The sequence below is a fragment of the Amblyomma mixtum genome, chromosome 3 (genome assembly GCF_055824585.1).
Source record: "Amblyomma mixtum isolate Tamu chromosome 3, ASM5582458v1, whole genome shotgun sequence".
NCBI classification, from domain to species: domain Eukaryota; kingdom Metazoa; phylum Arthropoda; class Arachnida; order Ixodida; family Ixodidae; genus Amblyomma; species Amblyomma mixtum.
Genome location: NC_143014.1, coordinates 215,726,519 through 215,796,507, shown reverse-complemented (window position 1 = coordinate 215,796,507; position 69,989 = coordinate 215,726,519). Strand labels below are relative to the sequence as shown.

Genomic DNA, 69,989 nt, shown 5'->3' with positions numbered 1-69,989 from the left:
CGCACGCACACACACAGAGAACACACACACACATACGCGCACACGCACACACACACACGCACACACACGCACACGCACACACACACACGCACACACACGTGTAGCTTCGGGCACGACTACCTTGGTGATTATAATCACTTCTTGGGCGTACCAACATAAGCGTTCCGGGTTGGTCAAAAGTTTCCAGGCCACAGTGTCTGCTCTCCAGTGGCATATCCTGCCACCTATGATAGCAATGAAGCTATCCAGGTTCTGAAATTAGAGAATGATGTTTCTCGTATCCTGTATAAAGGTTTTGGGCATCTGGGGTGTCGTAACCCTCCGGCAATAGCGCTCGAAAGCAAATCCTGTGGCCTGGAAACCTTTGACCGAGCCTATACATGTTTGCGAAACCCTGCACAACTAAAATTGACTATAAAAACGATGCAGGGCGCACAGTTCCATAAAACATACCAAACCAAATTATATATCATTTCCTAATGCCCCAGTAGTAATCGTCTTCTTCCTGGCTTTAGAGAAGAACAATGCTTTTCGTCGACAGAATAAAAAGAAATTCTCGTCATGTCATGCGCTAAACCGTTGTAAGGGTATTTAATCTCGTTTCATAGGTGTGTTTGAACACAAGGCAGTATAAGAAGTTGCTCACCGTGAAAATGACGCATAGTCCCAGTCCACATCTGTCTCCAGCACGTTCGTTGAAATCACAGCCTCGTCGCCTTGTGGAGCGTTTAAATGGTCGTGGGTTGTCTGCTTGTGCGCGTGTGTGTTGGTTCTTTATGCACGGTAGACTGCCTTTTGGCAAACGCAGTTTTTATTGGACTGAATGCGATGACGGAGGCATAGATGCACATTTACACAGGTGTTGCACAGAGGCGCGCACGTTTAACTCCTGTTAGAAGACAGCTGGCACGTGACAACTGCATAAGGTGCGGTGTGGACAAGAAGCTTCCGAGTTTCTGCCTGAAAAAGACTTCGATGTCTGGCAGCAATGTTGTTCGGCGCACGTGAAGTCACGGTGCTAGTATTCCTTACATCGTCTGATAGGTCACTGAGTCCAGGAAGCTCTGTCTGGACACAAGAGGATTGATTGATTGTAAAACATTTTATTCGCCGGGAAGAGCTTGGCAAGAGGTCGCGTTAAGAAAAGAGGAAATATCACAACTACGCTGCCTTGTTGTTGGCGCCGTTCAGGGAACCTAACTACAACGGTACGCCAGCGCCATCCTTTGACCGAGTCCTGCGGCGCGTCGCGGATGCAGTTCACCAGCGCACCGATTGAGGGCGGCACTATGCATGAGAAACAGAATGGGCGCCCAGTTTGACTACTAGTTTGACCACGGCCGTGGTTTGACAAAGCCCATCTTCGTCATCCGTTCTAGCCGTCCATAGTGAGCTCCACTGACCCTTCAGCTTATGGCGAGCCTTTTCGCGGTGATTATTTTTAGTGCCTCCATATTAGGTTGTGCAGTGCGGCTGAGACCAGCTGCCACTTCCGCGTCGGAAGCTGACTTCGTGCCCTTACTCCTCTCCTTACCTCTCTCCATCGCCGAAGGCAACGTTAACGGTCCTAGCACTGTTTTTCTTTCTTTTGTGAACTCTTTGAAAAAGCTAGCAGTTCATGCTCACCAATATCGCCATATATTTAGACCTTTAGCGCCAAAATAACGGAACAATGGAGTGAAGAAATAACTTGCGTACTATGCTAGCTAATGCACCAAAATTGAAAAACTCGGTATAAACCCCTTAGCGTAGCTGCAAAAAGGTACAATTTCGCGTATTCGCGGCAGCCTAGAACCCAACTAGTCTGCTTTCTCACTTTCTCAAGTTCTTACTTTTGTCATAAGGGCTCGCGCTGCAGTCTTGTACTTCGGGACATCTGCTGCATTACGTTTTTCAATTCAATTTTTGTATTGCATATGTTTTTATGAATAAATGAAATGAAATAGAGCGAGTTCTGAGTACCAGCTAGGAGGGCTGTATTGTTGACGGAAGCAGCGCAAAGTGTAGTTGTTTTGGCTAAGACAGACGTGGGCATTGCATTTGAACTGACAGGAGTCCTCTCTTTCTGGTGCCACGTTGCAATGGAAATTATGCCATTCGGGGCAGTTTGTTCTCGTCTACTTCACTCCTCCTTTTCCACTATACTAGGGAATAAACACATGACAACGCTGTTTGTGTCACTGTTTTCGGCCTAATGACTGTGGCTGTCACTGTTTGTATTAGGCGACTGAGCTCTCTCTATACAGTAGGATACAATTGAAAAAAAAAACAGCAGCTGCTAACAATGGGCCACGGTCCGCCGCGCCCTGTATTCCGCTGAGCAGTCACAAAAGGCAACAAAATAAGCTTTTTTATATTTGACTGTATCGAGCAAGACAGAGGCAATAAATTTCTTAAACTATAATTTCGTCTCGTGAGTCTGCTTTTTGTCACTGATGAATTCTGGCCATCGGTCACGAATGTGGGAGAACTTTAGTTGTATCTGACTATAGAGCACACGTGTATTCCAGGTATTGTCACTCTGGAAGTGATTAGTTTTGTTTTAGTATTAACTTTAGCTAGCTTTGTGAGTCTGCTTTCTGGCGAAACAGCTGTCATCAGCCAGGTGAACCAGTGACAGCTTGTAGTTTTCGAAATGTTTTTCAGTCCAGAAATTTCACAGTAATCTCTAAGACGTGGTCTAAGGGGCCTAAACGTTTGCAGTCGCGAATTCACACGAAATAAAAAGATGGTTTATGGTTTGGTTTATGGGGTTTAATGTCCCAAAGCGACTAAGGCTATGAGAGACGCCGTAGTGGAGGGCTCCGGAAATTTCGACCACCTGGGGTTCTTTAACGTGCACTGACATCGCACAGTACACGGGCCTCTAGAATTTCTCCTCCAAAGAAATTCTAGCCGCCGCGGCCGGGATCGAACCCGCGTCTTTTGGGTCAGCAGCCGAGCACCATAGCCGCTGAGCCACCGCGGCGGGGAATAAAAAGAATGTGCGTGTTAGCTACCAAAAAAAGGCAACTAGGAATCTTCTAAGGGCGCACCGATTTAAATAAAAATTTCGTGTGCCCAAAATTTCTTTCGGCAAAAGTCCATGCGAAACGAGAAACGAGTCTTTGAAGACTGACTTGCAGTAGGATAGCCATGCCCTTTTCTGCCTGATGCAGTTGTCTCGCAGGGATGCCAGGTGTCTGTATTTAGATGCACTGCCTGCTGGCAACATGTTGGCGGCGAAGTTAACATAGAAGCTGCGTATACAAACGACGACGCGGAGTGTCGGAGTGTAGACAGAGTCGGGCGGTACGGTACACGGAAAACACACAGGACTCTCATTAACCCTCGAATGGATATTCATTGGAGGAAGAACACCGAAAAAGGAAAAGTCATCCCCGATACATGAACAAAATGTAAACCAAGAAAGAAACGAGAGCTTGCTCGAGGCATCCGGAAAGGCAATCGCATTATCATGGAAGGTCACAGAAAGAGTGCTTTGCACACTTCCCATCGCGCCTTTTTATGCGGACAGCTGCAGGGTTTCGCGTTTGGAATCTGATTAGCAAGTTTGAAAAGAATATCACTTCTTTAAACTCGCGATAACAGGGGCACGTTTAGCAATGGGAGCGCATTCGTGTTCGACCGCAATACATTTAAGCACTCTCTTAGGCGTGTGTTCACATCCCGCCTCGTTCGGCCCACTTATAAGTTGGCACACGACAGCGGCAGTCTATAAACAACACCCTTCGAACATGACTCAAGGAGCGCGTATGATGATGCCTTCAGGCTTAATGCTTAGCAGTGCACTACTTTTTTGTTCTCCGCGAGTCTTCAGCCCGGTCCTTCCCTGTTCCTTTTTTGCCTTTCGTTGACTGTGTCAAAATCATGTGTTCATGAGATGACCTGCAGCTCCCGAAACAGGTTAGAAGACTCTAGCAGGCATTCTTGCCAGCATGTATTCTTAAGTTTGTTCATGACAAGTTACTAAGAAAAAGTTGAAGTCAGTGGCCTGGGGCCCTAGGAATACAGAAACTCGAAAAAACAATTCTGTCACCTGTTCTATAACAAATTATGTCAGTCATACTAGTCTTCCAGGCAACTGCGCCCGCATCTTGGCAGTTAGTGTACCAAAATTGTGATTCGTGAGCACCTTTGCCTGCTGTTAGTGCATAAGCAAAAAAACACAGACAAGATTAAATTACGTACCGTGGCAGTGACCTGCTACCGCCTGAAGAGTGATTTATTCTCCAGAAACGGCAGTGTATCATCTTAAATGCGGTGACAGCAGACATTAATTTTGCTTTCTTTGCCCTCCCCCCCCCCCCCCCCAAAAAAAAAAAAAAAAAACATTAGCGGATTGTTGTTTCCTTCGAGACCCGCAGTGCGCTTGAGTATGGGTGCTTTTCGGTTTACCGTTTTTTTTTTCATATCGCTCCCAGCGGGGCCTGCGCAAAGCAAGAAATCATAGTGCACGTTCTACAGGGTGTCCAGGCTAACTTTAGCCAAAGGTTAAAAAATAAGATATTTGAGGTAGGCCAGGGAAACCCTTGCATACAGCTACCAGCCGGCTTGCGCATCTAAGCAATTTTTTCGTTGCGATGAATTAAGGAGTAATTAAGATAGTTTTTATAAGCCCGTAAATATTGACTTTAGACGGCAGATGTGAATAGCAAAGTTGCAAAGCCGATATGTCGACCGATATTTGGACAGGCCGATATGTCGACGGTGGTAGCGACGCCCGCGCGAGCCAGTCTACAAGCGTGACGGCGCAAGTTGCGCCGCAACCACCGTCAACGTATCAGCCTGCCGGAGCAATGAGGTCGTCGCGCTTTGCCAGCAGCTGATTTCGTTCACTCAAGTCAGGATTGAGAGTAGCATAATCGTGGCGCGCGAATGCACTAGTCATGTGATTTTTTTTTTTTAATTTCGCGGGCTTTCTTTGGAGCTCGGAAAAACGATACACGTGAGGCTTTCTTTATCGCAAATAAATAGAATGGGGGTTTCTGAAGGTTCTCTCCAACTTTGCTATTCACATCTGCTGTGTAAAGTCAATATATACCCGTTTAGAAAAATTATCTTAATTGCTAATTAATCAATGCAAAACAAAAAATTGCATAAGATGCGCAAGCCGGTTGGTAGGTGTATGTAAGGGGTTTCCCTGGCCTATCTCAAATATTTTATCTTTTAGCCCTTGGTTATAGTTAGTCTGGACACCTTGTATATTTTCGCAGGTCAGCAACAAGAAATTCCACGCAAAAAAAATTAAGAAACGTAAAACCTTGGATGATGACTTGCATCGAGCAGAGTCTAGTGAAGGTTACATAGCAATGGGAGGCTCTCTTCAACGAGGGTAATTGCGTAGCATATAAACAAGGAGTTAATACAACGGCATCGACTGCCGCTTGCACTGTAACAAAAGCTGCCCTTTTCATGGGCTGAACATGTCGCTTACTGTCGTAGTTGATAGCCACAGAAGGGAAATGGTTTGTACCTGCTGTGTACCAATGACCAATAATCCGCTGACATGAAATAGCGCTCAAAAAAGTAAGCTGCCGGTGTAGAAATCAAACCGAATGTCATAAAAAAGTGAGACTATTGAATAATGCTAATGGGCGTAATCGCAGCTGCGCAGCTTTATTCTTTTTCTGGCTCTCATGCGGCCTACATTCCTCCGATCACGTGCGAAGAGCTTCGAGGAAACCACCACACTCCTTCGACAAGCCGGTGCCAACTTGCGTCTTCGTCCCCAGCCTTGTGGCCTGCGTTTCTGCTGTGCCAGGAGAGCGGAGTCCGGCACCTGCATCACACTTCGCGTTGGGGTTTCCGTCGCAGGCCAAGAGTTAATCGTGGCGGTGGAGGGCGATGCAGAGCATGAACGCACCGTCCGAAATGGTAGGCCCAATCCCGTGTTTCTTTTCAAGACCGTCGGCATGCGTCGTAAGTAGATTGTGCAAAAATGAACACCCCTCATTTTTTTGTCGCAAACACTGTTCAATATAAGTTTATGAAATTAACAAAAGATACAACCACATGTCCGCCGGATCTACACTGCATTTCAATGTAATCTGCGTCAACTTTTATGGCCTTGCTCTTAGGTTGAACAAGGGCATGCATGCCTGCTTTGTACCAGCTGTTTTTATTCTGGCGCAGCCATGTCTTCATGGCGCGAGTGACGCTCTTGTCATCCTGAAATCTGGATCCGCGAAACAAATTTTTTACCCACCCGAAAAAAAAAATGAAAATCAGATGGTGCTGAAAGCCAGGACTGTAAGGCTGTTGAGGCAGTACAGCCTACCACAATTCGACAATCGCTTCGTTTGTTCTCAGGCTGGTGTGTGGGCGGGCGTCATCGTGATGGAGAAGAGTCGTACTTGCTGTCTTGTTACTTCGGGCACGCCGGCAACGTTGCCTTAGCTTTTGCAAGGTTTTGTGTGAGTGTCCGTGTTTACTGTCTCGCTCTCATGCAGCACATCCACAAGAATAACTCCATCAGTGTACCCTAAAACAGAGATCACAACTTTCCCGGCCGACTGAGTAAACCCTTAAAATTTCTTATTCTTGGCGTAGTTGGATGACGCCATTCCATCGATTGTCTTATAGCGCCACCACATGGACTGGCACTTGAAAGAAGAGGAAGTTCCGTAAACGCACTGAGTGGAACGTTTAAGGCACTCAGGCAGACGTGTTGTTCGCTGGCCGTCGCCGGTCATAGCGTCTCAAGCCACCAGCAGCAAGTGTATACGGCCGCGTCTAGCACCCACATTGTTGTTGTTTCTAGCTCAAAGTGATGATTAGTGCTTGGTTCTAAACCCACCGTCGGACATCCCCCGGTGAAAATGGGTACAAGCATGCCCCGGCCCGGCGACCGGCTTCTTCAGGGGTGTGCGCTTCGAGGAGGCTCCGCAAACCCCGCTGCGCCTTTTCGGGTATTTGCCTTTTCGGGTCCAAACACAGTTTCGAACTCCTCAACGTGCAAAGGCGATGCATGTTACCGTGTTTACATGGGCGTTCTTACTTGGAGTTCAAGCTCGCACGCTCTAACAAGCGTGTCTCAACAGACGTACACGTCCGACCGTCACTACTGTAAGCGATTTTTGGACACATGAAAGAAGAAACTCCAGAGTTTCACTGCTGTATTGGATGCAATGGGTTCGGCTCACCACTGCCGGCCGGCTACTCACCAGTTCCTTGAAATGGATGCAAGGCTATACCCCTACCTGGTGCTTGGCTTTCCAAGGTGGAAGTTTATTTTAATAAAGTTTCTATCTCTCCGCAGAGGCGTCAGCGTTTCTCCTCTCGATAGCGAATGCTCTTTTGTGTTCCACTCCTGTACACGCCACGGCGTCTCCATGCAAAAACCGGATAGCTTCAAAATATGTGAAGCGATCAGTTATCAACGTGTTTAAGAATAGAATCTTTAGTGACGTTGGTTTTCTTCGGCTGCCCCGTATTTCCAGTTTTCAGGAGCAGAAAGTGCTAGCCTCTATTTTTCTTCATCGTTGTTCCATGCAAGAGCGCCATTCTCTCATTGTGCTACTTGAAGAGCGATTGCTTCGCTAGACTCCTGGACGCGTTTGATTGACGCTTTCTTGTGATGTCAAAAAACATTTTTACCAGGAGTTATAGGTACTACTGTAGACTTCACAACTGGGCTTGGTACTCTCCGAATTTTGGCATAACGGGCCGTTTTGTTCATTCGTAGAATATTTTTATCCCAGATGTTGTTTACAAGAGTTCTCATGCTGTAGAGCTAATATCACTAGGCATGCAGAGCAATCATCATCATCTATAAAGGCTAATCATCAGTCGTTGTCTTTGCCGTCTGCCTCAGAGAAAGTGGTCTTGCCGCGGGTTTGCAACAAACTCTGTTAAATTGCCCTTTCTCTTCACTTTGCGCATCCTTTACTGCCCAAAATTCAAAGACATGAATGACTGTATGTGGGACAGCTGACACGACCATAACATTTTTGGCTACTTCTGCACTTGGGCGGGTGTCACGAAAGTGAAGACGATGACGACTGCTGGGTCGAGCCGCTGGTAGGAGCCCCAGAATTTTCCAAGCTGTTCCTCACCTTCGGAAGACAGAATGTCGTGTACGAGAAGCGGGGCAGGCTTCAGATATCCGCAAACCAGCGGAAAGGAAAGACGGCTGGCAGCTTCTCGTCTGTGCAAGCTGGGGCTAAAGCCACCCAGAATCAAGGTGACACCTACAGCGTGTGAGATGTTACCGCCTAAAGTGTCGCCTGTGTTTGGGGCAGGACTGAGCCAGCAGCGGCAGGAGAAGTCGCTGCTTATCCCAGGACGCCGTATTCCCTGGTTTTTGAACCAGTCTGTATCCGCGCTTATGCTCCGCGCATCGACGGAACGAGTGCTTCATTGGGACGCGCCTCGACAAAGCGTTTGGATCCTGAAAGTTTTTCTAAATCACTGCGATTCCCTTGAAGTTGCAAGGCTGGAGCTCATGTCTGCCGCCACGAACATAGTGGCGGCTCTGCTGAAGGAGTGGCTACAGCAGCTTCCGACCGCCCTGTTGCCCTTGCCTATCGTCAGGTATTTTGTGAGGTGCAGGGAGGAAAGTGGCATGGACGCGGTGCTCCTGGGGCTGCTACTGCTCCCCGAAGATCGACTCGCTTGCCTGCGGCACCTTTTAGTAGGGCTGGGAAAGGTAGCAGAGGCTCGCAGTGGCTCCACGAATCCCTTGTGGACCGAGATTGCACCGTCCATCTGCGGTATCTCCAAGGCGGAAGAAGCAACCGGAAAGGACTTAGCCGGCTTCGTGTCCCTCGTGGAGGCTCTTATTGGATCCGCGAAGCTCGTGGGTTACATACCGCCACCAGGGCCTGAAAGTCACGACAGCCGCAGCACCTTATCGTGTCCTTCGATACAGCCGCTCTTCAAGACGCTGCGCAGCGTAATACCGTGTCATAAGACGCCTGTTACCTTAGGGGACGCACCAGTGCCGACCACCAACAGCGTAGAACAGCCACAAAAACTGGTGAGAAAGTTACCTCAAGTACTTCCGTGCTGGAAGAATACGACGCGGCACAAGAAGCCGATCAGCAAGGAGCTGCCGACGAACGCCGGCCCTGAACACAAACTGTCGGATGAATGTAGTGGTGAAACATATGCAGAAAAAACTGAGCTGAAAGCCCAAGAGATCTCACAAGCTGCGGGTAGCACTGGCAAGAACGGAAACGTTGACTTCGGTTCCGCAAGCTCGTCGCCTAAGCCGCTGCGACTAAGCCTGGAAATGCATTCAGAAGGCCAAATGGGCGGTCTATCATGTGCATATGACTTCTACTGCGGGAGCATTCCTACGGGTGGCAACAGTCGAAAAGGAGTCCTCTATTCCACGCCATCCACATCGACCGCAGCGCAGCCCCCGCGTGAGATACGGTCCATACTTAAGCTACCCAGCCCTGGCCCGAAGCGAAGGAAGAGCGTCAGGAAATGCCCGCAGGGGTCCACCAAACGCAGGGTGCACTTTGCACGGGAACTGTGCATTGAACGCTCACCTCCATTTATATACAAGGCTGGTGTATCGCAAGTAGGCAACGTTTCACTTAAAGCCGAGCAAAGAACTGTCGGCGTGGGCGGCCATGCAAAGGACACTCGACACTTCTCGCCGTACCGCACGCATGGAGATTTGAATGCATACGAGCGGAGGACCGCATTTTCTGCATCTTCCCTGCCGTGGTCTGGAACTGGTTCCATGGACGCGTCACCTTCAGCGGTACTCCGAATTCGTCTGCAAAGTCAGTCGAAAGGCGAGCTCTCTACATCGCCTCCAGCTGTGTCCGGTGGAGCCTCGGGCGCCACTCCTAGACCGCGACAGTTGCGTAGCGAATGGCACGTAGACTTCACCAGTCCTTCTAAGGACGCGGCCAGAAATCCGCGCTGTAGCCCCGTCGGGATCACAGTTCGTAACGTGTCCCAGGTTTCCAGAAGCACGGATCCGTTGTACACAGCCGCGGCTGGGACGAACGTAAAGTCAACCAGGCGCGGTCCGCAGACGCCTCCTAGGCCATTTGGAAAGTCATCGGCGCTAGACATGGCGCTCAGTGGACAGTCACCGCTGCCTAACACGAGTTTCTTCTCCGCCAGTCCGCACCCCGGATCCGGATGGCAGAAGCAGCGTCACTCTAAGACCCTGACGTAGCGACGACGTTATCACACTGCCGGCACAAGCAAGTTTCTTTTATTTTTCCCTTTATTTCAAAGTGTATTGAGTGCTGTGCATATTTTGGCATAAGGTCACGTGGCTCACACGAAGAAAAACTCAACGCTATGTTGCGAAAATTTTTACGAGTAGTCTACCGCGTTTAGGGTACGGTGCCCCAGCCTTCACGGCCATTTCGAGGAAGACCAGCCGAGAAAAAACAAGGCAAACATAGGTAATGACTTACTGGCCTCTGCGAAAGTCTGTCTTTGCAACCAAATTGTCTTCGTAAAAATTTTGACACTCATAAGTAATGAATCAAACCAAGACGCTTCAAGTACCGCGGCCGTGGAAAATTTCTCTTTCGCAGAGCTCAAGCAAGGTCTCAAGCAGCGGGAAACACCCATTTTAACACCTTTTGCACAAAGTAATGGTTCAAAGAAAGTGGCTCGAAGAATCCGTACCCAAGTGTGAAAAGCTGGAAAATGAGCCCAGACCACGACGGATGGGGAATGCTTCAAGAGATGACCTTTCTCCCTTGACCAGCGGCTCACCGAAGAAGGAGGGTGGCTTGAACGGACATCAGCCGTGGAAGCTTATTCCGAGCTGCATAATGCAAACGGCAGAAGGGAAATAGCGCTTCATGTAAAGCTGTACTTCAAATGTGCGCGTGTGTTCGCGTGTGTTCGCGTGTGTTCGCGTGTGTTCGCATGTGTTCGCGTGTGTTCGCGTGTGTCTGCGCGATTTTATTGACGTGAAGTGAGGCACGTTCTACACACGGGTGCCGCAACCCCTACTGCCCACATCGCAGTTCTCAACCCCGAAAAAGCCTCGTGTCTTCACTGGGTAACAAAGCTGTTACCCAGCCTGGCCCCTGCGCTTCGTAGATAAGAGGCAAGGTTCGGCGGGCGCGTCGGCACACAAGCCAATGGGAGAGACGTAACACTGCGGAACTATGTGGTTCGCGGGCCGGTCCGTGCACATATCGACGCAATGTCAAGTGCTCACACTGCGGACGTAACTGCTACTGCTGCGATGAATGAACATAACGCATCCCCAACTAGCCCGCCCGGCCCATCGTCTCGTAGACGCTCCGTAGCCGATCTTGAACTGCTGACAACTCTAGTGACCATTGGTTCGTGGCGGTGTGTGGTGACTGAGAAAGGTTTTAAGGAAGAAAATGTGGAACTTTATTAGGGTCGGCAAAACCCAGGCCTCATCATTGTGTGCATGTGAAGATAACGCTGCCGGTACAATTGATGGCCAGCTCTGCAAAGTAAATGCTTTCATTCACTAGTCAAAATAAAGGGCATGGTCAAGGTGGATGTCTGATCAGTTATTTTGGAGGTAGCTTTCACTGCAAGCCAATCACAAGTTATTTGCCATTAAAGGAAACACAAGCCGGGAGAGATGCATGCAGAGCACGCTGATCCGACACTCTTTAGCGGAAATTAGGGGGCACAATGCGAGCACGCGGAATAATGTCGCAGATGCAGTCTATGTGGGAACACTCCACCGCATTGAACAGTGGTCGCATATGCGCCATTGCTGTCACAGCACCGCAGCACGCTTTATATGCCTGTCGCCTGGCCGGCATGAGTAAGGCTGGTTTAATTGTCTGTCGCACACTGATAAACGTTGCCCAAAGGAGATTCCACTGCATTTACACTTTCTGATGACATTTGCATTTGCAATAATTCAACCAAAATTTCTGTAAAGAACTGTTCAGCATAATAATAGCACACGGAGATAAATTTTCTCGCCTTTTAAAAGGCCATTTTCTAGTCGCACGTTAGCAGAGAGAAGGCTCATAAAAAATAGATGGTGTTCGTAATATAAGTGAGTGTAGCAACAGCGGCTGGAAAAAAATGTCGTCATTTCCCAAGCCGGAACATGGAAACAGGCGGCCATTATTAATTGCCTGAAGTGACGTATCAACTGTTAAACACGGACCAGCGGGTTAGCAGGGCCACAAAAACGATTCAAGCCAGCCCGGCGACATCTTACAATTCTGCCTATACAGCCAGGCCATTTTTTTCTTAGAACGTTTGGAATTTACCGTGTGTCTACTTAAAAAGTCATGCAGAGAAGGAGCATCTGGAAGGCTTACACTGGTTTAAAAGTTCTTCAGTCATAATAAATGCTAAGGAGAACGATAACATAGCACAGTATTTGTAAATGGGTTAAGAACATGGTTGGCGGCATTTTACAGCAGACAATACTTTAAGTTTTGGTTTCGGATTTTGTCCTTGTTTCCGATGCTGTGTTTCTTTTGGCCTGCGTTAACGGGACACTGAGGACAGATGGAAGTTAGCCTGTATAAGTATGGTACCGAAGTTTAACCACAGACACCGCTTTCACCGAAAACAAACATTTTGCAAGCTAGAAGAGACAAAAAAAAAGTCTAAATACCGGTGTCACAACCACCGACTAATTGCGGAAGTAAGATATGTGCGTCGGCACCGTTAATTGGACGCAGAATCCAGCTGCCAAAATGCATCGCCAATCACTTCAAACCGACGGCCACACGTCCTTTTCGACAACGACATCATGGGTTACATTTTTTAATTCAGTTTTCTTGGCGATAAACTGATCTTTGTCAACCGCACAGACGTCAACGCAGCCAGAATGGGCAAGATAATAAATTTTTGCTGATAACAATAACTGTGTAGAATTCCCTTCAGTGTCCCTTTAGCAGACAGCCACATGAGCGCTAACGCGCATAGGGTCGCATCTCCATTTCAGGACACCGCGAGACACTCTTGCTTCCCTTTCGTAACTAAAAGTTCAGCCAAGCATCGACTCCATAACGTGTTATCTGTGCGGGGGCACTTTTCGGGCCCCGGATCGCCTTGAGAAGCAGACACGAGACCACGTTCATCTTTTTCATAATCGTGCCATGTACAGGCGTGTTATGCGTGTTTCTTGAAGTCTCTATACCAAATCCTGATGGCGTGTGTAAATGTGTCCTGTCAGCAAAAAGCCAAACGCGTCGCGATCCCATTGCGGGCTCGTACTACTATTATAAAGAATGAACACAGTTCCCCCTCGGCGACTACAAAATAAAGCGTGTGACTTGCGCAATCTTAATCACGGTTAGCGGATACACGGGAACGTGTGACTTCGCTAGTCACTAAATAAAAATTTCCTGACTGCTGCCATCCCGTTCCTAAGGCTTTGGAAGCTTTCATGGCTTCAGCCTTCGGTTGTTGACAGCAATAAGTGAGCTACTTGTGAGGAGCTTTAGTCGTGGCCTTCCAGTGCAGCTGTCATGCCGTCCAGAGTTGAGATTGGCACGACTTAAACTATTCCCTTGTTGATTCCTTTAAGGAACAGATCTGCTTCTTTACAAATGCTGGTTTTAACAAAATCGCAAATGCGTTGATCTAACGGCACGGTATAGGCAGCCGAGTTCATTAAAGTCAATTGAAATGTTTTCAGAATACAGCGAAGGCATATCTAGTGCTGGGAACAGTAGGCAGCGGCGTCCAGCTTCCAATGCCTCTGGCACGCCACGAGGATCGCGGTGCTCTGAATTTTCAGCGCGAAAGCGCTACTTCACTACCAAAGCTAAAAAACCCGAGGTATGTGTGAAGCTTCAACCATTGGCCTTTGACGGAGCGCCAGCGTGATTTTTGTCCACGAACATAGTCGCTATCCTGGTGTGCGTTAGTAGGAGCTGTCTATACGTTCCTACATAAAAAGCAAAAGAGGGGTACGGGTGGAATACGTTAGAGCTACTGGATTCCTGTTTCTTCGCATGCATTCATTTTCCCCAGCATGGCTGTTAGTATGAAGGACTGGATAAATTTATTTAGCCGGTGAATAAAGGTCCATGTACCGTTGAATGCGAAAGGGGAGAAACGTTTGGGATTATATGGCGGGGCCTTGTTCCTGATTTTTTTGCTCGTTGTTGGACTTTTTTCACCAGCGTTACTTCATGCTTAAACACTCGTAATTGGCTTCGAAATTGAGTTATTCGGATGCCGCCTCATCTTCCACCACAAATCCGTCTAGGCAAAGAAAAGGGTGCAGTCATTTGCTCTCTCTTGCACTTCATTTTTCATGTTTGAAAGAATGCTACATGGAGAACTTTCAGTGCTGCTTAACGTACAAATTTTGTTGCGTTCGGAATGGAATTCACCACTACTTCTTTTTCTCATTTAGGAACACAAATGACATGAACGAGCTTTAGTCAGTTCATATGATTAAACAGTGCCCCGTACAGCCGTGTTATTACACGAAAAGAAAAATGCGACAGTGTAAATATGAGTGCGTCATTTCGAGAAATGGTTCATTCCTCGATTTCGCGCCAATTACAAGTTGCAATCTCCAAAGCACAATCTTGCTGTCATCTAAAGTCGGCATAAAAATACGGAAAATATTTCGCTCAGAAAACTACAGCATTTTTTCAGTCAACCGCAACTGTCTTTAATCTAGATTTTCATGCCTTGTTTTGAACCTGCATTATTTAAAATTTCTTTATTCTGGTTTCATGTCTAAGTATACGTGTCATTTTTTGTGTGTTTTGTATTTATATCTGTATCGTTCGTATATCTTGCTTATTATTGTATTGTTACTGCCTTATGATATAACGTGTATGAATATGTTTCTGCTTTTGTATCTTTTGCATTTCTTTGTATGTACTGGCTGTCGCTGCTCTGGAAAACGTCTCCGGGACTCAGTCATGGTCCAGTCAAACCTTTTCGCTCGGAGGCCTTTTCATTGTATAACTGGACAAACAGACTGGATGGAATTGAATTGAACTAGTACTTGCGAAAGCTCATGAACGAGTGAGATATTGTTTCCAGCCTGATGTCACTCGCAGATGGCGCCCAAGCGCTTCGCAGTGCATCGTTCGTGCGTCCTATATCTAGACAAGTGTGTCATCATAACCATCATCATCAGCCTGACTACGCCCACTGCAGGGCAAAGGCCTCTCCCATGTCTCTTCAATTAACCCTGTCCTTTGCCAGTTGCGGCCACCGTATCCCCGCAAACTTCTTATTAGACACTTTTAGTTGGCCGTACGGAACGGGCTTACGTACGCAGGAGCGTTGCGGGTCGCGAGTGCGCATGCGCAGAACGTTCCTTACCGCTGGGCCGCTTGCGTACGTACGCAAGTATCGTGTCGTTGCGTGCGTGCGCTACGGGCCTGTTACGGGTTGCGTTGACAAGATGGCGGCGCCCCGCTCGCCCGCTTCGGAATAAATGCATGTCACCGCTGGATTCTGCGACGCGATAGCTCGCTCAAATGGTAGCGGTTCGCTTTTATTTCGCACACTCTCACCCACGCGTAGAGGTATAAGTGATAACTAGCCCCGGTTTTTAAGATCATTTGTCGATTTTCAAGCTCTTAGGCCTAACTAAATGCCCTGTGTTTACTTTATCTCTATGGTGTTTACCTCGCAAGAACGACACCTGGCGAAGCAGTTTTCTAGCTTTTTGTCATTTGTTACACTTTGTTCTATTTGCATAGTTTTTCTTCTTGGCACGAAAAAGGCTTGCAGTGCACCCACCCTAGTTATCGGTAATTACGGATGAAAATTTCTTCAACACAGCGTTGATGTGCCTTGGCGTCTTGTAACTAGATGGCGCTAGCGCTCACGCGTGCCCCTGAGGGACGCTACGGCACGGCAAGCTAAAAGTGTCGTGCTTACACTATTTACAGCGTACGCAACCCAGTAAGCGATGCGTGCGCAAGCTTACTGCGTGCGCAAGCTTACTGCGTACGCCCAACTAAAAGTGTCTATTCTCATCCGCCCACCTAACTTTGTGCCGCCCCCTGCTATGTTTGCCTTGTCTTGGAATCCACTCCGTTACCCTTAAGGAACAGCGGTTATCTTCCCTTCGCATTACATGCCCTGCCCAAGCCCATTTCTTTTTCTTGATTTCAACTAGGATGTCATTAATCCGCGTTTGTTCCCTCACCCACTCCGCCCGCTTCCGATCTCTTAACGTTACACCTATCATTTTTCTTTTCATAGCTCGCTGCATTGTCCTTAACTTAAGCTGAACCCTCTTTGTTAGCCTCCACGTTTCTACCCCATAGGTGAGTATCGGTAAGATACAGCTGTTGTATACTTCTCTCTTGAGGGATATTGGTAAACTGCCATTCATGATCTGAGAGAACCTGCCATGTGCGCTCCACCCCATTCTTATTGTTCTGGTTATTTCTCTCTCATGATCCGGATCAGCGGTCACTACCTGCCCCAAGTAGACATTTTCTCTTACTGCTTCCAGCACCTCGCTACCAATTGCGAACTGCTGTTCCCTTGTTAGGCTGCTTGACATTACTTTTTGTTTTTTGCATGTTAATTTTTAGTCCCACCGTTCTGCTCTGCCTGTCTACCTCATTGATCATGCTTTGCAGTTCATGCCCTGAGTGGCTTAGCAAAGCAATGTCATCAGCGAATTGCAAATTACTCAGGTATTCTCCATTAACTCTTATCCCCAACTCTTCCCATTTCAGGCCCCAGAATACCTCCTGTAAGCAGGCGTTGAATTAATTAACACCTTTCCGTATTATAATTTTATTGCTGACTTTATGGAGGACTATGGTAGCTGTGCAGTAGTTATAAATATCTTCCAATATTTTCACATAACACTCTTCTACACCCCGATTCCGCAATGCCTGCATGACAGCTGAGGTATCCAGTGAGTCAAATGCTTTCTCGTAATCAATCAAAGCTATATACAGGGGTTGGTTATATTCTGCGCATTTCTCTATCACCTGATTGATAGTGTGAATATTGTCTATTGTCGAGTATCCTTTACGAAAGCTTGCTTGATCATTTGGTTGATTGAAGTCTAAGGTTGTCCTGACTATATTAGCGATTACCTTGGTAAATACCTTGCAGGCAACGGACAGTAAGCTGATCGGTCTGTAATTCTTCGAGACGTCTCCTTTCTTATGAATTAAGATAATGTTAGCGTTCTTAGTGTGTAGAGAGCTATATTTCCCCTGCTGTCCGCGCAAAACCTTCTTTACGCCTGTAATGGCAATATTGTCATTAAAGCCGTCGCGTAATTACGTACTTGGCACGAGAAATAACACTGAACGGGTCTAAAGACAGCATGTGCGCGCGTCGCAAGATTCTGCAGCACAGGTGGTCAAGGTTTCTGGCAACGACCTCTCCTTTTTCGGTTGGTTCAGCTAAGCAAATTTCCACCCCTCTCTCCCTCCTTCCCTCCCTCGAGGCAAAACTGGTACGCACAGAACTCCAATCTCCCGCTCCCTTACTGTGTGCCAGGGCGAAACGTTCTGATTGGTGGTGTGTGACAAAGGCTGTGCTCAAGTTTTTATGTGAAACAGGCATGGATACCCGTCTGTGACCATCTGTGCACTACCTAAATGGTTTGCACAGTTTACACGGTTTACATTTGTGTTTTCATGGAGCCCCTACACCAGTGTGCGTTAAAGGTGCAGTGAAGAGGAATATGAACTCGTCTTTTTGCCGCGGGAACTCAATCTACACGTTCCGAGCATTCTTAGAAACTTCGGTTCATTGCCCTGTGTGGCCGATTTCCCTAATAAAATCGGATTAACGTCCGGCTCCCGCCTTTTTTTTTTTTTTAATTCTCCCCCGTACGGTGGGCGGAGTCGCCCAACACGTGGAGTGCCTTTCAGCCAGCCCCGTGGAGGCTTGCCGCTCTGCCATCGGCGGAGTAATACGCAGTAATCAGTAGTAGCAAATAGTCCGCGCGTATTTTTATTTCTGCGGGCTTATTTTGCGGCTATATTATCTGCGAATGAAACTATTTATTTACGGAAACCTAAAAAACAAAATAAAGCGAAAGCAAAGCCTCCACAGAGCTGACTGAAAGGCACTCCACGCGTTGATCCACTTCGCCTACCGTACGGGGAGAATTCAAAAAATAAAGGCGGGAGCCGGATGTTAATTCGATTTATCAGGGAAATCGGCCACACAGGGCAATGAGTCGACATTTCTAAGAATGCTCGGAACGTGTAGATCGAGTTCCCGCGGCAAAAAGACGAGTTCAGATTCCTCTTCACTGTACCTTTAATGACATGTGTCGGTGTGTGTGTTCAATACATGATCTTGACGTGCGTCTACTCACCGCGATGCGCGTGCCAGCCAGTGTGTGTGTGCGTGTGGACATCACCCATGAAACTCGTTGTATTATGCCATCATCAGCCTTCATTCGCACTTTCCCTTTCCTCCCCTTGCCTCTCCCCAGTGTGGAGTAGCAGGCCAGGGTCATGTTACCACCGGCGGACCTCCCCTCCTTTTCCTCTAATTGAAATTCTTTTCTCTCTCTATCTCTGTCGCTCGATTGAGCGAAATCGGTCAGTTTTCTGGTTCTTTTGAAATTTCGTGGAGTCAGCAAGAGACTGATATAACGCCAACCAATACATAAGAACAATTTTTCAATGGGAGCTCAGTGATGATGCCTTCTTGGGCCCGTATGATAGAATAACATAACAATGCCGCCTTTCCATTCTTCTTTTGCGATCTCTCGCTCTGTCTCTCTCTGGCTATGAAATTGCATTGCATTCTCATATTCCACGGATAAACTGGCAGATTCTGGCGATAGAGGGGGCCAACGTCGCTCGATCCTACGACTAGGGAGGGAAAAATAAAAATCGAATAGAATTATAACAGAGCTCTTATATTATCACAGGTCAAAAGGGCGTGAATTCATCGCTTTCTAGTGTCGGCTGCCTGTTGTTCACTTCTTGCTTCTTCAAGAATTTCAGTGGAGTGCAAAATGACTGGTCTGTATGAGGGAACAAAACACAATTTTATTATACACTGTACATAGCTTGGCTACCCTCACTGAGAGCTACGTCTCGCACAAACAAGATAAAAACGCGTGCTCGATGCTCGGAGAACACAAAAACATCATGTATCGGTGTCACAACAAATGCTTGAGCTTCCTCTTCCGAACGCACGTCTGCTGTGAAGGAAGCTGGTTTTTTTGTTCTTCAGCTTATTGAGACGACGCTGCTGCTTCTTTACTCTTCCCACACAGCAGTATACAACAAGAGTAGCGTATGGGACCACTGAATTTCATAACACACGTACACAAACGCACACAGGGACGAACACACGGACGGGACACTGAAAACGAGCGCACGCAGCGGAAAGGTACACAGCACGGTCCCTGCTTACCACAGCGTTCTTCCTCGCTGCGAAACGCATGTATTCGATAAATAACGTGAATGGCGGCAGTCACTAGGCACTGTTGCTGCAACCTTATGGCACCTCAGAATAGAGGCTTTATCACGGAAACGTATGGCCTTGCGCTGCACACGCGTTAACAGACAATCGCTACTACATCACACCGGGAGAAGGCGGCGAAATGCGCACTATCAACTCGGGCAATGTTAAGCTAGGAAGTGATTTCGAAGGTCGAATCCTTTTAAATTTAGGTCTGAAACTTCGACTTCGAATTTAGGATTGACTTCGTAGCACAATGCGAGTGAAGACCATAACCCTCTTCCCCTCTCTTTCACTTTTCATTTTTTTTTTTGTCAGTAAATATTTGCGCCCGATTCATACGCAACTGCGACGCTGCAAGGTTTGCTGGTCACTTACCCCCTTCTAATGACCTAAACAAAGACTTCTAGATTCTGCGCTAGATTTGTTGTGGTGAAAAAGATGTAGAGCTTTCAAGAGGCCGAAAACGGCGGCGCGACGTCGTTCCGGGGGCGAAGCTTCGAGCTCCGCGCATGAACTCCCTCAGCTTGCATATGGTTGCTTAAGCACTGAATGGGCCCCTTCCCCTCTTAAAAAAGTTGAGTTGAGTTGGGTTTATTGGCGCATAAGCAACTAAGGCTATCATGCGCCAAGCTCACCTCTTAAAAAAGAAAGCATTTTTTTAGAAGGCAGTCAGTAGATAAACAGAAGTAATATTGGGCATAAGCAGCATATAAAGCCTAATAATAAGCCCAGGTTTCATCTTTACAGTTCTCCATTCTTGCCTTTCTCGCGTTTCAACTTATAACAAAAGGAATAAAAAAAAAGATAAGATGTGACAGTGCCTACGCGCTGATTTTAAGGGTGTGTCTAGCGTACACAAAACAGTTTCCATCACGGACGAGTTAGCGTTTCTAACCACAAACGCTCAACGACCACGCGATCACAGTGTAAGCACTGGGCTTCAATTGCAAACAGTTTTCTCCAAGACGGACGAGCCTTTACGGCGACTGTTCCACACTGGACCAGAAAGACACCGTCGCGTGACCGAAGGTAATGGTAGAGTGCTTGGGGAACGGCGCTGTCACAAAGTATGGCGAAAAGCGGAAGCGCCTTTGTCCGCACATGCGGCCCGCAGCGTGCTTGCTTTAGCGATCACAAAACAACAACGACAAAAACAGCGCCAACAAAAATAACAACAACAACCACAACAGAAGCAAAGGTGACAACAGTCTCCGTGCAGGCATCCAAGCCTTAAATGCTTTGCTTGCCCACAAGCCACATTTGGCGCGGGTTTACCCCCATGACAAGCGGATCGCGGAAAAGATGGTAGCCGAAACGAATCGCGTAGAGATGCAACCAAAAAGTGAATAGGCTTGGGCGTATTGGTAATACGTCGTAACTAAAGAAACTCAGCGCAGGAACAAAAAGACGAAGACGACGACGACACTGGACAAGCGCTAACTTTCAGCGCAGCGTCTATTGCGGAAAGGAGCATACATACCCTTCTGAATCAGCGGAAGAGAAAAACAGCAAAAAAAAAAAAAACGTGTAAAAGTTGCTGACAAACAGCCAAGCCACGTGCTAAGCCAAGAATCAAGCTCTTTCCTTTACAACGAAAGCTATTTTCTTGGCTTCGCACGTGTTTTGGCTGTTTGTTAGCAACTTTTACGCGTTTTTTTTTTGTTTTTCTCTTCCACACGCTGCGTTGAAAGTTAGTGTTTTTCCTGTCTCGTCTTCGTCGTCTTCTTTTTGTTACTGCGCTGCGTTTCTTTAGTTACGATGTGAACTAAAAGAATGTAGACCGACACCACCAAGTACAGTCGTGAGTAAAAAAAAAAAATGAGCACACTTGGCTGACGACCGGCTGAAGGGAACGAAGAAAGAAAGAAAACACAATTCTTTGCAGGCAATCATCTTCTGCTGAACCTCGCGCGTGTCTGAGGACTGGGGAAGCCCTGCCATTCTCTTTACTGGCGTTTTCGTGAACCGGAGGGCCACGAGTGAAGATTATTTTCGCACCAGTGATGGCTCACTCCTGCTAATTTTTTTTTGCTCGCGACTCTACCCCTGGCGCTAATCTATGAGTGTTAGTGCATAGCGCTGTGGAACAGATTTATTGCTGGCACTGAGAGGCGTCTTTTGATGCCAAGCCATTAGGAGGGCCATGGAGGCGAAAACTGTCCGGCGCCTGCGGCGCTGGAGTCAGCGTCTGCGTGAAGCCTACACCTTCCAATCGTAGCACGTGGTGCTCAGGGAGATTTCCCTCTCTCCATCTGCCACCTCCCAAGCGGTCAGGCGGAAGATGCCTGAATGGCCCAGCAAAAATGGATAAAAGAAAGCGATCTCGAATGGAAATGAAATAAGAATGGAGTCAGAATTAAATCAGAATCGGAATTGGAATCGAATCATAATTGGAATAGATTGGAGAATGAAATAGAAAAGAAATAGAATTGGAATCGACTGGCGAATGAAAGAAAAATGCTACTGCATTTCCTCCGCATCAATCCAATTGAGCGCCCATAAATTTATTTCCCGGCGTCATTAAAAATGAAAACAAGTGAAGGAAATTTTTGCGGGCCGCTACTCAAAAACCTATATATTTCGAGAGAATTTTGGGAAAAAATTTTTGTGCGAGCAATCATTCCTGCTAGTATTTTTGTATTTTATTTCTTGACCGCGAAGGTTACTGAATGCGGGCGAAATGAAAATTCTCAGTTTTATAGAGGACAACTAGATAAAGCGCCAGTTTCCTTGCACCTGTTCAACTTCCTTCCCCCCCCCCCTCTCCCCCCCCCAAAAAAAAAATCACTATGGCGTAGCCATGTGATTTGCCTTCATGAACGCCGTGAAAGCATAAGTAGTTATTCCGTTCTGAAGGACATAGAAGCCTTCTCATACTGCCTGAAAGTAGACAGTGATAGAGGGCCTCGTAGTCTTCGGTCGTCGCTATCATAATTCCTGTGCGACAAGAAACAACAAATGAAAATGAAACTGAAATATAAAACTGAAGGTGATCATCAAAGCAGTCACGCTTCATTTGCGGTGGGTCAAAGAAGTCTGACAGGCATCGCATAGCACGATCTTCACCTCGAATAAAAAAAGAAAAACGACAAGAAACGGAATGCAGCGGGCAAAACAAACAATTACAATTTTCACGACTGGGTTCCTGGTGGTCGGATGGCCGAGTAGACATCGATGTTTACGAAGTAACCTTACTATGATTCCCCGCCCTCCCTGATCAGTACTATAAACACAGCAACAACCGAAATGAAGAGAAAAACAAACTATTTACACATTTGAGCACCTAGACAAACAACATGCCCTCAGAACTTCACTGTGACAATGGAGCCGCCGGGTGCAGTGTCCTTTTCGCTAAATTCACTTTGGCATGCACTATTGACGTAGCCGTTCACGTGACTTCCGTTGACAGCGTTTTTCGTGACGTCAGGGAAGCCGTTCACGCACTCATGCTTGGGCAGCGCCACGTCCCATGTTTTGCTGGCGATGTCTCCGCTGGACACTTGGATGGCTTTCAGTTCCTCAGTTTCGCCCTTGAATTTGGTGTTGTCACTCATGAACGCTTTTTTCGGTACGATTCTGGTGAAGAATGCGTTGTCCAGACCGGCCACGGGACACTCGATGAAGAGGTAGACGATGGAACCCACTACATAGGACATGATGGCCTGGGACAGGTACGATTGAGCCTGCAAACATCGCAAATAGCCCAGATTAGCGGCGTGTTTGGACACCGAGCTGTAGCGTTTCCGCTGTCGCGTCAGCGAATAACAACGGGCTGTCCCACGTTTGAATGCCGGGTCAAGAGGCTACCCATGAAACCAAAAGGCAGCGCTCATTAAAGACCGCTAAGGAGTAATTACGTTAGTAGCGAATCCTTTAATTGCAGTTTGGTCGCTGACAGTAAGCCGGACTTTGCGACAGCGGATGATATGCTAGTGCTTGTTTTTCGATTGAAGTGACGCGTACGCGTCACATGCGTTTCATTCACGTACCTGCAGGAATGGCTGCTGACTGATGTTCTCTCGGCTGAGGATGGCGTTGCAGCCCATCAGGATGACGTGCACGAGGTAGACGGAGAACGAGAGCCTTCCCAGGGGGTACATGACGGGCCAGGCGAGGATCTTGTTGATGAAGCCGCCGTAGCCCGTGGCACAGGCGTACATGACCCAGGAGGCGCCCAAGCTCCAGGAGGCGCGATGGAGGCCCCCGTAGAAGGCCGACTCGAGCCTCTCCGGCTGCCGTCCGTCGAACCAGGTGCGCACTCCCAGCAGCGCGGCCAGGGATACTGTAGCGGCCAGAGCCCACGCGGCGCCCTGGACGAGCCTCGACAGCTGGTGCCGCCGCACGGCGAGGCAGCCGAAGATCATGCCGACGAACAGGGGCGGCGCGTGGGTGTACGCCTTGATGTAGATGTTCATCGACGAGTCGATGATTCTCCTGCGCAGATCACAGAGGTCGAAGGTCGGTCAGTGCCATGATCGCCAGAGGAATGCAACCAACGCGAACAGATACTCAACGCAGTCGTGGGGAAGTTCGGAATCTATTTCACGTTGTAGTCGTTTCCGTTCTAGCTGTGCCGCTCGTGCAGAGTTTATACCTTGTGTGAGTACCTAACGTTTTCATTCTACATCACGTGCACGCCCTTCAGCGCTATGACGATTTCGACAGCATTTCACGCCTGCTCATTTATACAAGCTCCAATTTAACGACGATGCTTTCTGTGGCCGCTTAGCTAAGAAACCGATTGAAGCTGTACGCATATACACAGCCATACACTGTACTCCAGGTGCTTACACTGCTCCTACTTTCAACGTCGTTATCGTAGCCCCACCGGCATCATCGCCACTCTCGCTCCGTTCTGACTGTCGAAACCCTCGTGAGGCAGCATCACCGAGCGGGCATGCGCCACCGTTTGCCCCCTCAGTGCCGACCTTCCTTATCGCGATGGAGGGCACACTGCGACAGGCGCAGCTTCGCACTCGTTTTTGTTCACCCATATGGAACAGCGAACAGAACATCGCACGACGGATGTCAAAATGCTACCACATAAAATAATGACAACTAAGCATCTTCCAAATGCAAACTTTTTCAAAGCCCAACGTCGTGTTGCTAAAAGAAGCCTTCGCGTGTACTGTCAGAAAGACTTACTGGATGTCCGTTGTAAAGACGATGTTGAATGGTGTGTAGTTGTTGACGTAGACTTGGATGCCCGTCGTCAGGCAAGTGGCAGCAACGGAAGCTCCCATAAGCCACAAAGCTACCTTAGGCCACCTGAAAAATACGCATGAAAGACGTTTCTTCAATTTACTCCTTCACGCGTCACCGCACGTGCTCAGACATACCCAGAGGAGTACGCCAAGAAATCAAAAAGAGAAGAGCTTAACTGGATGTCGTTGAAGCGCCAAGCTTTATGTATCTCTTTTACGCGGGCTGGCAGCATAGACAGTGAGTAACGCGATTTTTTAAGGCATTTTGAGGGCTTGAGCGACAAAAAAAGGCTTTCACACTGACACTACACAGGGATGACATTCTTGCGTATGAATCAGTGGCTCCATCTGCTTTACGCTTATGTAGACGATTATCCATTGCCTGTTATGACTAAACATGACTTTAGCGATTCATTTCAAAGTGATGATAAACTTCGCATTATCCCTCAGATTGAACCAAAAGAAGGTTGGTTGCTTCTTTTGAAACAGATAAAATGACAACAAGTCAGTTCAAATGCTCCAACTCAGTCGTTCTGGCAAAAGCAGAAAACGTGTAACACGATGTAAATAGCAGTTTATCTCATGCAGACAAAGCCTGTCAAAGCAGTGACAATGCGAGAAATAATATTCACCTGGGGTAAATGGCGACCAAGATTATAGTGCTGTAAAGTGCAAGCTGGTATTCCATCGAGATGTACCAGTAGTGGGGCATACACTGGAATCACAGAGAATAAACCATGAGCAGCTCATAAAGTGCCATTTGACAAGCGAGTTGCACCCAACACGCCTGTTTCGATTTCACTTTATAATTAAGTTTTTAAATTGTTTAATGGGACAAAAAAAAAAAGAATCGTACGTCTGGGAGCAAACAAATTACACGCTTATTCTTGCTCTATGCGTAATGGCTCCAGGCGCATTAGAAAGCAAAGTGAGGTCAGTTTACAACGGTGCATCGTTGTAGGCGACTGCACTTGCGAGATCTTTAACAACCTTTGAATCTGAAGTTTATGACAATAATAACAATGCGACAGTCGATGCTCCCATAGAAAGAGACTTGCACCCCAAAAACAACAAAGCGCAGTACCAAGCCTGTCAGCATGCCTGTTAAACGGCCACATACGTCATTGGCACCGAATGATCGTTTCAAGTAAGGAAATCTGGCTTCTGCGCAAGCAGCTGAATGGGCTTCACAACGGCGACTCACGAGGTCCTTGTAGTCGTCCATGTAGTTCTGGCTCATGGTGAATATCTTCCACCAGTTCTTGTCACAGGGCTTCACCAAAAGCGGCCAGTAGTCGTGAAGCGCGGGACCGTCCACGATGGCCGGTATGAGGAACACGAACCCCAGCAACGCAGCCATAGGCACCATCAGCCTGTGCAGATGCAGCATACGTACGCGTTATAGCCTGCCCGCACGCGTGTATAGGTACGAGCAGCTATGAAGATAGCTTGCGCGTGACGTCACAGGCGCCGTGAAAGTGAACAACGCTTCCTCAGCGCACACTGGCGTAGCTGGCACTAAGCGGATTAGAAGGGCGCGCAGCCTCTTAACCTGGTCTGGGTCCACCAACATGGCAGCTGCTGTGACATGGGTGCAAGCTATCCAAAGGTGATTCGGAAACTCCGGCATGCCCCAGACAAAAACTGAGAAACAGGCGCATTATAGCCAACTGACGCAAAGTGTGGCAGCTCTTGAGGCACCGTCCTTGAGGCTCTATATGGATAAAGGCGGCGCAAATGAAGAGTGCTTGTGTAGGTACTCTGTCCTGTTTTCACTAGTTGCATTTGCAAGATCATCAATGTACTTCGCAGAAAATTAGTGCCGCGATATCTACCGACCTAGTTATCAGCGCAAATGACAATGCTTTGAAACGCGAACTACCCGTTGGTGTGTAACTACATACAGCAGTATCCTTATAGCTAATAACATCAACAGCCATCGACTCATGGCTATTCACAGTCGGTGTTTCGGAAAAAAAAAATAAAAAAAGACGAGTCCTGGCGTGAACTCGCGTGTGTTTGCTGCGTAAGTATTGCTTCTTTCTCTGTAAACCATACTCACCCAAGCTTTCGATATGTATAAGCCTCAATGCCACAGAAAAGCGGTAAATAGCTTGGAGCCGGAAGAAACGGTTGGTCATCGTGTTTTTTTTTTTTTTTTGCGGCCTGGTCACTTGGGCAATGCACTTCGTGAACGTATAGACGTGAACATAGCCCCTCTCATTTGAGAAAATACAAACAGAGATGGAGAGAGGTTAAGTGCGCAGTCTTTTCTGCGCATTAATTTCCGGCAATGCCTCTACTCAGGCTTTGTTTTCAATCAGTACAACATGTCCCAAAGCGAAGCTCGCAGTGGAAGTCATGAAGTGGAAATCAATCAGTTCTACGCTCTCTACCGGCGCAATACACGGCGGCATTCTTTCTCATTCCGACTCACCTGATATACCGTCTCACGAGCGCCACGATGTAGAGCAATACCGGCGAAACGTCCACCCTCGGAGCCTTAGCCACCAGGTAGCCGGAAAGGAATCCGCTGAAAAGGTTGATTTTAATGCAAATGAGGTCTCTCTCATTTATTCAAGCGGTGCTACGGCAGCACGGGTTAAGAACACAGACAGAGAAAATTAGAGCAAAATATATGGGGGTCACTGTGGGGTGCCCGGTTATCACTTAGTGTGGGTATGACGCATTTAAGTTAGGAACTTATCCGTTAGTTATATCGGTCCTATTTTAGGCCATTTTTGCCGCACCTCTACGTTATACCACTAAACTGAATATATCAAGGACCTGCAAGACGAGAAAAAGATCGGGACATTAAAACAAGGAAATTTCTGTTTTTGAGTAGGACCACAATTCCAGCTTTCGCTTCCTGTGCTCTCTAATAATTCCCCTGTCCTGGTGATAGTTTTGAATTTGGAAATTCGAATGGCAGAAGTAAAAACAATCTCTTCGCACGGTCCTTTTCACTCGCTCTGTAACAATCGCGGAATTAACGATAAAAAGAAAGTTTTTCTCTTGAAAATGTGTGCGATGCCTCGCTCATCAGCCAACAGCTGAGCCTGGAACCATCAGGCTAGAGTTACGGCCGTGCCGGCCGAAGTGCTATCCGACTACCGTAGCAAACAGTCCTATAGTTCAAGCGCTGCTATAGCCCTCATCCATTAAACCGTAATCCGTTAAAGCAACGACATTACGATACTTACGTTATGGCAAGGAATGTCTCGACAGCCATGAAAGAGTTCAACTGGACAGTAAACAAGAAGTCCTCTTGTGCCCGACGCAGGAGGCGAATCATGTTAGCTGAAATGAAAAACCCCAGAGGTATATAATGTCATCCTGAGTCGCTGCAGATTTCTGCTGCCTGAACTACCAGCGCTCGATTTTGCATTAATACTGGCATACTTTTGACATAATTAAATCCTAGCTGTCGACTCAAGTTCACTGTGAGGTATCGTTGTATTTGGTACATGGCTTTCGACGTCCCGAAGCTTCACGTGGGCTACGAGAAACGCCATAGTGGAGGTCTCCGGATTAATTTAGACTGCTTGAGGGTCTTTCACGTACTCGTACACCGCACAGCACATGAGCGTCCTTTGCGTTTCGCCTTTGCCGAAATGAGGCAGACATTCAGTCCCGCGTCACTGGGCTTGATAGCCGGACGCCACATCCACTGAGCTACCGCGGGGGGTGATTTCAGCTGGGGTATCTTCATACGCTGGATTAGCTGCGTTCCTTGAGTGCCTAGTAGACTCCGGTTGCTTATAAAGGACGGCCACAAGCCTACTAGTCCTTTTTAATGGACTAATCATAGTCAACGACGACTTGGTCATCATCATCTTGGTTCACACTAACGTGCGAACGCTTTAAACAACACTGTTGCCTCCCAGGATGCTGGCGCCTCATCCTGTTCTTCTTTCTATAGCGTTTGGCGCCAACCCCCTGAAGCGTAATTGATACTCACAGCTGGCGTGCAGGTCTCGAAGCATATGGCTGTGTCCCAGCACGACCCACGTGGCCGAGAAGACTCGCACGCCGTGGATGAATCCGAGCTTGTTTGAGTAGTCTCCCCAGTTGGGCATGTCCATCAGCTTCTCGAAGGCCCTCCGCAGGGAGACAGACTGCACGGCTTCGTGCACGAAGACTGCGAAAAAGTGCCAGCGATGTTCACAGCTGCGACAACGGCAAAGCGATCGCGCTTCACCACGTCAACGAACCACAGAACGCGTCGTGCTGCTTGCTACAAGCTATTCGCTTATTTTATCTCCCACCCTTGTGAAAGCGCTTCCCTTGAACTTCAACGCCCTAATAGAGCCCCAGGCTGTACGTTGCGGCTGAATACGATACAACCTTTCATTACTGTCCCCGAAAGTTTCCTTCGTACGCTTGGATACATCTATTGTTTGCCTTAATTTGTTTTATTTACACACTTTTACCAAAATAATTGGTTTGGCTGGGTCAATGGCGGTTAAACGTCCCAAAACGGCTCATGCAATGTGCAATGAATGAGTGACGCTTAGTGAAGGGCTCCGTAAATTTTGACAACCTGGCATTCTTTAACGTGCACTGAAATCGCACTGTACACGGGCATTGAGCATTTCGCCTCCATCGAAATGTGACCGCCGCGGCCGGCATCGAACCCGCGTCTTTCGGGTCATTAGCCGAGTGCCATAACCCCTAAGCCACCGCGGCGGCATCAAAATGATTGGTGTGGTTCAACTGGGCTTTGTACAGTCAAGCATGAATTCAAGTTGACGATGCTCCTATGAGTGCACAGCCGACTCTGCAGCTGAAGAATCTCTGGCATCGGGGTTACGCAATAACTCTTCGACAAAAAGGAGAGCCGCAGACCCCTCACAGTGTGCGGCGGGGTCAGCAGAGCCCGCAGACTCCGCCGCACACTGTGTGTGCGTGTGTGTGCGTTCGTGCACGCGCGCGCGAAGTCTGCATATACTGCGCTCGCGACTGGAGAGCGAAGAAATTAACTTGAGAAGACTGGCTACTTGGGCTCGCTGGTATACATAGTTTCACAGGAAGGAATGGCGCGACAGAAGCAGAACGTTGGAAGAAAAACGCGCGCGCGTGTTGTTTTCTTCTTCCAAAGTGCTGTTTTTGTCGCGCCATACCTTCGAGCGAAGACATTCGACCGAAAAACTTTCCCACCTGTGAAGGTGTTATATTTCGGCAACTTGTCGTCCTCCGCCACCACCACCGTCCTGTAGATGTCGTACGCAGTTCCGAAGAGGATGAAAGCCGTCCACAGTACAAATATACACCTGCAAAAAGAACGTAAAAAAGAATGTGTGCCTTCGATTGCGCGTACTGGCAGAGAATCATTCTAAGAGCCCTAACCACTGAGAGGCAGGTTACTTACAAAAAACTGGTTGCACGACAGCCATATTCGCACAAAAGCGACATACAGAGGGCAACGAAACATTATGTTGAACATTTTGGGTCGACGACAGTTTACGGTATAGTGTCAAGATCGAGTATCTCTTTGCTCACAAATGTTTTCGGAACGCCGAATTCGCGAAAAAGCTGAATTTTCTCGCTGCGTACAGGCACAGCCAAAATTCAGAAGTGCATTATACTGCCACCGTACGCCACCGGTTGTGCTGTCTGGCACACTCATCTCGTCAAATTAAACCTGGGCTGTGTTCTTCAACCGTTTCTCGGGGACAATATACATGCAGGTCACGCAAGAAAGTGTGGATCACATCCATCTATTCGTGTCTACACGCTTATACTGTCCAGGAATTAAGCTTTGTTTTGAATTCCCGTCTTTCGAAAACTATTATGGGCACCTGGACGCTTTGGCAGTAGATGCAGAGAGATTGGCCTGAAGACAAGCACATTGATATGAGAGGAATGCACTCGAATATTCGCTCGTAACTACTGCTGCCTGCAGTACCAGCCAGACATGCTTTACTGGCTGAGCCTTTTCAGAATAGGCTGCTCGAGGGCAGACTGAGAAACTGGCGTAATACAACAAGTGCGCCCCAATCACAGCACATTAAACGGGTCTTAAATAAATAAATAAATAAATAAATAAATAAATAAATAAATAAATAAATAAATAAATAAATAAATAAATAAATAAATAAATAAATAAATAAATAAATAAATAAATAAATAAATAAATAAATAAATAAATAAATAAATAAATAAATAAATAAATAAATAAATAAATAAACGTTTAAAAGATAACACATTCGTCATTACTTACACAATCAGGGTTTGGCGCTGGTCCAGCTTGACTGGCTCGTCAATCTTGCACCACGCAGCCTTGACATTAGCCTTGAGATCACCGACTACTGCATGAAAGAAATGAAGATGGCAGTTGTAGGAGTTGGTCGTGTGAGAAGCTGTACCTCGATTTGAATATGGGAATACTGTAAGGTCAGCACTTTTGGCAAAAGGAGGAGCATGGTGTCATGTGTGTTTGATTGGGTCTCACAAGCTACGAGGCCAGTGGCGGAAGCCGCTGGAGCGCAGATTCAGTATTCGTCGCAGGACGAGGTGTACTTACAGTGATCAATCATGACTTGCACGTCTTCTTGCTGACACACGGAAGGTATGCAAGCGCCGTACTTGAGTAGCGGGATTAGGGTTGTGATTTCATGGGTTGCGGCTGAGGAGATATTGCCGACGTACTGTTACATGAGAAAGGAGAGAAGCAAAGAACACAAGGAACCTGTGAGTTAGGCGGCCATAACGCAGTATTTACTGGCAGTTTTTCTGGTTGTCTAATACGGATTGGATTATTTCACAGACACACACGAACGCACGCACTCATTCGTCTGTGAGGCGCCGACATAAAACTGCTGAAAACCTCAGCGTTCTCAAAGACATAAATTTCGCCCTTCTACTGAAGCTTTGAAAGAACCCAGAGATGCAGTCGCGTGAATTGGGGTTGTTATGGCTCTCTTATTGTTTTTAGTGACTGATGCTAGATCCGCCGTTAGAGAAAACAAACACTTACGCGTATAACGCGTTAAACGAACGCGTATAAGATCCAACTGTCAACATTAGAAAACCTTTGATTTTAAATTGCATTAGTGCGCATGTGTTGAATCCACGGATGCCGAGTGCCTTTAGGGCGCGCAAGACTTTGCGGTGTTTTCTCGCTTCAGTTCTTGGCGTGCTTTGCCACCATCCCCTCTGTAACAATTTTGGTTCCATCCGCAGTATTCGAATTCGAGCGCTACAAGTCGTGCAAACGCGATCAGCATCGTACTATTATTTTTCGTTGTGCAGCGTACACTCTACACAGAAAGGAATAAAGAGGGATTAAGCTGTCCTCTAGCGCACTCCCTGTTATAAAAAGGAATGCCCTAAAGGACAGCTTATTCTATTTTTACTCCCAAATAGGAGTATTCGGGTTTAGAGTGAGCGCGAAGGAAGCGCGCGCCACACGCGCCCAATTGCTGCAGACACTCACATCGAGTTTGTGGTGCTTGATGAACTTCTCGGCGGCTTGCACCACCGTTGGAGGCATCGGGGAGGCGTCGTGGTTGAGGTGGATCATGCAGTACCTGCCCTGGAAGAGGCCCTCGTGATGCCGGATGCCGAGGCACTCGTCGTAGTGGCCGTACATGGCGATGCGGCCCAGGGTCATTCCGGCTTGAGGCTTGCCCATGGCGTCGACCACTGCGCCAGAAGCCAATGCGGTAGCGATGTCAGAGAGCTACAACGCACTGCGTCACCTGTTGTTCACTCGCTGACGGAGACCGGTTCCGAACACTTATGGCAAGAAAAGACGCTGTCAAGAATGGGTATTTTTTATTCCTATTAATATAAAAAAGGGTCCGCATCGAGCGCAGAGAGTTCTAGCTAAGGTAAAGGAATAGACTGCACTGTTTATAGCGTTTCTGTCGCTCTATTTGCTAAGAAGCGCATTATGATTTACACTATTGACAAGCAGCAGTTTGCTTAGGTATCTATACGGAACATGGCCCTCGTCACCGCTGCATGATCAGTTAAGTCTACTGTAGGATTAAAAGTATACTATACACGTTAAATTCAACGGAATATTGAAGCCAGTACTCGAATTGATGTGATTCAAGGGGTCATTTCTGCAAGTCGACGCGGGGTCTAGTACAGTTTGAAAAAGAGGAAAGAGAAGGGCGCGAGTTTATTTTCTTTTGCCCCAAGCCCCGAGTTCCGTCATTAGCTCCAGAAATCTTAACCAGCCGCAGTGCACACGAAAACTGTCACGAGATGGCAAAAATAAATGCCTTATTAGTTTCGCAATTCCAACTTCTTTTTTCCCTGCCGCCTATTTCATACCTTTCATCACGGTGGTTAAAGAATGTGACAACATGAAAACATGTTCGATGACCAAAAAGAAATTTAGTGACGCGCTATTATTTATGTCACTGGTTCACTTCATCAATCTGCGTGTGTCACGCTGTCGATAAGCGAGAATTGTTTTGATTTGCTTTCTTAGACTTTCGCAAGCTCTGAGTTAGGTAGGGAGTGATGCGGCGCGTCTGGCATTGAGTTCATGATTCATTGTTCCTGATACCCCACTGCCAAGTCATAAATGGAAAACACCGCCGGCTGCAGACCGCAATCTTTGCTATTATTTTCCTTCCGTAAAAACCCGCCTCTCCGCTCCACGTCACAACGCACTCGCAATGGATGCTTCGTCCGGGCCTACTGGCCCCGAGCCGATGTGCGATCAGCTGCCAGACTTTACGCGCTAAGATGTTGGTGTATTTAATTGCACGGCCATAGCGGTCAAGGAACCACCTCTATGCCTTTCTGTTTGCAGACTGCCGCATTATGCGTCTGCGTTATTGATTGAGCGATCCCGTTATGTCGCCTTCGAAAGCGGATCAATAATTATTGGTTGTTCATAGGTCTGTGCGCTCGAGACAATATATGCGGCGCTATTTTTGCACCCCCGTCCGGTTTAGCGTTGAAGGGCATTTTCATGAGGATTTCTTGGGATGGCGATGCGCACACGAACAAACATACACAGGAAGCAGCAGAAGACAGAAAGAGCGCTCTTTCTGTCTTCTGCTCCTTCCTGTGTATGTTTGTTCGTGTGCGCAACGCCATCCCAAGAAAGCTATGCACCAACTCGCCCAGCAAGAAGTTCTACATTTCATGAGGATTTCGCGACAACAAAGAAACTCTCACTCACTCACTCACTCACTCACTCACTCACTCACTCACTCACTCACTCACTCACTCACTCACTCACTCACTCACTCACTCACTCACTCACTCACTCACTCACTCACTCACTCACTCACTCACTCACTCACTCACTCACTCACTCACTCACTCACTCACTCACTCACTCACTCACTCACTCACTCACTCACTCACTCACTCACTCACTCACTCACTCACTCACTCACTCACTCACTCACTCACTCACTCACTCACTCACTCACTCACTCACTCACTCACTCACTCACTCACTCACTCACTCACTCACTCACTCACTCCGCTAATTGTCCTCCAAAGTAGCTGTAAGAAACAAAGGGGAAGGAAAAGGCGGATGTGTATAGCACACCCGCGGCCTTGACAAAAGCGGCGCGGACTTTTCTTATTATTGCTCTCCTATACTGGCACCGTGCTAATGTGTTTTCCGCTGGGGGAAGTTACCTTCTTTCAATGCGCAGGGAGGTCGCGTGGAAAAGCGGCGCTCGGGGCAGGATCGAATTCTACCCAAGTCTGCAATGATGTCTGACTGCTTGGGTCTGCATGTTTGTGTTGACGCCCACGTAATTATCTTTTCTTCGGATTTAAACAGCGCTAACTTTTCAGACGAATACACAGACAGACGGGTGGTGACTCCAACTATGTTTATTGACACGTATTTTCGTTGAACGTATAATAAAGACCCCAGTGAGCGCACGCGCATCTATGTCTGACCACAGAAGGAAAGGAAAGGAAAGAAGGAAGGAAATGTTTTTTTTTTCCTTTACCAAACATGACAGCAAAAGTAGATTAAGTCGAGAAGACTGCATTTAGTCCCCTATTTTTAAGCAAAGTGAATTCGCTGGTATGCAGGGAGACAGAGGTGGTGCTGACAGACATGTCGCCTCTCGCCTTGATAAAAAAGGCATCGGATATTTCCCGAGCTAATCTATCTTTGCTCCTGGACAGAATTTTGATCTTGTCAAGCCGTGGCTCACAGTTCTGATCGTTTAGATCCTTGCAAGAACGGCAATGGGCGGGTAGATTCATGCATGAGTTTGATGTGTTTCCTAAGGTTCGTTCATGATCCCTGGCACGTTCGTTAACACATCGTCCTGTCTGGTCAACGTACACTTTGCCACAAAAAGGGGGGATCTTATAGACCACTCCCGTGGCACACCGGACAAAGGGCTTAGCCTGTTTTTTTCCAGAGCTCAATGTTACAGGGACACTACTGCTGACTTTAGGGTACGTCTTGGCCAGTTTACAAGGCGCAGAGAACACCATCGGAACGCCGCAATTGTTGCCCACCCTTTTTAGGTTATGGGACACCTTGTGGATGTATGGCATAACCACTGGTTTGGCGTTCGCAGGTATTTCTATTCTCCGTGTCTTCTTTTGCCTTCCCTTGAATTTTTGTAGGAGTGCCTCGGTCACAGCTGTCAGTAAGTGGCCAGGAACCCTGCTTTTCACAGTCTGGCTACCTCGCCCCGAAAGCTCTCTTGCACCCGCCGCACTGGCTCAGTGGCTACGGCGCTCGGCTGCTGGCCCGAAAGACACGGGTTCGATCCCTGCCGCGGCGGCTGAATTTCGATAGAGGCGAAATTCTAGGGGCCCGTGTACTGTGCGATGTCAGTGCACGTTAAAGAACACCAGGTGGTCAAAATTTCCAGAGCCCTTCACTACAGCGTCCCTCATAGCCTGAGTCGCTTTGGGAGGTTAAACACCAATGAATGAATGAATGAATGAATGAATGAATGAATGAATGAATGAATGAATGAATGAATGAATGAATGAATGAATGAATGAAAGCTTTCTTGCATCATGTGGCCCTGTAACATCGGGCTCTGAAAAAAAAAAAAAAAACACGCTAAGCCCTTTGTCCAGTGTGCCATGGGTGTGGCCTATGAGATCCCCCTTTCTTGTGGCAAAGTGTACGTTGGCCAGACAGGGCGATGTGTTAACGAACGTGCCAGGGAACATGAACGAAGTTTGGGAAACGCATCACTCATGCATGAATCTACCCGCCCATTGCCGTTCTTGCAACGATCTAAACGATCAGAACTGTGGGCCACGGCTTGACAAGATCAAAATTCTGTCCAGGAACAAAGATAGATTAGCTCGGGAAATATTCGAAGCCTTTTTTGTTAAAGAGAGAGGCGACATGTCTGTCAGCACCACCTCTGTCTCCCTGCATACCAGCGAATTCACTTTGCTTAAAAATAGGGGACTAAATGCAGTCTTCTCGTTTTAATCTACTTTTGTTGTCATCTTTGGAAAAAGGAAAAAAAAAAACCTTTCGTTCCTTCTTTTCTTTCCTTTCCTTCTGTGGTCAGACGTAGATGCGCGTGCGCTCACTGTGGTCTTTCTTATATGTTCCACGAAAATACGAGGGGATGCTGAAAAGTTCCTGGCTTTGCCCCCTTTCATATCGAATTGAAAAATTAGTTGGGTACCATAAAAAAGCATGATATCTTTTTATGTAACTGTGCAAGTATCAGGTGTTTCTTGTTTATATAACTATTTTTAATTTCAGGTAGAACGTGAGATGGCAGAGGCACAAGCAAGTTTCACGCCTGTGGAGTTACGGGTCGTGATGAAGTTCTTGTTTCTATAGAGAAAGTCTGCAAAGGACATTCACAGTGAGATGTCACAAATACTAGGGGAGAAGTGTCCCTTCTACAGCACTGTCAAAACCTGGGCTGCTCGTTTCAAGACTGGGAATTTCACTGTTGAAGATGAGCCCCGTAGTGGGGGCCCCACAACCTCAACAGACCCGGCAACAAGCGATTCTCTCCGTAAGCTGATTCTTGAGGGCCGGCGAATATGGGCCAAAGAGATAGCCCAGATACTGTACATCTCCCGGGAGCGCGTTGGTTTTATTATTACGGATATCCTAGACATACGCATGCTTTCAGCGAAGGGGGTGTCGAAATGTTCGAACAGTGAACAGAAGGAGGCTCGAGTTGAGGCATCCAGAGGTCTTCTGGCCCATTTTGGTACTACAAAAAACTTTTTGAATCAATTACTGACTGAGGATGAAACATGGCTCCCCATTTATGATCCAGAAACCAAGGAATAGTAAAAAGAATGACGCCACGGTGGGTACCCGCGACCGAAGAAATTCTGCGCACAGAAATCGGCAAAAAAGGTCAAGACGTCCATTTTTTGGGGCAAAGATGGAGTTATGTTGGTAGACTACCTACCTCAGGGCTGTAGTATAAGCTGAGGATATTACGCCGACCTCCTCGACAAGCTGAAAGGGGCAATTAAGAAGAAAAACGCCGGAGAAAGCTGAGCAAAGGAATCCTTTTGTTGCAGGACAATGCATCTGCGCACTTGTTCAAAGTTGTGGCTGGCAAACTGAAGGCCCTGGGTTTCCAATTGGTCCACCATCCCCTCTATTCATTTCACCTGGCCCCTTCTGACTAAAATCTGTTACCTAACTTGAAGAAACATCTGAAAGGTCGTCATTTCGACGACATTTCTGACGTCAAACTTGCTGCTGAAGGCTGGTTTGACGACCTGTCACATATTTTTTTTTAAATGAACTAGAAAAGCAAAAATAACGATGCAATAATTGCATAAGACTCAGGAAGAAATATGTTGAATAAATGGGCAATTTCAAAACTCTGGCTATATTCATTCTGTGCAAAGCCAGGAACTTCTCAGCACCCACTCGTACATGTCAATAAACATTGTTGGAGTCAGCACCCATCCTGTCATGTCTGTCTGTGTATTCGTCTGAAAAGTTAGCGCTGTTTAAATTTGAAAAAAAAAAAGAAAATGCATCACCGACTAGCCCAGCAACGTGTTTTACTAAGGCACGTATTTAAATTGTATTTTAGAACACGGTGTTCTTATTGATAGAGCTCAGACAAAACCGGCTGTGAGGCAACAAAATGCGCTGTTTGAAAAAAGGCCGCTAGAAGGGGCTTTTCAAGCATACCAACGAGAACACGTATTTTCCTCAAGGAAATAACGCTTCGTGGTATGCATGATCCAATCGCCGTATCAAGGTTCTGAAGACTTGGCTCCCCTTCCCCAGTTGCCTGAAGTTATACACAAGTGACGAGCATTTTTGCATGCATTTATGCGTACAGGGAGCTTTAAAGTGCAGCGTTTGGTTGCGCCGCGGGGGCATACTTCATTGCTCGAAATGACGCCTGTGTTTAAAGTTCCGAGAAACTTAACGATTAGCGTCATGGAAGGTGCTGGTGGTGTGCTTACCTCTTCTATACGTCCGACAAATTCGAAACGAGTGTATTCACATAATAGCATTCTCGGTGTAACGCGCTAGAAAAAGTATACCTGTCTAATACGGCCAAGTACGCATATGGATACGGGCAGAGCAAGGCGACGAGAGCTTATCAATAGGATAAACGCATTGTAAATTCGAACAAATTTGCAACAGGTTAGATTTAAACGGGTGCTCTGAAGGCAGTCATTTTTGCTAGGAACGTCACGGAGAATATTCGCACGTACTTCGAAATCTGTTCAAATGACTTAGTTTGTAAACAGCATCAGGGGCACGTGCATTGAATGCAAATTCTACACGGGCTTCGCTTCGCTACCTCTCAGTCGGGGGCAGAGAAAAGCTTTCGGCAGCGACTTTCCGCGTCTTTATGCCGGCGTTCGTGTCTCCTTCCTTGTTTCCCGTATCAGTCGACTAAATTGCTTTGCCCGTCACGAATTAGTGGCGTACGCCGTCGATGGTTCGCACGTGTCAGCAATGATGCTGTCGGCGGCGCGGTGCCAGCCCTGGAATACAAGATGAGCGCGCGGAAAACCGACGCGACACAAGTTATATATGTGTGTACAGCCTGACTGGGCATTGCTCCTGCGCTGTGAAAAAGGGGCAGGTAAAAAAAAAAATAGCGACGCCGCATCGTCGTCGTGTCTGACGGTGACAACGACGCGAAGACGACAAGCGGACGGCGCAGGGTAGCTTTTGGTAATGCGATCGGCGTGCTTGGATTGGGTGTTTCGCCAATACCCAAGCGGTGTTTATATGTGATCGTGGTAATTACCCTTTCACAATCCGACGATACGCTAGTCGCATTCCGACGACTTTGGATCTGCTTCGCTGGCTTCCTGGGTGATGTCGTATAAGCACATCGTGCCTGCCTTTTACGTTTCACTTCTCACTATCTCAATTTTTTTTTTTTAATGGGACAGCATTTCTAGGCTATGTCGGCGGGGTCATATGATCAAAACGTGTCCGCGAAACGTGTCCGCAGCAGTTGTGACGTTCTCAGAAGAGGTAGTATCAAACGAATGGTTGTGATCGATAGAGGACGGTGTGAGGATGATTAGGTAATTAATTATAACCAATAATTAGAGTCAAAATGTTTAAATTGAATGTCGAAATAGCGCGGACGGCAAGTAACAGCAGGGAATTGCACAAATGAGTGAAAAAATAAATGTTTGAAATGAATTGAAATGTGATTGGTGAATGAAATCCAAAGTAATCGATTAAAAACACTTCGTTGATTTGGAGTAATTAGTTAATTAATTAGAAACAAAAGCAATGAAAGGTTGAATGGTTTGGACGGGAGTATAGTAAGTGGATGGAAAAGCAATTAAGGCGTCTGATTTGAACAACGAAATGGGTAATCAGTCATCGACCGATAAGGTTAAAAACGTGAACTAATCAATTGATTTGAAATTAATTAATTGACCTAAATTAATTATTTGACTATTGATTAATCGATCAATATTTTCAATTGATCGATGAATAATCAATCGATCTGTAATTAATACATTGATCGATTAATAATCAATACATCTGTATTTAATCAATAAAGCGAGGTGTGAGAGCCGAGGAGACGTCAATGCTTCGCATTCCCCCTGTGCGGTTCGCCGCAGTGATCTCTAATTTTTTACTGCTTTTCCTTCCCTCTCTGAGGTCGGTGGTTATGAGGGAAACGGCGAAGTCGGAAGAAGAGTGGAGACGGTGGAGGAGGAGAACCTCCTCTCTTCTTTCGGCTCGCACTGAGAAAAAGTGTATCTGGTACACGGGTACATCATCACGCTGAAGAAAAAACAGCTTTCATAACAACTCCGTTGCACAAATTCGTCGTGCGTTTGCGCAGACTGGTTACACGGCCGTCGCGCCCCCTGTGACCACGCAGCAATAGTTTCTTCTTGAAAATATTCAGCGTGTACTATACACCGAAACGCCTCGAAACGCACAGTTGCGCCACCACTGAAGCTATACTTTGAAGAGTTACGCTTAAGGTAACCGGTTAGATTCAGCCACGTCGCGGGTTTTGTCCACGGTTTGAAAACAATGTGCACTTGGCAGCTTATTAACAATTGCTAAGCCCTGCACGGAGGACTGCGTGGCAAAGTTAATTCAGTCGTACGTAGGCCATAAAAAAGCCCTTACGAAGGCCATATATAACAACGTAAAAACAGAAAGTAAACATGCAGGATAGCTGTAGCTCGGGCTTGAGTCGCCAATGGTGTTTAATTCGGGAATTCACATCCCGTAGTCATGGTGGCGTGATTCCAAGACGGCAGTACCCCATCGCGCGCGGGCACTTGTAAACCATGCTTTAATATGGACGCAAAGGGAGCCGGATGGAGGCAATCTCTTGCATTTTCTTTCAGCCCACCCTTATCGATGCACGAGAAGAGTTACAGCAACGCATCGTATTCCGAGAAAAGAAAGGAAAAAAATTTAGTCACGCTAATTGACCGCCACGTCTTGCGCACTCTGGAAAACCAACACGGAGAAATCCAGGCTCTTTACGGCCATTGCTTGAGTGACGTTCGACGAGAGAATGGCTTCTGAAGTAGCGATTTATACACACTGAGCTTAAACATGCGACGTGGTCCCGTGCTCGTCGAAAACAGAACACCGAAGTGACCTAATGCGGGGTGCATGGAATTAGCGCCAACACGTGCCCGCCCCAGGCTTTGCCGCTACGCTTGAGTAGCCTGGGTCAGCTTTGTGCAGCTAATCTGGCTGTGAGACCCACGAAAAGTGAGTGGTTCGAGCTACGTCTCTTCCGAACCGACGGAGGAAGGGGGGGGGGGGGGGGGATTTACCCGCGTTTAGCAGCGGCCACAGGCGTCTGGGAACAGGGGCTGTTCCTACAGCGCTACCGCGGAAGCAGCGGCGCTTCTGCGCCCGAGTCCAGCGCGCGTCGTCCTTCTCGGACATTCGACGCGGCGTCATTCGAGCGTGCCAGTGCAAATAGCGTCGATAGGGATCACGGTATGGGTAACTGGCCGCCTGCGCAGGTATCGCGCTCCGAGACCCGTCCTTCACGCCCTGGCGGTCCGCTTCAATCGCTGGTCCCCCCCAATTGCGGAGATAAACCGCTTCCGATGACGGCGCATGCAACCGGCGCGCAGCCCGCCGGACTCGCGACTATCGCGTCGTCAACGTCGTCGGCGGGCCGATGCATCTTCCGTCCACACGCGTCCATACGAGCGCCGCGCGCTTGAATGCGCTCCTTGTTCAATACGAAGCAGCGAAGAAGAAAAGACCTTGGCCGCCACTTTGGAAGCAAAGGAAACCTTCACGATTCGGCTCGAAGATGGGAACTCGTTCGAAGGAATAAAAGGGTAGGGGAACTGCGATGACGTGTGTGGACAGAAATAGCGTGAAGCAAGAATAGAAATGTCCTTTGCCGGACCTAAAGACAGGGACCTTTTATTGTTATTCTTCCTGATACCTGCTGGCTCTGTCATGTATACGTAGTAGAGAAAAATCGAGTGGGGGAGGAACTGGGGGGTTGGAAGGGCTGAGGCAAAGAGAATATAGCGCCGTGATGGAAAATTTTTCATTATATAACAAATGACCGCGAAAAGCAAGTGCCGCAACGGCTGCGACTTTTGTTTTGTTCATCTGCGCCATCCAAAGGACCTGGCGACCTTGTAGTGGTTACAACTGAACCGCTGCCCTCAATGGCACTTCGACACAAAACGTCGTACGGGCTAGCCTCGCCCTCTCAGAGCCCCGTGAGGTGCGAGGAAAGGGTTGCTTGCCACTTTGTACAGCTGACGGATACCGACCACATTCACCGAAAGAGTAAACAATCTTTCCTTCCGCTCGTTCTCTCCCCATTGATTTGGCTGCCGAAGCAGGCTTCCCTATTGTTTGCTTCCATTCTGATAATTATCGCCGGTTGCATAAGGGGATCCATTGTTTCCACTTGGACGCGTTCGTTTCCAGTCCTGTATTTGGCTCTCGGAAGAAGAAAGCGGTTGCGTTGCACGTGGCACAGCGAGTATCGGCTACGTAGCGTATTCTATGCTATCGACATGCTTTGCAGTTCGACCGAGAAAATCCGACGCGGAAAGCAAGCGCCTAAGTTTATTAATAAACTGGAGAAGCTACTCTAGTTGGTGTATAATCGTGAATACTTGAAGGTTACAGCGTAGATGAGTTCTTGTTTGCTATATTTGTATTTATCGCGACACAGGAGACCGGACACATGCACATATGAGAACACCTGCCAGTTCAAGGTAGGATACTGCCTTGCTATCGCACCGCCATCGCGGTAGTGGTTTGCTAGCAGTGTAACCTTTCAGTGTTGTTTTTTTCCGTAATCAGAAGCACACGTGTCAAATAGGGAGCATACTGAGACCATGCACGCAAGATATTCAGCCCGGACAAGAAATGAAGTCGCAGAGGGTTAACCCAGGCGTGCGCCAACGGAAACTTGCTTCACGAATTGAGACGACCGCGAATCTGCTCCTTGAATAGCGAAGCCATCTGAGCAAAAAAATAAACGGCCGATGCCAAAAAGAGCTCACTCGTAGTTTTTCCTCCCTTTGTCGCGTAAAAGTCCTTCTTTCGCCCGTCGTCCGCCTCAGACGGAGAGGCGAGGGCTCTTTAATTCGCCGCTCTTAGCCTTTAGCACGTGGCGCATCGAAGCCTAACGGGCACCCGTGCCGTAAATCGCGCCCTACACACGCCGCGACGGATCACGCACCTGTCGGGATTTCCGAGCGGCGAAGCGCTAGCCCGACGCCTAACACCCGCTACGAACGTTAGTTCCGTGTGTACACAAATATTACGACGCGGCCGGCCGACCGGTCGCGCGTACGCACGCACATCGTAGCGGCGGCGTGTATATCCCGCACACCTTAGGAGTGCTTGAGTTAACGGCGGCCGTCCGCGCGGTTGGCACTCCGGCGAGACTTACGCGCTAAGTATACTCGGGAGCGCTAAACGCTTCTACAGTTGACAACGTTATACGGAGAGGAGCCTCGGGGCATGATAGCGCGCACGGCAAACGTCGGCAGCCGTTGTCCGTGCGACTGAAATGGCATTTGGCAGCCGACCAAGTTTCTCCTCCGCTTCCGAGAGATCCTAGAGCGAGGTCTTTTGCCGCTCTCCCCGAAGCGCGGAGTTCACCATCAGTCAGGATGCCATTCAACTGTCTCTACGCGATCTCCCCGTCCGTGTGTGGCTCCATTCAGTATTTGTTCCGCAGCTGAGTTTTCCTACCGGCAGGATGACGCCCGTATAAGCAGGACCGTTGTGCCTTTAACGGGACGCAGACGGCGTGACGGCGTTAGTAACATGAGAAACAAATGCATCGTTAAAACATGGCGGGTCGATTGGGGCAAGGTTTGATGCCAGTATGACACTATAACACCTGTCAAAGCGGCTTGCTAAAAAAGAACCATCTTTGCTCTATTATGGAAGCGCAAACACTATGTTTTACATATCTCACGCATTCGCCTTTTTGTCTGTTTGGAAATGCTGCATTTTTCGTACTGCCAAACTTGCCTTGGTCTGGAAGACGACTTACCGCTACCTATAGTTTCCTCTAACAGAGAATGCAAGTTGGCAGACGTTCTTCAATTAGATTAGCGAAGAATAAAATTAGCGTGGTGTGGGAAGCCAGCGAGGTGCCGCGATAATAATATTTGTCTCAGTCGACATGAACGAGAGACGAACTCAGAACGCGTTTTCTTTTTCTCATCGTTTCAAGAAATAATCTTTACCTCAGAACGGCACCACAGGGTTGTCTGTTTTGCTAATCGTGGTTTTTGTGTTCTCTCCGAGATAACGAGATACTCGCTGCCTACCAAGGCATATATCGAGTTTGCAGAGATGGAGAAGAGCACGAGGCGAAAGCGACGATTAATGGGAGCACCATGATTGGATTTTGATAAAAACCTTCAATTCAGGCGGGTGAATTGGTTTGCACTTTTCTTTTACGCGAGAAACTGGCGGTTTTGGTTTGGTTTTACCGGGCTTTAACGTCCCAAAGAGACTCAAGCTATGAGGGACGCCGCAGTATAGGGCGCCGGATAATTTTAACCACCTGGTGTTCTTTAACGTGGACTGGCATTGCGCAGTAAACGGGCCTCTAGCATTTCGCCTTCATCGAAATTCGACCGCCGCGGCGAGCAGTCGAACCCGCGTCTTTCGGGTCAGCAGCTGAGCACCGTGCGCACACTGAGCCACCGTGGCGGCTACACGAGTAACTGAGTAGCTTAGTTGAGAGAGTAGTGCTCTCAGCTATATTAGCAAGTGAAAGGGCAATAATACGAGGAATTAAAAGAAAACAGATAGGCGAGAAGGCGTTGTGCAACTGGTATTGACTCTAGTAAGTGCATTAGAGTGGTTAGAAGTTTGCATCTTCACGGAGCACATAAAAACTGACAAGCCATAGGCGCCCTCGAGTGCGAGAACTAAAGAGGCGCCGCACGTTCGCCCATTGATGCGGGCGCCCGTGCGTTCAACGCGCTTGAATTCTCGCGCACTCAGCGAGAGACACGGCGACGACAGAAACAACGGGGAAAAGGCAGCACGCCGCCGGCACTCACTCTCGACTGCCCAGATGTCAAAGTTCCGCAGCGCCGGGCCGATCTTCATGAGGGAGCCGATGCATCCCGGGGAGAGGCGCGGGTCGTAGATGAGCTCGCTGATCATGGGGTACAACTCTTTCATCGCGATGCGCATGGCGCGTTCCGAAATTGAGTCTAAGGTCTCCTTCAGGCGGTCCACCGGCTGCGGGGTGGTCGTGGTCGTCGTCGTCCTCGTGGTCATGGCCGTTGTCCTGCTGGCAGCAAGTAGGTCGGAAGCGGCCACATCGCCCGTGGAGCTGCCGGGGGCCAGCTGTGCCGAGACGAGCGACGATGCCGCCGCCACGAAGAGCAGCAGGAGCCCGCGAGAGCACCTCGCCGATCCCGGGGCCATGGTGAGCGTTCGGTTGCGGGCAAAGGGCCGAGGAAGGACGGTGCCGGGAACGAGGGGTCCGCCGCAGTCCTTAAGCGTCCGCGGCAGATGACCGAGTGAACAAGCGGGGACTTTCAACCTCGGATTAATCGACTCGGAACTAGCAATGAATTTACGTCACCGCGCCACCGAGGAGGGGGAGGGCGAAGCGGGGGAGGCCCGCGACATGTCTCTCCCCCGCGTCGTCGTCTCCGCTGCTTCCCCAGGCGGCGCGTGCCGCGAGGGGACCTTGGTGGCGGTCAGCGCGTGCTGTTGCCGTTGAACTTGACCAATCGCCAGCTTCGGGAGAAAGGCTTCTCCTGCGGGGCACGCGCCCGCGCACGCGTCTTCGACGCCCGCCGCCGCTGCGCTGGCATTGAGCGCTCATGTGGAGTGCGCGCCCCGCTGACGGAGTGACGTCAGCGAAAGTGAGACTTTTCCTGCGCTGATACATCTGAGCAAGAGGAAAAAACTGCCGTAGCCGGGCTGCACTCCGCCGCAGGGCGTGTGGTATATGTGTACACCCTTGGACTACACTCCTCTCCCTCCTGTCTACACTTCCCTTCCAAACCCCGCGTCCTTTTTTTTTTTTTGTAATTGCCACATTTGCCAGTGCGAGTCCCTGGTGTATTTTTCTCGGAGCGCGTGGCCGTCACCAGCGCGGGCGAGGCGGCGCCCTTCTGCTCGGAGGAAGTGTCGCCTTCCGCGGTCTTCGAAGAACTCAACGCTGTAATGTTCTCTCGCTTGCTTCGTGAACAGGGAGTCCCGTCCGTAAATCACTCGTCCCGCGCTAACGCGTTCGTCGCCTGTTCGCATCGGCTCCGCTTTGCGGTGGACTAATAACGCACTTTTCTCGAAGCCCCACCCTTTTTATTTTCCCCCTTATGAAGCGCAGTTGTGTGCGCGCTTTGCTTTTTGCGTCGTGTTATTTCTCCTAACGCCCTCTCTAAAGTTACTTACGGTTCGCGATAAGGAAGAATTGGTGTGGTTTTCAGCTCTACCTTTTGTATATCATTTTAGCTTGTGGCGGCGCACGGTTCAGTCTATCACTGTCCGCGTGGTTGACGCCCTTGTAGCCGCCCTGCTCCCGGCATAATGGTCTTGCGACCAATGGTGTCCATGGTGCGACATCAATAAACACGCTTGCGAAGAGAGAGAGAGAGAACGGAAACATAATTTCATTGCTGAAATCTCCGCAATGCTTTCCGTCCTGTCCAAGAAACGAGAGTGACTCGAGAATTTACCACTGTGAGGGACATTTCAGTGGCATCGCACCGAGCCAAATCTTGCGTCGTGCTTGCGTTCAGTTACGGGAAAGTTTGCATTTTTTCACCGTCCGTGATTTTTTGTGGAGTCAGCGGTTCTAGCTTCGACTTGAGCAGTCTTTTCTTCGCCACATTACGCTCTGTTTTAAATACATGCATAGTTTTTTCTGGGCGCTTCGTCGATTCCCTTCGCTACTCTCTGAGAAACGGCTCTGCGCTGGGAGGGCTCATTTTGCGCCAGGAAATTGGTGCGCATGAGCGCGCTGCGCAAGAGGATCTTCGCACTTTGTCCTCACTGTGGTCTTTTCAGAACGCACCAGCATCACATTTCCTACCGGCGACTCAACGCTTGCGCTGGCGCGACATTCTTCGGTTGCTCGATAATATTCGTTTTCTAGCGCTATTGCACACACTTGCCCATTAATCAGCGTTTCTGATGTGCTCCACATCTCTCCAATGTGTTCCAGATGCGCAACGCCACAGAACACCAATATTTCACTTTTTAAAGTGCTTATTTTTCGAAGCGAGATTGTGTAATCTTTCCTACCACAAAGTTTTGGCTCGCACCATCACTTTACATCGAAGGCAAATGAGCATCGTGAGCTTTACTTTCGTAATTAGACTTAAGACTTATGTTTGGAACGTCATTATTACTTACTGCGCGAATTGTAAGCATTGCGTGTTTATTACGTAATAATTAACGTCGCCTTTGTAATGCGATCGAAATTCCGCACATTGCTTTGCTGGACGATAAGAAACTTATCAGGGTCTCCCGGGGCATGGATGCTATCGAAAAAGTGAACTAAGTGGTCGTATGATCTGTATGGGCCTGTCTTATGCAGTGCTAGGAAAAAGCGCTCTTACGAGAAGGGGCAAGGAGGAGGGATGGAGCGCAGTCACTGTCTCTCCTTCGTCCCAAAGGAAGAAGAAAAGCATAGTAGTTGTGTTGCAGCCAATTTAGCCATATTAGGGACATTTTAGGGACATATTAGGAATATATTAGGGACAAAGTAGTATTCATCAAGGGAAACTCCTGCACTAGCCTGCTCCCGAGAGACACACCTGTCCAGGTTGACCATAACCTTACGAATTTGCGGAGTGAGCGCTATCAGGGGTGTGCCACCACGTGTTTCTGAGGGTTGAGGCTTCTGAGTGTGTTAGAGTGAGAATTGTGAGTTTTTATTTTCGCGCCGTGAATTTTGGTGCAACCAGCTGTGTAGGCGGTTCTGAGTAAAAAAAAAACAGAACACAATTTTTTAAAAAGCATGGATAAAAAATAAGTAAATCTGTAGCGCTATAGAACCGCCACATCAAAGAGCAACCTTTTTTTTGGTGAAGATTCGCTGAACGCCGTCGTATTTGCTGAAGCTTATTAACAAACTGAGTTCCTAGAGAAGGAAACGCTTGTCTCCGTAATTGGCGATCGACTATCTCATCAGAGGCATAGCGATATCAATCTTAGATACCCTGGACCTCGTGATATGCCGCGGACCTGGAACGGGCGCGTAGAGCGCACGTCGGCACTGCGGCATTCATGCCAAAATATTGCATTCTTTAGGCAGATGCAGGCAGTCTTGTTTTTGGAGCGAAGTATCTCAAAGCATGTGCCTGCTGACTGCAGACATTTACATCGCAAGCATGTGTCGTGCAGCATCTGTGCTTTAAAGTAGGGGCCATAGGTTAAGTTCGTGCTTTTCATGGCGTGAATGAAAAGCTATTTTTGGCCAGCGCAAAAAAAAACAAAAACAGTATACGAATTGGCTTTTAATTCGGGTGCCTTTATTCGCTGCAAATTTCTCCCAGGTCGCCTGATGGGACAACCCTCTAAAGCGCCGGCCATATGTGATGGTCATTCGCGATCGTTCAGTCGCGACAGCCAACCAGAGAAACAGCGGCCACTGAGGATGCTAAGTGCCACTTCACCCCTGACACATGACTTTTTTTTTTTAATGTTGAGTCGTTGCAGCTGCTCTAGGCGGATTCCCAGAAACGATGGCGTTATAATGAAAGGAAAAGTACAGGAAGCAACTGCCGAACCATATGCGATCACACGCCGGAGCCACCGTCACGCCTCTTGAACTATCGCGCACGCTCGGCGAGGAGCAGCAGAAGTAAGCGGCACCGAAGAGCGGGAGGGAACGAGTCGATGGCGGCCGAGCGCGTAAAGCGCGCTTCGCATATTGGTGTTTGGAAGGACGTCATCAGGGGCGTCTTTCAAAACGCGGAAAAGAAGCGCCTCGCTGCCGGCTATTAAGGCGCCGGTCGCTTACGCCCGCTCGCTACCGTCTTCTGCCGCCTACCCGAGTCTCTCGAGCTGTTCGGACTGCTTGAACGGAGAGGATGGCAATGATGGTCATCGTAGCGCTTTCATTTTTGCGGCGTCCGTGCGGTGCACACTGAACAGAAAGGAGTAAAAACGGGGCAAGCTGTCCTCTGGCGCATATCCTTTTATGAAATGGAGTGTGTGCTAGAGGAGAGCATACTCTCTTACAGGCGTATTCATGTTTAGGGTGTACAGTACGGTCCACTGATAAAGGGAACATGCGATCGCGTGGCCTCCGCGCTTCGCGCTGTGCTGCCGCCGAGAACTTGTGGGGCCGCCGCGGTGGCTCAGTGGCTATGGTGCTCGGCTGCTGGCCCGAAAAACGTGGGTTCGATCCCGGCCGCGGCGGCTGAATTTCTTTGGAGGAGAAATTCGAGGCCCGTGTACTGTGCGATGTCAGTGCACGTTAAAGAACCCCAGGTGGTCGAAATTTCCGGAGCCCTCCACTACGGCGTCTCTCATAGCCTTAGTCGCTTTGGGACGTTAAACCCCATAAACCAACCAACCAACCAACCAACCAACCAACCAACCAACCAACCAACCAACCAACCAACCAACCAACCAACCAACCAACCAACCAACCAACCAACCAACCAGAACTTGTGGGAATTGTCGGCACAACACGCATGCGCAGTAAGCACAGCGGCTGGTCTTTCCACGCATGCACCTCATGCTGCATATTCTCGCCGCGTCTAGGCAGCAGGGCTTCGTGAAGCGCGGAAGGCACGCGATTGCATGTTCCCTTTAACAATAGACCGTACTGTACAACGGTTGGAGAGTAGGAAATAGGCAGCTGCGTGCAGTAGCTTCGTAACGTCTCCGTTTTCGTCTCCAGCTGTTTTTGCGGTCCTCGTTCGCCGTGTTCGTCTTGTGAGCACCGGACGATATAAGGATTCTATTCCAAATCGATTCCTTATACTGCGTCTTCAGACTGGTTGTGACGAATATCATAGAAAACTAGTGCCGTTATTGTCTGGCGGAAGGTATTATATACAGGGTGCCTCACCTAAAACTTCTGATAGCATTTAAAATTGGGCTTTTTCTGTTAGAACAGCTCTTTGTCGGCATAGCATTGTCAGCGGTGTAGTACGTCAGAACACAGCTAAGACGTGCTAACTAGCACGCTGGTTATATAATATTAAATCGTTAACTTTTAACTATTACTGTTAACATCCTTAATTATTGATAGCCTGGTAGCCCACCGTAATTAATATCTATATCCGTTTTTAGTATTTCGAAAACGCGGGTACCTTCGGCGCTGTGGCCCACAAAAATATATTTCGACGAGTTACGTCCACAGGAGAGGTTGCTTTGCCTGCAAGCTTCTCGAAAGCGCATGTATTTTGGAGCGATGTAGCCAGAATTTGTTGGGCCGCAGCGTCGCGGGTAACCGCGTTTTCGAAATTATAAAAACTGATATGAATAATACTTACGGTGGACTACACGCCTCTTGATAATTAAGGAGCCTAACAGTAATAGAAGTTCACTATTCAATATTGGTTAACCAGCCTGCTAGTTAGCACGTCTCAGCTGTATACTGATGTAGTAGACCACTACGGAAAATATTAATATTTTTCCCGCCGCTGTGGCTCAGTGGTTAAGGCGCTAGTCTACTAACCTGGAGTACCCGGGTTCGAACCCGACCGCGGCGGCCGCGTTTCTATGGAGGCGAAACGCAAAAGGCGCCCGTGTATTGTGCGGTGTCAGGGCGCATTAAAGATCCCCAGGTGGTCGAAATTATTCCGGAGACCTCCACTACGGCACCTCTTTCTTTCTTGCTTTCTTCTTTCACTCCCTCCTTTATCCCTTCTCTTACGGCGTGGTTCGGGTGTCCACTGATATGTATGAGACAGTTACTGCGTCATTTCTATTCCTGAAAGAAACCAGTTTCTCCGGGGGCCGTATTCTATGAGCTGTCCATTTCCAGTTGTCCATTTCGCGTCCATTCGTTCCTCTGTCAGTGTTCGCTCAGATATACCAACGGCTTTCAAGCGTCTGTGGCAAACGGCCCGGCTACCGGACCTTACCATTGGCTGAAATTGGATGCAATATGCAGCCAAGGGTGAGATGCATCGCAGCGCTCTGTTTTCTTGTGATTCCTAAATTTAGTTGCTGAACGGGGGGGGGGGGGGGGGGTTGAAAATTGGTAGTAGCACAGCCCGGTAACTGCCTCCTTTGTTTAGGCTCGTCGGAACTGGGCCGCAACAGCAGGCGACCGGACCTAATCACTGGCTGCCATTGGTTGCGATATGCAGTCAATGGTCAGGTCCGGTCTCCAACGACCCAATGGCCGTGTCTCTTGCCAAGACGCTTGACAGCCGCGGGTATACCTGAGTGACCAATGATTGAGGACCGAATGGACGCGAAATTGATCACGGAAAATGGACAGCTTATTGAATACGGCCCCAGTGCACCTTTTTCAAACCATCTTAGTTTTTCTGTCCCTTGTAACTTGCCTTCATTTTTCCTGCCATCCGTAGCCACTCACGAGTCCCCAAACTCTCCTCCTCCGCTTATTTGCGACAATGCAGCAGCACAAGTGACTGCAATCTCTCCCTCCTCCCTTCCTCTCCACGCGGCGCAACATTCGCAATGAATCTCACTTTTTGCCGGCTTGCTCGAACTGTTGACCACTCCATACCGCCTTTAAATACTTCAACTACTTCATTAGTCGCTCTATGTGCACCTCATGCTAGCCGGCTGACTGTCATCTGTGCTTTATTTCAGCTTGCTTCATTTCCTCTCGAAATGCAGAATTCTTGTGGCTCCAGAGCAGAAGCAGACAACTGCTAAGAGACAGCCGTAATCCAAATCCTTTGGGCCCTCAGGAGAAAACTGTATGCCGTTCCTTTGGTAGTGGTTCTAGCAACGATCGCCTCGCGGAGTTTCGATAAAGGTGCATCCTTGATTTGCAATATCTCACTTTTTACCGTGACCTGGTCGACTCGCATGAGGCATGCTACGGATAACCTGCTCTTGCGGAGCGCTTCCTTTCGAGCGGGGAAAGTACTCCCGGTCACAGCAGCCCTTAGTTATCGGAACGAAGATACATATTGATGTAGGAAGTGTTTTGGAACTTCCATGACCCGTAATTCAAATAAATCTCACTGCCTATCATATGGAGGACACGGACTGAGATTGTGTTTTCCGAGCAGGTTTCTCACCAAATACCCCCCTTTCTTGCGCATCGTCATATTCCTAGTTGACAAAGGAAACCAAATGGACGCAACTGTTGTTTGTTCCTTGGAGTGTTGCACACTAACGATGACTTGCGCAATTAATGACATGATTACAGACTTCAGCTTAAATTGTTGGAAGGCCCGGTGATGGTTGTATTTTGTTTTCGCATATTTAGGCGACTGATGCCTTTTATTCGTCAGCCTAAAAAAGTCACAGCAAGAAACGCCATATCTTCCACTGCCAATGCTACGTGCTTATATCCATGTTTACACTGACCATCTCCACGCTGTATCTTCACGTAAGCGACTCCGCAGTCGAAGTAGCTGCGTTAGGATAAGCGGTCGATTACATTCTTATCGAATGCGGTGCCATTTTAGTCCATTTCTTTACGTTCTTTGTTATTGGCGATCTCTAAAACGCTTTCATATACCACCGTTATCTCTATCTCCAGGATCAGCGCGGCGACTGATATTAACAGAACAGAATGCAACCTAAGGAATAGCCTCGTTAAACCGTGCGCACATGTTGCTTATCTGTATATTCCTCGGCGTCTTTCCACATAGCATTTTCCCCTCAACGGCCCTGATGCGTGCGCATCGAAAACTCTTCCGAGTACGTAAAGTCGCTTCGGTGTTTTATATATATATATATATTTATTTCTGGTCTCTACCTGTTCGATTCCGCCTTCGTTTCCTTATTAATAACTGCGCCGATTCCCTCCTTCCTCCACATCTGTCGACCTCGAACGGAGGTCGCGCCGTGAGGCTCGTGGCGAACGCGCTCTGCCCTTGCGGCTTCCCACTTTTTTTTTTCCTCCTCCCGCTGGCTTACGTAAGCGCGCCGTTCGCTCCGCGCGCACTGCTTGGCACGCCTCCGGCTCTCGATGTTGACACCGCGCGGTGTGGTCTGGCTCTAATCGGTTATCTTGAAAAGGAAACCACTGATAACGGACAGCCATGCGCGTTTACCGGACATCGAGCAGTTGAGATGCGTGTCCCTGCGATTTATTATTAATTTCCTAAAGCCGACTTAGAGGAAGGCTGTCGCAGTCAGCGAGCTTCAGCCATGAAGAAACTAATAATCAGAAAGGTTCTTTTACGCATTATACCTTTTTTTCTTCGTTATCACATTCAAACTCCGTTCGTCGGAGATACTCTCGAAGGAGAAGTGGCAGAATATAGCATCGGATACTATTTTTACCCCGTTGAAATGGCTCCGACGCAATCCCGCTCCGATAGACACCATCGTGCGGCGAAAATAAGCGCAGCTCCGTGTTTCATTTGCCCTTGTTGCGGTGCGAAGGCCTTTTTCTTCGATAAATTTCGCGGGGACAGTGACAAGGCTTACTGAATGTCACCCCAGTCGAAATGGCTGTTGATTCTTGACGAAGCGCACGAGTGCCGGGTCAGTCGCAGCATCCGCAAGTCTCAACACATGCGACCCTACGATTAAAATAAAGGTACCACTATTGTACTGCCTGTGTTAGTCATCGTACCAATATCGTACTAGTTCAAACCATAACGTCCTCCGTAACTTTACGGCAGTTTGCAACGGTACCCACGTAACCTGACGGTTGTCTTCCTTGAGATACCGTGTCGAGCGCATAGCTTCACATAAAGAAATATCTAAAAGAAAATTTGGTAGGGTTTTAAAGTAGTTAAACCGAGTAGACGGTTGAAAGCATGTGTTTATCCTGGTTGCATCATGGTTTTGGTTCGCTGCGTCGTTGGCACGTCTGGCGACTGTATTAGACTCAGGCCAAGCTCTGATCGAGGTTAAGCTCATCTGATCTGTTCGTGCCGCATATGGCAGTTGATAAAGACGAGGATATGTAATGCACAGCACGAGAGTGTTTAACACGAGGCGTGACTGGCTTCGGCGATAACACAGTGCTCACGTACAGTAGCCAGCATAGAGTTTCTTACTATTACCTAGAGGGAAAGCTGGCAGCCCGTCTATGGGAGTTTGCATGGCGACCCCTCGAGACCACTTCAGCCACCATGGGCGCTCAAAGCATCATGGGGCGGTGAGCTACTTGTTGCGGAACTGCAACTTTTGGCCAAAAAATAATAGAAAAATAAAGTTGTTTGATAACTACAAACGTCCTAACATTCAATATCTTGTCTAATGATTGCAACAAACGAGCAGAAAAGCGTATAAGTGCAAAGTTCGCCCAAAATAAGAGACGACTCGCTCTCCTATTGGCCAAGTAATGAACACTATAAAAACTATTCTTTCGTAATTAACAGGTGCACTTTTAAAAGTAAATATGTTTAAAAAAAAATGTTGTTGCTTAAACACTATAAGAGGTTTTTTAAGGGCATTTCGGAAAAGTGAAACCTTTTATTGGCGTCGTGTGTCGTCGCGTTTTCACTACTATGGGTTTTGCACACTGCGTTCGCGCGAAAGTCGTCTGCGCACACACGGACAGCCTTTTTGGAATGAAACGTCTCAGTAGTGCCACTCCGTGTTCCCGAAAAACTACGACTGTCCCGCAACAAGTAGCTCACCGCCCCATGATGCTTTGAGCGTCCATGGTGGCTGAAGTGCAGCGCCGCCAGCTTTCCCTCTAGGTAATAGTAAGAAACTCTATGGTGGCCAGCGAAGCTGATCTTCTCGCGCAGCAGCGTGCTCGAAACCCACTCGCGCCAAAATTTGTTATCTCTGCGTGGCCTGTTGCTATGCTAGGATTGGTCAAGGTCACCCTCAAGGTCAACCTCCCATTGGCTACAGCTTGCGCGACGCTCCTCCGAACTAACATGAGTTTTCCTGAGTTACTCCAAGGCACACAAGAATCTTATTTGAGACCGCGTTAAGTAACGCTTTCGCACTAAAATATATATTCTGGCTGAGTTTGATCCCATAGTGCCACCGTCTACCCACCGGTTTTCTAATGGGTACAAGATTTCCCCCGGCCTGGTGCTTGGCTTTTCTGGGGCGAAGTGCTTGGGAAAAGGGTCCTGGACCAAACCATTGCGTTGGCGGGTCAGTGATTCGACCCGCCTTTAAGGGCACAGGGTAAGCCCTATACTTCCCATGCATTTTAGGCCATGTTCAGGTACAAGTTTCTCACCAACTAATAGGAGTAGCCTTATAATATATATATCATTTTGTTCCAATTTTCGTACACTTTTTACTGAACTAGAATAATTGAAATGTGTTTAAAATTTGATTTTTAATGAAATTTCTACCTGTAGTACATAAATTTCGGCTCTCTTAGGGCATTTGAAAATTCATAACTGAAAAACTCCTGAGTGAAATTTATTAATTCTAGTTCAGTAGTTTCCAACACTTATGTAGATAGTTTCAAAAGAAAATCAGCTGTCTGTCTTGAAAGACATTGGAAATAATGGTACCTTTGTAAGAAAAAACACAGTTCTGAGATAATTGAGCCTAAAGTGAAAAAAGGTGTGAAAAACAATTTTTTACTCGCACAAACACATTAATAGTAATATTTTTAATAGCCCCCTGCTTTGTAGTCACTGTCGCAGTCAATTTTTCGCCTTTGGGCTTGTCGCTTTGCTTGCCGGGCCTCTTTTTTGAGCTGTCATGTTGCTCGGTGCGCAAAGTACATGCGCTTGTGGTCAGCTTCCCTCATCCACTTGATGGGGTTGCGCCCTGGGTTCAATCCACACGCCTTCAAAACATTGTCCCGGGCGATGCTACTATCATTAAATGAAATAAGAGCGTCCAGTGCTACCATCCTTAGGGTCTGAAACCTAAAAGACAAGCGCGCTTTGTCACAATTTCGATGCGCTCAACACTTCCACCACACTGTATACACACACAACTCTGTGTAATTGCGGCCCAAATGCCGTCTATGTCCATTAAGGCATATTCGGTACCGCTCTGTGGCACATCCTCTTCCTCAAACCACACAGAAAATCTTGAAAGCTTCGATGACGAGGAGCTGGCGCGTTTGGCGTTCGGCGTCTCATTAGGTCTCGGACATCCTTTTGCTTTTTCACGATGAGTGTAACGGTTGCTGTGAAATTCACGCCTGACGAAGGCCTTCTTTGCCCTCGGCATCTCAACTTATCAACAACAACCAACACCGGCACAAAGTACAATACTCATCGGAAGAGAAAGCACTCGGACGCAGCTGCATGAAGGTTGCAGAAACGTGCAATAAACGTGCGCACTGTCTCAGGATTGTCTTGGCTAAAAAAGACAGCTGAACAATAGTTGCCAAACAATTTTTTATATGTAGCTGATTTCAGACAAGCTTTGAAATCAGGTGGCGGACTTTTTGGTTGAAAAAATTGGCGATAAATGTGCAGCGTATCAGGAAAGGGAGTGTGGCCGCTGACTACTTGGTTTCGGAAAAAGCGTTTTTCAGCTCGAAATATGTCTTTCTGAGGAAAGTGCGCTCATGGAACATGTGTAGAATGAATTGAACTTCTCAAATTGCAAAAGAAAAAAAAAGCAATTTTTTTCTAATTTTACCTTACCCTGTGCTCAAATCCGCCTTCTGCGGTACAGCCCATTTGTGGTCCATTTTACGAGCACCCTACAAGTGACCTGTGGTAGAGCATCCGCCTCGCACTCAGGAGGTGCTCGGTTCCATCCCCAGTGCCACCGGGTACCCACCGGTTTTCTAATGGGTACAAGATATCCCCACGCTCTGGTGCTCAGCTCTTCTGTGGTGAATCCCCGGGAAAAGGGCCAGTGGTCACCTATACCACGGCCGCTAGATTTGTATCTAGCGGCCGTGGTATAGGTGACCACTGGCCCTTTTCCCGGGGATTCACCACAGAAGAGCTCAGCACCAGAGCGTGGGGATATCTTGTACCCATTAGAAAACCGGTGGGTACCCGGTGGCACTGGGGATGGAACCGAGCACCTCCTGAGTGCGAGGCGAAGCGCCGTGCCTATACATAGCAAAAGAACAAGATAAAACGGCAAGAAAGCTTGAACATCTGTAGTCAATGATATTAAATCATCTGTTTTTCCGTTCGAAACGTTGTTGTGACTGTAGGCAGGCATATTATCGAAGTTCAAAGCCTTCGACAAGCCTTCGTGAGCTCAAAATGTACGTTCCTTTAACGTTTTCTTTTTCTAAATTAGTAAATTCATTGTTCTTTCGCCGGCCCCTTTGTAACCTTCATTGCAGAAATGAGTACAGAAGAAGTCGACTGCTCTGAATGCTTTACCGGAATTTGCTATTTCGCTGATGCTCTTTCGCTAACTTCGCTAACGTTATCAGGCTAAAGATAGTTCGAAAAATCTACAAATATTCAAGCGCAGAACCGAGCAGCGACGATAGTTCTGGAAATAGTTTTTATGGAAGTTTTTTCTCTTATCAGTTTTGGGCGCGCTCGCTTCGAACACTTTTTGAAGTTGCTCAAAATGGCGCTCGTGTTAGCACATCATTTTATGTAACTTGCCTGTGTACGAAACGACCTCGTACAATTTGAGACGTGCGGTGGATACGTGCGAGTGTTTAAGCGACACTCATGTGCGCCACTGTACTACGCCTCCGAATTTCCAAAGCCCAAACATGAGCGCAGTCTCCTTACTTTTGACGCCACTTGCACACGTACTACGTTAGATGCCCTTCCTTGCGTCTATGTCGGAATGGTGAAAGTCACAAGTGACGAAACTACGGCCAGAATGTGAATGAAGCGCACGACGACAGCGGACATGAGCAGAGACGGGAATTTAACACGAAGCGAATACCAATTATTCTGCCGGTCATCCTTGCGCACACCTATACGGGGAAACCGGCATTTCGAGCAGTACAGTTAATCTATTTCGGGAAGTGTGTATAAACCGCAGTGTTGATGAGGATTGCTGGTCACTGGCCAAAATCAATAAAGATGGATAGACGTTTCGGGAGCGCTACGGCCCCCTTGTTCACTATGAAGCAATCGGCGCACGGATCCGTCCTTTTGTAGCACTCAGTAGCGTTTTTAATGATTTAGCACAGATAGGATGTAGAGTCCCGTCATTCCTGTTTAGTGTGTTAGACGATGTCTGTATGATAAGCGACTCAAGATTCTGCCGTGCTGATGCGTTCTTTTCTGTTGTCAATATCTTTACTTGATCCCAGTGGCCGGATTCTTGCACATGCTCGGCGATGGCGTTAGATGTTACTTTCTGGTTTCGGACGTCATTCTGGTGCTCTCTCAGGCGTCTCCTAAAGTCCTTTGTCTCACCAATATATATTGATGAGCAATCGGCGCAGTCAATTTCATACACTACGCCTGGAAACCTTTCATGAGGGAGCCTGTCCTTCACATTCACCAGTTCTGTTCGTACCTTGCCAGCGGGGACGTGCGCGATGTTTACACCATGCTTTCGGAAAATACGTGCAAGCGCTTCGCTAATTCCCGCTACGTATGGGACAGCAGCTCGTTTTTCTTTTGGTTTTTGTGTTTGGTTTGGTTTATGGGCTTTAACGTCCCGAAGCGACTGAGGCTATGAGAGACGCCGTAGTGAAGGGCTCCGGAAATTTCGACCACCTGGGGTTCTTTAACGTGCACTGACATCGCACAGTACACGGGCCTCTAGAATTTCTCCTCCAAAGAAATTCCAGCCGCCGCGGCCGGGATCGAACCCGCGTCTTTCGGGTCAGCAGCCGAGCACCATAGCCACTGAGCCACCGCGGCGGCGTTTTTGTGTCCTCTCGATTTCTTCGGAGGCAGGCTGATTCGCTGGCATTCTTCTTTCGGTGTTCCTGATGAAGGAAAGAGGATAGCCGTTTCTTAGCAGATCGGATTCTATTATTTTCATTTCGCTCTTTAGATTGCCATCTTTACTGCAGACTTGTCTGGCACGGTTGATCAGGGAGACAACCAAAGACCGTTTGTGAGCGACTGGGTGCACAGAACTGAAATGTAAGTATCTTCCAGAGTGCGTAGGTTTGCGGTAAACATGAAATGAAAGGCCAGTCGGAGTACGGGTTACCGTGGTGTCCAGAAATGGGAGGCAGCCGTCGGTTTCCTCCTCAACAGTGAACTTGATTGAGGGTTCAATGGTGTTCAGGTGGTCCAGGAAAAGGGCCATGTGCTTGCGCTCCATGACACAGAAACAGTCGTCCACGTATCTTATGAAATTGACTGCGCCAATTGCTCATCAATATATATTGGTGAGACAAAGGACTTTAGGAGACGCCTGAGAGAGCACCAGAATGACGTCCGAAACTAGAAAGTAACATCTAACGCCATCGCCGAGCATGTGCAAGAATCCGGCCATGAGATTAACTGGGATCAAGTAAAGATATTGACAACAGAAAAGAACGCATCAGCACGGCAGAATCTTGAGTCGCTTATCATACAGACATCGTCTAACACACTAAACAGGAATGATGGGACTCTACATCCTTTCTATGCTAAATCATTAAAAACGCTACTGAGTGCTACAAAAGGACGGATCCGTGCGCCGATTGCTTCATAGTGAACAAGGGAGCCGTAGCGCTCCCGAAACGTATTTCCATCTTTGTTGACTTTGGCCAGTGACCAGCAATCCTCATCACCATGATTCCTGACCAGACGATATGCCGTCAAACCCTCGACTAAACCACAGTGTTATGGCCGCTCACAGCCTTTAAGCTGCCTGTGACAGGGCTGAATCCAGGAACGTAGTGAACGCGTCACGTGCCGTCTCTCGCGGAGCCTCCGCTCGTTGCTAAGGCCTGCGAGCTTGCCGGTTCGACGATCGAGGACGCCGATAGGAAACGCGCTGCCGTTCGCGCTGTTCGCCTCACCGTCACGGCCCGGCTTCCAAATGGTTACTCTGCCGGCGTGCGGTGCTAGTTTTTCTTGTCAAATGATGGGCACTTCTTTACTCCCCCTTCACAGACTCTGCCGTTGTTGCTGGTTGAGTCACTCGAATATCCTACGCAAAAGGAGCGATCGTCGGCCTTTTGTCTCCCGCGGTCGTGTTATGTAGCGATTCTTCTCGCGATTTGTCCTTTCGCCTCCTTGCCACTGGTCAACGCCGCATTCCATATTTGAGCTGGCGATATGCAGTGCACCGTATCAGCAATGAAGTTACAGGCGATGGAGACCAGTAATTGAGAAGAGAGAAAATAATGAGTCAGGAAAAGGACCACACGTGCCGTGCCTCACAGCGGCTATGCCATATGGTGCGTAATGACAAGGTCGCGGGTTGGATCCCCTACCCGGTGGGTGCGTTTCGACGAAGGCACAGCGCAAAATCACCCGCGTATTCAGCTACGTTAGAGAACGCCAAGTGATTAAAAATAACCCCGAGCCTTCCAATACGGCATGCATCACAGTCTGTAGGGTTGTCTTGCGTATAAGATTCAGTTATTCAGTAGAACATACGCATTGATCCAAAATGTTACTTATTTTACTGTAGCCTGCGGAAACGATATCATCTTCCATGAGGACGCTGTTAGTGCAAGCAAGGTTGGGCGAACCCGTCAATGAGATTAGTCCATGACGCCACTCACTCACTCACTCACTCACTCACTCACTCACTCACTCACTCACTCACTCACTCACTCACTCACTCACTCACTCACTCACTCACTCACTCACTCACTCACTCACTCACTCACTCACTCACTCACTCACTCACTCACTCACTCACTCACTCACTCACTCACTCACTCACTCACTCACTCACTCACTCACTCACTCACTCACTCACTCACTCACTCACTCACTCACTCACTCACTCACTCACTCACTCACTCACTCACTCACTCACTCACTCACTCACTCACTCACTCACTCACTCACTCACTCACTCACTCACTCACTCAAATACGGAATGTCACTTAGTCCATGGTGTGATTCAGTTCAAGCGTGCCTGGTCAAGCGTACACCTTTCGTGTCGGTAGCAGAGGATATTTCGCAGAAAACACATTTGTTCGGTGTGTGCTTCGGTAGTACTTTGCAGCTGTGAAATAGCCATTTTAGAGCCAAGTTACTTGACCGCCTTTCTTTAGACCAAAACTCGGATTTGATCTACGCACGGGCTTTATGTCGGGCCCTTAATTTTAGGGTAAAACCCGGTTTCACTTACTTTTGCACCCGATCAGACTTCTTGAAAATCGGGTTAAACCCGATTGCTAGCCGAAAATGTAGTCTTGCAAAGAATTAACCTAAAGACGCTGCACGGAAACTTGCCGATGACTTGAAGTGATTGTAGAATGATGTTTTCGCAAAATGGCAGATTATTGTTTCGCTTTTTTAACTCTTCATGTCTATGGCGCGGCTTGATCCGAGGGTAAGTACGAAAAGTAAATATTTGGTGCTTCAGCCAGAATACTCAAGCCTTACTGGCTAGTTTGTATAAAGTACAACCCACGCTAATGATATCGTGCTCCAGGCCTTGCTGAGGTCCCAGATCTTGCCCAGGTCAGGCCGAAGGCTGCTGCACTTTCAGTAGCTGCTGTGATGGTGAATATTTTAGCAGTGTTCAAGGGATTGACAAGGCTCTGTTTGGGAGTGGCGATGTACTCGAGGAAATAACTGTAAAAAAAATGAGGAAAACGAAATGCCTAATTTAATAATCATCTTCTTTGTGCAACCAGTGATTTTGAGCACAATTAGGAATAAACTGAGCGTTTTATGTCCTGTACAAAAATGAAAGCTAACAATATCACATTTTGGCTGCAAAAAATAAGCCCACAGAAAGCCGAATTACGTTTCTTCTAATAAGTCGATTTGTATCTCTAATACGAGCTCATAAAATAGCGCCCTAATTTTACCCGCCGAATTCAACGAAAATCACACCCCAAAAAAGGCTCTCGTTATATGTTGTTTAGACGGGGAGCGACCTAGGCCATAACGATGGTCCTTCAAAAGGGGGCCACCGACGTCAGCCTCCATGCTTGGAAGATACGCTTGTGATCGCCCACAAGATGAATAGGAATAAAATATATTGTTCCTACCTTGCTAACGATATGCTTACATGCGATTCTATATGCCCGACCTTTGGCGGCTATAGCCCGCAGGAAGCACAACAGTTCAGATATACTAAAGACGGGAACCGATAGCGACATGATCGAAACCACGCGGCTTGAAATAATATTAGTGCTTAGCGACAAATACTCACCGAATAGACAAGAAACGGGAAGGTACCACACAGAGCGCTTTTTGCTCCATGGCTGACTGAAATCTTACTCGTCGCAAAACCTTCCTTGCAGCCAACACTACTTATAAAGTTCTTTCCCTCGCTGTACATGTATAGCAATGCAACTTCCATCTCAGCACGATGCGTTGACGGGCGTGTGGATGCATTTCGATCTCAAGGAGAATGGTTAAGCTAGTTCATTTCATTTATTTCACCCAACGGGCTGTCTCATCACAGAGGGGGTGGAGGCGTTGAAACAAAGTAAACAAATAAAGCACACTGTTCAAGAGGGAATGCGATACATGGGAGTAATATTGAAGCAAGCATAACACCCCCCCCCCCCCCCCCCCCCCTTCCCCCGCACACACACACCTCTTGGCATTTTTTACGTGTTTGGACAGAGAACATAATTTGCTTCACAGGTTCCGAAGGAACCGGTTTAACGACGGCCTCCAGTTCTCTGTACACGTTCCTGAGCTTTTTCTTATTGCTCTGTCTTTTTTTATCAGCAAGAACGCACGTGGCCGGAGTAACGAGCAAGAGCCCGACCAATCGCATGCCTATATTAAGTGACGGGAAAGGAAGTCGATTTAGAATTTGCCGCGCGTGTGTTTCTGTACACCAATAACAAGAACTTCCTGCCCAACAGTATAAAAATACTGTCGAGAAAGAGACGGCGGTCTTCATTTATTTCCTCAAGCAAGCAAATAAATGCGTGTAGGATCCGCGGGGAGTTTTTGTAAGGAAGTCATGCAGCGCGGCCACGTAGTTCTCAATGGCTCTCGGTTGTACCGCTTCCACGACTAGCTAAGAAGTGACAACCGCAAGACTGAGACACCCATCACTGCGTCCCATGTTTGGTGACAGTGCATGGAACTGTATATGATAATTACTCTTCACCAAAAAAAAAAATCGTAATAGTAAATGTAGCAGATCGAATCAGTTCTCGGCGTCCGGCGCGAATCAGCAGCGGGAGGTGTGCAATTTACGCGCAGAAAAGGCGGTACCCACGCTTACTGCTCAAAATGTTTTACTAAATCAGAAAAACCACTCATAACCATCACACCCTTTCTCGTGTGCCGTTGGTCCAATTTGTTTTATTCATTACTAATCGTGTCTCTTTGAGCATCTGAATCTATCATTATGAATATTGAATATTACTTTGGCTGTCACAGGTGCAAACTTTTAAATAACTGCTATAACAACGGGGTTTGTCACAGACTTCCTCGCTGGCTGTTTTCAAATTACTTTTATTTACCTTTTGCAAATCCAATGAAGGAATAAAGTCAAAAAGCTTGTCACAAGAAAGCTTGACAGGGTCCCTGCATCTTTACAAATTGTTCGCGTACAGTGCCCCAAGAGAAAAGAAAACACATAAGAATGAATATAAAAATTATAAGTCATAAAAAACAAAACTATGTGAAGTGCGCTATAATAAAGATAAAGAATTGAACGTATATATTTGAAGTTAGCAAAATTATTATTCCCTACAACACCATGGCAGGTCAATTCGTTTAGCGGCCTGCTTATGCGCTTTTAAATCGTGTTCAATCCATGACCTGTCCTAGAATGCCTAACGATGTGTCGGAGTTGTGGTTCTAGAAAGAGCTGCGCTTCTGGAGTACTTTTTAGGTTCAACAGGAATAGAAATGCCTTGTTAATGACTTCAGGCAGGTGTATCTTATTATGAACCGGTGTACGTATGATGCGAAAAAAGCTAATTTTTTGTCTGAAAAACACTTCTTTGAGCAGAACCGTTAGCCATAACACTATAATCCATCAGTTTAGAAGAATTTACCACCCACCTTGCGCACCTTTTGGCGTTGATGGTCAGTCATGTGCTTTTCTTTTTCCGCTTAGGGACAGTGGGTCCATTGGCAATATGCGCATGCGCACAATTGCTCTTCGATCACAAAAAAAAAAAAATCATGATAGTGAGAATTGTGCTGACCCCGCCTTGCATTATCAGTCATCCTTAAAACGGAAATAGTGCTTAGTCTGCAACTATATTGTGCCGCATAGGGTTGAATTTTCCACCTTCGAACTTTTATACTCCGCAGATGCAACCCGTAAATTACGGCAGACAGTTTTATTAAATGTCCTGTTGATCATCGCTTTCTTTGTAGCCTTCTCTTGTACCATTGTTTGCTGCTGCGCTTTCTTGCTGTTGTGAGGTCAGGCGGCCAAATGTACCAAAGTGAAATAACCCTTAATATTATCCGACTAATGTCCAGTTGAGCAGTGGTAAAATTACCGCGTGTCATCGATTAGGACGCGTGTATGACTTCACGGTCACACGGAACAGCTCTTTGCGGTTTACAGGTAAGAGGCATCTTAGGCGTATTTGTTTTTTCCGGAACGAGCCAAACCCACCTACACAGCAACCGTAGTTCTATTCGAACTGTTATACGATATGCTTAACATGTAAGTTCGAGCAACTCTACACTACCATGTGCTGAAAAATTAGGCAATTTTTTTTGGCCAGTATCAGCTCGTAAACTTTGATTTGACTTGTTTCGGTGCGAAGCTCTAGCTCTGACCCAGTGTTGTTCCAAAAACATTATTAAGGCGATAGCCTTTGTTGGCTCATACTGTCGGCCAAAAATCTGTCACACTATAGCTGTCAATCGAACTGATGACGTCATCGGTGGTTCTTACTGCGCATGCGCTAGGCGCCTGACAACTTCGAGCCGCATATGATGAAATTCAGCGAAGATAGATCAGCAGAATGATTCAGCCAAATGCATCAGTAGAATGATAACAATTGGCAGGAGAAGCGTAGTCTTCCATTCGCAAACGACGTGCAATCAGCAACAGAAACTGTCAAATCGGCGCGAATAGGCTTTCGCTTCGAGCACTTTAGATCGTCAAAGTGCCCTCCTAACTTTTCCCACATAATTGATTTAAGCTCTGTTAATGACAGTATTGCTTAAAAATTGTTATCATGTGAACTGAGCAGAAAACCAATTCCAACATTCATTATGTGCAATCAGGTGCACTGCGGTGCTCCACCAAAACAAGCAAGTAAACGTGAATAGCAGGTATCTGTCACAAGCGCTGACGTGACAGCCTTCTTTTATTGCGTTCCCATTCCGGCAGCGGTAAAGTAAACCGGCTAGAAAGTGCTGGATGTAGAATTTACTCCACTTCACTCGAGTATCGTAAATCCAAGACAGTAGCGAAATGGTGGACGCAGATAAGACACAAAACGACAGGATCACTGCTAGTCCTGTCGTTTCACGTTTTCATCAGCTACTTCGTTAGTACTAATAAATTTAGGGAGCGAATACCAGCTGGTCGTACTAAACACTTCAAAGTTGAATGTACTGGAGGCGCATCCCTGGTTCCCTGGTGACGGGGCTAATATTTCCTTCGTTGTCGTCATTTTCTAGGTTCAGGCCGTGCAGCGATCTCTTCACACCCTACGCAGTCGATCATTACGCAGCACTGAAGAATGAATAAATGAATCCACTCTCGAAACAGTACAAGCTATGAATTTGAATTTCATGCTGACAAAGAAGGCTCTTCTGATGAGCGGATTTTGTTCATTTTGATTCATATAGTCCAGCACAATTGGAAAGTTATCACATTCGTTCCGGCTTAACGGATCAACAAATTTTTCCTGGCTTGACGACCACTTGCACCGCAGCAAACATGACGGTGCAGGATATAATATTCCTTCGTGCATTCATTGCAGCCTTCTCGGGAAATTAACAGCATTACAGCAGACTGAACAGAGTAATGAAAGCCTGAAGTGATTACTTTCAAATCGCGCTAGAATGTACAGGGTCCGTCAAAAGTTCCCAGGCCACAGGGTCTTCTTTCAAGTGGCGTATACTGCCACTTACGATAGCATCAAAGACATCAAGGTTCTCAGAGGTGAGAATAGTACTTCTAGCATCCTCTACAGAGATTTTTGGCTCCAGGGGTGTCGTAGCTGCCCAACTATAGCGCTCTAAATCAGACCCTGTGGCCTGGGAACTTTTGGACGACCCTGTACATCTGCACGGTCTGGCTCATTTTTATTGGCAATAGTATTTGTGGCCAGGTCTTCTAGACGTTACGGGACACCTTTAGTTGCTATAATTTTCCACAGTAAGGATGCGTGGAAATGCGTGTCATTACAGCATAATTTTGCTTAGCTGAGAACAATCCGCAAAACGTCAAATATCAAACCTGGTTGAGGAAAAGTTCAGATCACGTATCCGGCGGTATAGTGAGCTTTGTGCAGCTGACAGATCGCAGCCTTTTGCAACTGCCTCCCCCTAGAAGCTGGCTGCTGCCGCAGTGCATTTACCCGCCACTCCCTGCTGCAAGATTTCACTGTCGAATAGAGGATCTATGTTGGGGTGAACGGGGCTTGTCTTGCGTCGTCGACTGACTTCGTGAAGCGACTTGGTAGAGGGCAGAAGTTACGGGCGCGCCGGGCAGTTCCAAGTATCGATTAGAGAAAAAAATTAAAAAAGAGAAAAGACAGCCTGTCTATCACGTTGAAACAGGCAATGCTGACATTTCGAAAGGCCACTAAACGAACGTGGAGGTTCGAAAGTGCGGTCAAGGTACACATTACGCAGACAAGTAGCAAACGGTACACGTATTTAAAGAAAAGAAGCCGAGCGTTGATATCTGTTAGCTGTGTCACGGGGTCAAAAAAAAAAAAAAAGACTGCATTACAGAATGGGCAGAAAGGAAAAGCAGAGAGTTTACACAGGAAGGATGAAAACTGTGGTTAAAAGTCACGAAAGACAGCTACACGAGAAACTATAGGCCAGCATGTACATGGATGAAGTTGGCCACATTAAGCCGCCCAGAGGAGCTTTCTTCACTGAAAACGCTTTAGCCTGTTCTGGAAAATAAAATTTGTTGATTGGGAGTAGGAAGACTACACTAAACAACACACAGGATACATTCACGAAGACATACAAACTTTTTTTTCCTACTATGGTGGTTTTAACCTCCCCTAAATAGAATATGCGTATTCCAGACCTCCAATCATGAACGTTTTTAAAAATTACTTTAAAGGAACTGCCGTACCCTGCCTCCTTCGAGGCACAGCGCCATCAGTGCAACCTTAATTTGAATATTCACCTCTTAGTAAGAGGAGCATTTTGCAAAAATAAATGGCTTTTGTATGAAGTACCATAGTAAGTCCAACATATGCAGAAGAACATTTCATAGAAATATATTCGTGAAGACGTATACAGCGCAAGTTTTCGCGCATCTTTTCGGCCAATGTTTCTCATACCTGTAGAGTAATGTTATCTGGGATGCTGCTAAGATAACAGGCTTTTAAAGCGCTTAGGTAGACTTTTAAACTAAGTTATTTCTGAGACCTTGTTACCTTACTGATGGCGTTCACGAATGCAATCCATTCCGGAAAAATACCCGAAATTGTTGAAATACTTTTCAGTATTTGAACAATTTCGGGTAATTTTTAGTATTGAACAAATACTAACGGACTGGGCATGATACCCACTCACGCTGTTTAATGTTCGATAGATGAGCAAATTATGTTCTGCGTTTTCGCCGACATTATCACGTGTCGTAGGTATTACTGCTACTTTAATACGCTTGAAATGGATGGGGCCTTGGGCAGTGTACCAATAAATTTCAGTATCAGCCTCCCCTGGTAGACCGTGGAACGAAAGTAAATAAATTCAATTGGGTTCATCGCGATTCAACAAAGGTTAACAGTGACTAATTGTGGCAGGCATATGCTATAGTTGCTTTTAAAAAGACGGCTGTTTTGGAGCCGCCGCGGTGGCTCGGTGGTTACGGAGCTCGGCTGCTGACCCGAAAGACGTGGGTTTGATCCCGACCGCGGCCGTCGCATTTCGATGGAGGCTAAATGCTGGAGGTACATGTACTGTGCCATGTTAGTGCACGTTAAAGAACTAGAGGTGGTCGAAATTATCCCCAATCCTCCACTACGGCGTCCCTCATAACCTGAGTCACTTTGGGGCGTTATACCCCATGTCAAGGGAGAAAACCAGCCAAAAAAGACGGAAACACAAGAAGAGAACGACACAGGACAACGGCTGGACTAACAACTGAATTTTTCATTGAGTACAGACCGCCAGGTAATCACCACGCATGCGCCAAGGCAACACTCAAACATGATCACTCAAATAATCAAATTCTTTTGCCGTTAATGCTATCGATGGTGAGCTGACGCAAGCATCACCATGTTTGGCAATCTGGAAGGCCTCAAAGATTTCACGAGCCTTCCGTGTTTTTCCGCAGCCCAAGATGGTGACATCTGCGAAACGTGGGGAACATTTTCCGGGACATCTACAGCAATGCAGAGCAAGATTACCATCTTCACCAGCGCCGACTTTTGTTCTGTGCTTGCGCAACCTCTCGTTCACACAGTCCCCTGTCTGACCTATGTAAAATTTTCCACAGGTCAGCGGAATCTTGTAGATCACTTCGGTCCGGCACTTTGTGTACATAGTTCTATGTTAGGTCGTGCAACGCTTCTTATTTCCGCCAGGCATAATTCGTGCGCAATGACCTGAAAGCTTAACTGGCGCAGAAAACACCAAATTGATCCCCCTGGCGCTCGGCGACTTTCTTAACAATGTGCGCCACTTTGTGCAAATAAGGCATGACTTGCACTTTTTTCCTTTTGTCAGTTGCATCATTGTTTCCCTTCTTGGCCATGCCATTCATCTCCTTTAATACGGATTCAGCGACCGCTCTCAACATTTCTCCTGGGAAGCCTGCATCAGAGAGACGTTGGGCTTGCGTAGTGACACTGGTTGACACGGTGTGGCAGCAACTTTTTTTCACGTCGTTATGGAAACAAGCCTTGGCAATACCTCGCTTGACTAGTTTAGAGTGGTTAGAGTCAAATGGTAGGAGCCCCTTTTTTGTTCTTGGTGAGTACATCCAGCAAACATGGCCTTTTCCAGAAAAAGGAGATGAAGGGTATGAAAGGTATTAAAGATGAAAGGTATTAAAGGAGATGAATGGCATGGCCAAGAAGGGAAACAATGATGCAACTGACAAAAGGAAAAAAGTGCAAGTCATGCCTTATTTGCGCAAAGTGGCGCACATTGTTAAGAAAGTCGCCCAGCGCCAGGGGGTCAATTTGGTGTTTTCTGCGCCAGTTAAGCTTTCAGGTCATTGCGCACGAATTATGCCTGGCGGAAATAAGAAGCGTTGCACGACCTAACATAGAACTATGTACACAAAGTGCCGGACCGAAGTGATCTACAAGATTCCGCTGACCTGTGGAAAATTTTACATAGGTCAGACAGGGGACTGTGTGAACGAGAGGTTGCGCAAGCACAGAACAAAAGTCGGCGCTGGTGAAGATGGTAATCTTGCTCTGCATTGCAGTAGATGTCCCGGAAAATGTTCCCCACGTTTCGCAGATGTCACCATCCTGGGCTGCGGAAAAACACGGAAGGCTCGTGAAATCTTTGAGGCCTTCCAGATTGCCAAACATGGTGATGCTTGCGTCAGCTCACCATCGATAGCATTAACGGCAAAAGAATTTGATTATTTGAGTGATCATGTTTGAGTGTTGCCTTGGCGCATGCGTGGTGATTACCTGGCGGTCTGTACTCAATGAAAAATTCAGTTGTTAGTCCAGCCGTTGTCCTGTGTCGTTCTCTTCTTGTGTTTCCGTCTTTTTTGGCTGGTTTTCTCCCTTGACATGCCTTACCAACAGGCCCACCATTCTGCTCTGCTCCTGTTATACCCCATGAATCAAATGAAATAAAATAAATCAAATCAAGCAGACATATGTTTTTGCCTTTTACGTCGCGTACACCCAGCGTCCTTATTCAGTACGTCCCTTGGTAAAACTGAGGATCGTATGCAGTAAACTCAGGCGCATAAAATGCCAATGACGAAGCGTCGGAGCTTAACAATTAAAACGTTTTGAGTTTCGTAGAGTACTAGTTAACTTCTGGTACCGTTCTGGATATTTTTCACATCAATTAAGATTGCCATATTGTTAGTTAGGCATTGGACTTATTTCGGTAGTGTCGTGTAAAGACATTGCTTTCTTTTTTTTAACGTGATATGCTATTTTAGATGGAGTTCCCATCGGCCTGGACACTTATTCGAAGTCCCAGGACCACGAACGCTCCTTCTTGGTGGCGACGATAACGAAGTAAGCGCGGTTACGTCTTGCGTAAGCTCGGCTAACTGGAGGTAAAGTGCTGATCTGCTGGAACCTCAGCCTTCTTTGGTACCTGTTTTATAAAAGAATGAATGAAAAGAATGACCATAGTAACTTGGTAATAAAAGGTCCATGCGCTCCATCAGCACAAATTTGG

The 69,989-nt window shown here is 47.5% G+C and overlaps 1 protein-coding gene and 1 long non-coding RNA gene across 2 annotated transcripts; both read right to left on the bottom strand.

The window, feature by feature from the left end:
• Positions 1 to 18,891: 18,891 nt before the first annotated feature.
• On the bottom strand, positions 18,892 to 22,080 carry LOC149353657 (uncharacterized). The gene is made up of 2 exons (XR_016291021.1): positions 19,968 to 22,080; positions 18,892 to 19,895 (listed from the first exon to the last, which is right to left on the bottom strand). It is a non-coding gene; the product is annotated as an uncharacterized LOC149353657 (long non-coding RNA).
• Positions 22,081 to 22,115: 35 nt separating this feature from the next.
• Positions 22,116 to 45,062, bottom strand: LOC149353656 (nose resistant to fluoxetine protein 6-like). The gene is made up of 13 exons (XM_089582700.1): positions 44,490 to 45,062; positions 31,975 to 32,183; positions 31,063 to 31,186; positions 30,760 to 30,847; positions 29,697 to 29,809; positions 28,498 to 28,677; positions 27,740 to 27,836; positions 26,974 to 27,069; positions 25,741 to 25,909; positions 25,169 to 25,251; positions 24,478 to 24,600; positions 23,322 to 23,766; positions 22,116 to 23,015 (listed from the first exon to the last, which is right to left on the bottom strand). The coding sequence occupies exons 1-13, from the start codon at positions 44,860 to 44,862 to the stop codon at positions 22,635 to 22,637; spliced, it is 2,481 nt and encodes an 826-aa protein (XP_089438826.1). The 5' UTR covers positions 44,863 to 45,062; the 3' UTR covers positions 22,116 to 22,634.
• Between the last annotated feature and the right edge of the window lie 24,927 nt (positions 45,063 to 69,989).

Excerpts from the sequence above, each read along its gene's own strand:
- LOC149353656 (XM_089582700.1), bottom strand. The coding sequence starts at position 44,862 with ATGGCCCCGGGATCGGCGAGGTGCTCTCGCGGGCTCCTGCTGCTCTTC. Across the intron at positions 27,837-28,497 it reads TCGAGACCTGCACGCCAGCT|CTAACATGATTCGCCTCCTG; the intron begins GTGAGTATCAAT and ends TTTTCATTTCAG. Across the intron at positions 23,016-23,321 it reads GTCAGCAGCCATTCCTGCAG|GCTCAATCGTACCTGTCCCA; the intron begins GTACGTGAATGA and ends CGATGTTTGCAG.